The 72089-nt window shown below is 44.3% G+C and overlaps 2 protein-coding genes across 2 annotated transcripts; one reads left to right on the top strand and one right to left on the bottom strand.

Moving 5' to 3' along the window:
- The first annotated feature begins 2767 nt into the window (after nucleotides 1-2767).
- On the top strand, nucleotides 2768-23779 carry nfkb2 (nuclear factor of kappa light polypeptide gene enhancer in B-cells 2 (p49/p100)). The gene is made up of 25 exons (XM_084376348.1): nucleotides 2768-2855; nucleotides 3039-3140; nucleotides 4546-4634; nucleotides 8048-8087; nucleotides 10092-10167; nucleotides 11196-11236; nucleotides 13721-13819; nucleotides 14112-14263; nucleotides 15731-15843; nucleotides 16391-16549; nucleotides 17166-17270; nucleotides 17418-17506; nucleotides 17935-18073; nucleotides 18380-18523; nucleotides 18826-18996; nucleotides 19111-19252; nucleotides 19341-19455; nucleotides 19815-20022; nucleotides 20111-20280; nucleotides 20388-20490; nucleotides 21350-21519; nucleotides 21701-21782; nucleotides 21971-22140; nucleotides 22254-22365; nucleotides 22768-23779. Exons 3-25 carry the CDS (start codon nucleotides 4618-4620, stop codon nucleotides 22836-22838), a joined length of 2688 nt encoding a protein of 895 aa, XP_084232474.1. The 5' UTR covers nucleotides 2768-2855; nucleotides 3039-3140; nucleotides 4546-4617; the 3' UTR covers nucleotides 22839-23779.
- A 4535-nt stretch (nucleotides 23780-28314) lies between these two features.
- Nucleotides 28315-64691, bottom strand: psda (pleckstrin and Sec7 domain containing a). The gene is made up of 18 exons (XM_084376296.1): nucleotides 62586-64691; nucleotides 61197-61314; nucleotides 59363-59637; nucleotides 59008-59282; nucleotides 58552-58789; nucleotides 58202-58461; nucleotides 42233-42430; nucleotides 42063-42143; nucleotides 41716-41828; nucleotides 41565-41623; nucleotides 40790-40879; nucleotides 34230-34273; nucleotides 32154-32344; nucleotides 31891-31961; nucleotides 31430-31587; nucleotides 31101-31245; nucleotides 30819-30962; nucleotides 28315-30167 (listed from the first exon to the last, which is right to left on the bottom strand). The coding sequence occupies exons 1-18, from the start codon at nucleotides 64434-64436 to the stop codon at nucleotides 29784-29786; spliced, it is 4695 nt and encodes a 1564-aa protein (XP_084232422.1). The 5' UTR covers nucleotides 64437-64691; the 3' UTR covers nucleotides 28315-29783.
- Between the last annotated feature and the right edge of the window lie 7398 nt (nucleotides 64692-72089).

The following is a 72089-nucleotide window of genomic DNA, read 5'->3' as shown; positions in this document are numbered from 1 at the left end:
TTTGATAAAAACACTTTGAATGGAAATCAGTGGCTGTAAATGTAAAACACTACAGCTGACACGTGTTAAAACCAGACAGAAACCTGCGGAATGATCCTTTAACATTTACTGTTTTTCCTCTCAGGTCTCGACACAGTTGCAGCTCAAGCTAACGCTAATCTATGCAGTTAAACTTAGCAATACTTCAGCCCTGTTACAGAGCTGTCAGCCTGAACACGCTCAGCACCGAGTCTCCGGTCCCAGTTCTGCATCAGACTGCCGTCACACTGAAACACAAACGTCACGAGAGCGAGACGAGTGTTTGGCCTCGGAAACACAGAGAGATTCAACAGAGTCGTTTCATGAAGTGTTTCCACCTGCTGAGCTCCAGATGTCAGTGTGAGACGCTTTCACACCAAGAAACGACCGAACGGTGACGAGACGGTCAGAAAAACCAACCAGCTGAGTCTGACATTAAAACCGCTGCGGTGGTTTTATTGGTCATCATCATTCAGTTTTTGGCGTTTTATCCAAACAGAAGAGGACGTTTAAACTCAGAAACGTGTTGTTGCTTCAGACGCTCAGTCGATCTTGTGTCTGAGCGTCGATCTCTGAGGAGCTGCAGTGAGTTTGTGTTGTCAGGACTCGTCTGATGCTGAACGTTTGAACACATGAAGCTCTGAGTGACAGCAGAGTTCACCCTGAGCTCAGGCTGAGTCGTTGTGTTGACCGGATACCAAATGAACCCAAATCCACCTGATGAGCTAATAAAGCTGCTTCTCTCAGGTTGGAGGAGGAGGAGGAGCAGGTGGAGCAGGTGGAGGAGGTGGAGCAGGTGGAGGAGGAGGAGGAGGTGGAGGAGCTGGAGCGGGTCGGGAGGTTAAACTTAATTTCTGATTTAAATGCTTTGGGATTGTGTGTGAGCGAGTTTTTACCCTTTTTGTTAAAACCAAATGTTTCAGCAGAATAAAGAATAAAAAGCCTCATGTTGAGTTTTTCCTGTTTCATTGAAGCGTGTTCAGTTTGTTCTGCTCAGCTCACAGCAGCAGCTCGTCAGAACAGACGGGTTCTGTTCTGACGGGTTTTCACTCATTAAGTGAATATTTTTAGGTCCAAGTCAAAATTTTACTCAGCCAGAAAAATGTTTCCATGATTTCTAATAATGTTGATCATCTTTCCCTCGTCCAAAGTGTTGAGTTTAATTTTTAACTCGTCAGTTCAGTGACGTGTTTTTATACATAAAGCTTCAGATATTTAATTTATTATAATTAAATGACAAACAGTTTAATACACATCTCAAAATGACGGCGTGTGCATGGATCTGTGATAAGTCAAGAAATGTTTGAAAATATTCACAAAACAAAAGTTCAGATAAATAATCAAGTGAAACTAAAATATCTCAAACTCAGTTTTTATATTTACAGATTTATTTGTTTATGATTAAATCATCAGTTTCTTTCTGTATAATTTAATGTGTTTTTGTTTGTTGTTGTCATATTTAGTATTTTCTCTGTTTTTGTCTCGCGGGCTTCAGTGTCTGTCAGGTGGGCGGGGCTCTCCCCCTCCTTCGGCCAATCAGCGCGCTGTATTTGACACGTGTGGCCGGAATTCCCCTCGAGCTCCGGGGCTTTCCACCGCTGACTGACAGCAGGCGCGTCAGGCTCGAGGAGGAGCGCGGGGAAGTCACTTCCGGTTAACAGGGTGGACCTTCAAATTAAAAGTTTACTTCTGTGACTGCTGACAACAGATAATAAAATAAAACGCTGAAAACAGAAACAAAACTTTGAAATCAACAAAAAGTTTAACTTACAGGTAAATTAACTAAAAGTAAAAACTAAGACATTTTTTCTGTAACATTGCTACAACTGTACTGAGTGTCCCTCCTTTCTCTCTGTGTGTTTCCTATCTTGTATATCTTTTTTAAAGAGTATATGAAGTTAATATATCATTGGAAAATTAGATATAAATAAAAATAAATTTCTTTAAAAAAAATAAAAAGGTAGTTTATATATTTCCACGGATCAAGAAACCACTCCGGGTTTGATCATTTCAACTTAATATGGTTCTGATTTAAAATCCCAGCTGGCTTGTAAAAGGCTGTTCATGTACACACAGCAGGAGAAGTACAACACCAACATGGAGCCAGCTGGGCTCAGAAGAGGACGTAAACAAGATGTACATCACAATAAATCTGCTCATCTAACTACACAAAGAGAAGTATTTTAACCAAGTTACACCTTTAAAAGGCCACGCCCTCTTACACCTGGATAAAAAACTTTCCGCCATTTTGTATTTACTGGTCGATTACCACAGCTCTTTTTCTACGTCATCCAGTCATCACCTGATCTGAGGAGAACAGTTTTGATTGGATAGATCTGTCACGCAGACCAGTGATCTCAGCACAATTAAATAGAAGTTGGTGTCAGTTGAGTGTTGAGCTGAAGCGCGGGAAATATTTAAAAAAAACAACTGATAACTTTATTCACTGATTCACTGAAGTGTTTCAGCTGTCTGACGGAGTGTCCCGGCAGACAGACAGGCAGGCAGACAGGCAGGCAGACAGGCGGACAGGCAGACAGACAGGCGGACAGGCAGGTAGACAGACAGGCAGGCAGGCAGACAGACAGGCAGGTAGACAGGCAGACAGACAGACAGGCAGGCGGACAGGCAGGTAGACAGACAGACAGGCAGGCAGGCAGACAGGCGGGTAGACAGACAGGCGGACAGGCAGGCAGACAGGCAGGCAGGCAGACAGGCGGGCGGGCAGACAGACAGGCAGGCAGACAGACAGGCAGGCGGACAGATAGGCAGGCAGGCAGGCAGACAGACAGACAGACAGGCAGGCAGACAGACCGAAGTCATTACTCGTTACTCAGGTAAGTTAATGAGCGAGCTAATTGTTGCTAAGTGCGTTGTTAGCTCGTTAGCACAGCTGTGTAATCACCGCAGACAGGTTGGAGGGCGGTGAGACGCCTCCTCTGACAGCAGTTTAAATACCAGACTGAGCTAATGAGCAGCAGGAGTTAATGTGCTGGTTTTATTTTGAAACCTCCCAACAGGAAGTGTTGTCAGGTGTGTTGCTGCCGTGTGACGTTCAGACCAGTTGAGTTTTGTGGTTTTCGGGGGAACAGGCGGACAGACAGACGAGCAGCTGCTGACAGGTAAACTCACCTTTAATCTCTTTATTTCAGCTCAACACTAACTGCTGCTGATCGATAACTGATCGATAACTCGACCAGCTGCACACAGTTCAGACCCGGAGCTCAGTGTGTTGAACGGTTTCATATTAACATCAGTGACTTTAAATCTCTTCAGGTCAAAATGTTTCTTCTCTTAATGTCGAGATTTAAACGTTTAACACGAGAATTTAACTTTAATTTAAAGTGTTTGCTTTGAATTTGCTGCAGAATCAAACTCACTGACTGAGTTTATATCAAAGTGTTTCTGATCGTCGGGACAGTTTATGATTATTGTTGTTTATTATGAACATGAAGCTCAGAATCAATAAGTCAGATTCAGGAGACACTGACACGATGTATTGATCAGATCAGAGCTGAGGATGAGTTTCTGCTGCTGTTTGATCAGATTGAGCAACTGAGAGGAAAATTACTGAAGCAGCTGCAACATTCAGCAGTTTGAGCAACAGACTGTTTCTTTATTTAATCCTGTTTGACTTCTTCCTATTTTAAAAAATGTATTCACACTTTTCTTCATTTGTCAGCTGAAGTCTTCTGCTGAGGCTCAAATGATCCTGTTAACTCAGTTAAACTGCGTCTGAGAGGATTTATGTGATTATCTGATCATATGATGAACTCTTTATGATCGACTCACTGCTGCTCTGTCTGCATGTGAGTCCAGGGAACAGCCTAGAAATAGTTTTAAGGACTGAATGAAACAGAGTTTAGATTTAAGGACCCGTTATGTGATTTAAATCAGTTTGACACTTAAAAGTTCATCGCTGACGTTCAGATTCATAATCCACCTCAGCTTCGTATGAGCTCTCAGCTGCAGCTCATGGTCTTCATCGCAGCTCGTCAGCTGTTGAAATGCAAACTGCATCCACTGATGAAGACCACGATTCAGTTAAAAGCTTCAGAAAGGCCAGTAAGTGTTGCTGTGGTTGTGATCGCTGCATTAAAATATATCTTTGATTTTAATTCACTCACCAGCTTCTTAATGATTTTTACCAGCTCAGTTTTTATTCTGTCTGCTGTTGTTAATCCTGAAGGTGGCGCTGCAGCAAAGATCACACTGTTCAAGACAGACGAGATCTATCCTCAGAGGAGCTCGGCTAACGGTTTCCCCCTGCGCCCAGTGTTTGTGCTAAGCTAGGCTAATCACACTAATGCAAACGGGAGCTAAACGGAGGGACTGCTCCTTTAACAGTTCGTTGTTTGTTCAGTCGGGCTGGAAATGAAGGATTGTCCCCGAATAAACACTGAGGAGGAGGAGGAGGAGGAGGAAGAGTGGAAATTCCCTCTGATGTATTTAAATATGACTCCACACACACACACACACACACACACACACACACAGTGGTGATTAACTCCTGATCTGCGTCTGCAGGAAAATCCCTGAAGGAGGACGAACAGAAGAGCCTCCTTCATCATCATCATCATCATCATCATCATCATCATCATGGCCGGAGCGCTCAGGTGCGTCTCTGATGTTTGTTCTCTGTCATGTGGTTGGTTGTGATGTGAAGCCGTGTTTGATTGGTTGGTTTGTGGATCAGAGACGTGTTGTTGAAAACTTTTAGTTTGAGTCTTGGTAACGTTGCTTCAGACGGTCGGTGAGACGGCTGAGATGAGTTTAGCTTCCTCTGCTCTGTTTACATCCATGGTTACAAGCTTGCAGTCTTCTTCTGTGGTGCATTTCTTGGCGTGTCACATAGAAACGCAGACGTCTCATTGACTGCTGTTGTACATCCATGTTGTTTCCATATTAGACTGGGCACTGGTCCACACGCTGACGCTGACTCGTCTTCGTCTTCTTCTTTGTCGTCTTCGTCATCTTGGTCTTGGTCTTCTACAGGAGGGTCAGATTACTTATCATAGCTAATAAATGTGTTGGACAGCAGATGATGAGAGCTCTGCTTCTGCTAGAAGAACTTGATGGTTTCTGATACATGTAGTTGCAGCATTTCTTCATTTTATATCATCATGACTGAACGTCTTTGTTTGTTTGACCGTGAAAGACGTTTACGAGTGACGATGGATGGAATAGATTGACCTTGTAGATCTGCTGCTCCATCACATCCTCGCTGTCCTCTTACTTATGAGCTCCAGTCAGGAGGCTTCAGAAGGATCTGAGGTCAGAAACATGATATAATGTTCGTAATGTCCAGAACAGAGCCGTCGCAGTATCAGAGGGTCGTCCTGATTAAAGGAGTCATGGTGATGCAGAGGTGGAAGGAGAAGCATCACTGAACCACACGACACGATCAGAAGTACGCTGCACGATATCTGACAAAATCCCTTCATGATCATTTTATTTTCTGCGGGAAACAAAATGCAGGAAACTTCACCAGACTTTAATAATAATCTGTTGGAGGTTGTTTTGTATCAGACAACTGAAGAAGACTGGATTTGTCTGATCGGGATGAGCTGTGATTGGTGGTTTGATGTGTGGGCGGAGCTGCAGACGTTTTGATGATCAGTCATGGAAAATAAGAACTGAGTTTTTCTTTTGCATCAAGTAATTTCAGCAGGACGTTGAGTTAATTTGTAAACCGAGACTGTTTTCAGTTCAGTACGTCGCGTCAGATTGATTAGATTGATCCGGATCAGGTGTTTTTGTGGTCGGATGAAGACTTCACAGAAACGTTCATCAGTCAGAGGACAGGTTGACAGAAAGTCGCCGTGTTTCACAGAATCAGGAGAGTAAAATCACCTCAGTGGATTCCTGCAGAGGTCGAAGGTCACACAAACTTTCCCCTCGGGTTTTCTCTGACTGAACCTGCTGTGGGTTTATGTTAATGAGGCTGTCTCTGCTGGCTCCTCATTGGCTGCTGCTGTCACAGGGGCCAGTCCCCCCGCCGGGGGGATGAGACGACTCGGATCAGGTTTGAGTCAGACTCTACAGTGAGACCGAGGAGAGACAGGAAGTCCAAGTGACGAACCAGAAACCACCAGAAAGACGAGTGAAGAGGAAGTAAAGAGAGAACACGAAACTTTCTTCACGGCTTCGTCCTTTAAACCTGCTGCAGCCTGTTCTCTTTTAACAGTATTTATAGTCACATGAGTGAGTTTGTTGTCAGAAATGATCTCAGATGATTGTTTGAGCTCTCAGCCTCAGCTCGGCTGCATGTTGTCAAAAACAATGAGATCTCTCAGACATTAATGTTTCTGAGGCAGAAAGAAGGACGATGAAACGCCCGGCGACCACCAATCAAGACACATATTTAAGTGTTATTGTGGAATAAATTTAAGATTTCATTAAAATGTTTCCACCTCAGCAACATATCAGGAATTAAAATAATTCAGCGTGCAGGATTTAGAAACACTGCTGTATGTGTTCATCTGCAGAGAGCTCAACTGACGCTGTGTTTAAAGAGCTCACATGCTAATGTTCAGCCTGTTAGCATGCTAACATTAGCTAATCATCAGTAAACAGTTGAGGCTGATGTGATGTCATCAGTTCTGCAGGTGTTTGGTTATAAACCAAAGTACAACGTTGAGCTGAGTTCATCCTGAGGGAACCTGAACTCAGGGTTTCACCACATGATGAGCATCAAGATTCATCTTCAACTTTGTTCACTGTGAATTTATCTCGTTTTTCAAATGAATGACGTGAAAATACTGAAGAGCTGAAGAGTCTGTAACATCACTGCAGGTAGTTTATGTCCGGAAGCTTTACACTTCATAAGTGTTTGTTTCTCCGGGTGGAGACGAGTGTTTACATGTGTTACCTGCTGTGACACAGTGAGAAACATATCAATAATAATATCAATGATGTTTAAATATCATGATTGTTGTGATCGTTATATCAGGACAGTCTGAAGCACATTCATTCACTGTGACACGTCCATAAACACATGTTGTTCAATGTTAAATAAATACTCAGAAAACCACTGTGTCATTGTTACACTGTTAAACTTTATGTTCAGATCAAACATGTTATATCATGTTTGTCAGAGAGCTTTTTGTTACCAGGCTAGCTGTTTCCCTCTGTTCCCAGTCATTATGCTAAGCTAAGCTAACCATGCAGTGTAAACATGTCTGGTTTTCAGCTGGTTTTCCATCATGTCACCCTGTTCTCATGAGAACGTTCAGACTTTAGTTGTGTGCTCAGAGATTAGTTGAGGCTGTTTCAGCTCTTTGTATCCTCACATCTGATTTAAGGTTATTCTTTGTAGTTAATTAGTAATGTAATGGATTACATCCTGAGTGTACAGTATATGTCCATCGTACAGTTGACAGTGAACACTTCAGGTCCTGGGTCAACAGTTATAGCACAGTTTTACAAACAATGTTTTAAACTGTCCAGCACGACACTGAAGCAGAGGACAGAGTCTCTCTTTGTCTTTGTCTCTCTGGTGTTTAAAGAACAGTTTCCTGGTTCTCTGCAGAACCCGTTCTCTCCTCAGTGCTCAGTTTATTATCTGCAGCAGCACAGTGACATCATCATCAGTAGCTCCGCCCCCCTCCGTGCTGATCTGGAATTCTGGGGGTTTTCCTCCGATCGGCCACTTCCAGGAAGTGACTGAAAACAGCCGAGAGGAGGGAGGAGGGGCAGGACGACACACACACACACACACACACACACACACACACACAGAGAGAGAGGCTGTACTCGAGTCTCTCGCCCGTCATGTGAAAGTGAAACAGACGGCTGCAGCTTTTATTTTGTCGCTCCCTTTGTTGATTTGTTGTTTCCTGGTTCATCGTGTCGGACGTTACTTCAGCAGAGACACACACAGATTCAACAGCCTCAGGTCAGACACAGGATAGGTGTGTGTGTGTGTGTGTGTGTGTGTTTGTTTGTGTGCGTGTGTGTGTGTTCACTCTCAGGTTAAAGCCTCTAACTGTTTGTCTGTTTGTCTGTCTGTTTGTTTGTTTGTTTGTAGGATGACTGAGGCTCAGTTCATCAACGCCTACGACAGCGACGTGAGTCCTTTATTCTTCCATCATTCACTCTGACTGTTCAGATTGATTATTAATGACTTCTCCTGTTAATTAATGACTGCAGTGTTTGTGTGTATGGGCTCCTGTGAGGGTCAGAGGATGTTGTGTGGCTGAGAGACGGTGTAGAGGGATGACCTGGACGATTGGAGTCATGGACACGGACGCTAGCTGGTGTCTGTGTTGTTGTTTACATAATTAAGTTAAAGTGTGTAGTCGTATGTTGGACCGTTGTGTAGAAAAGTTCTGGCTCCTTCACTTATTTTAACTTATTTATCTGTTTCAGTTTGAATTGTTTAACTTTGCGTCTCAGTCGGGATCCAAGACTAACTGGTTCTTACTTTGTTAAACATGAGTTAGTCTGCTGTGAAGCTGCGAGTGTTTCAGTGAGTCGTTCAGTTCTGAAGTCAGAAAGACTGAGAGCAGAATAAAGTCACGTTCTCCTCAGTTACTCACTCATTAGATGATTTTTAATCATTGATTCATTTCAAATAAAGTCTGCTTTGATCTTTTACTCAAATTATTCAAATGGCACAAAGAAAAATTCCCAGTTTCTGCCGAAGTCGACCTTCTAACGATGATCAGAAGTGATTTGCATGTTGCATCATCGTCAGACACAATGTGGGAAATTTAAACTGTTTCCTGCTTTGAATCTGAAGCAGTTTGTCTTCTAACTTCACTGTGACTTTAAGAAACATTCACAAACTGGATCGATGTTCAGTTTAACAGGCTGATAGAAAGTGTTTGTCCTGAGAGTTAAAACCAGGTTTGCAAGAGTTTTGACCAAGATGGCAGCAAGTTAAAGTTACTGGATATAAAAATCAAAAAAAGATAGTAAACAAAGCTGTAAGCTAACAGACGATAACATCAGCAGTAAAAACAAAATAAAACCAACTGAAAGTCTTTTATTTGAGTTATTAATGAACACAGTCACATAGAAACGTGTACAAATCTTCCTGCTGATTAAAGAACAAAGTTCAGTGAAATGTTGAAAATACTGAAATAGACTCAGTTTACAGTTTTCATGATTTATAAATAAATCAAAATAACATCCAGAAAACTGGTGTGAAGAATTGTATTCAGTAGTTTGGAAGTTTAAGAATACAAAAAGATATTTAATAGGAAGTGATGTTATTATAATTCTGTTTCACAATTAAAATCAAGTCATTATTTTGTGTTTTTTCAGTTATTGTTCACGTAACTTGATGTTTACATGATGCGTTCTGTTAAAGCAGCTCTGTGTAGTTTTATAGAAGAATTTTAATATTTACAATGTTAATGAGTTAATAACACAAACTTTCAATAAACGTGAATAAACAAGCTGTTCTCAGAGGAAAATAAGGTCCAGCACAAGATAAGAGAGGTGGCAGGGTCCGCCACATATAAACAAAGTAAAACAGTATAAATTGTGTTGTCCTTTAAGCTCAGTTTGTTTATTCAGTTTATTCATCATGAAAACAAAGAGAGTTTGATTATTTAGTTTGTTTAGGCTGAACAAAAATCAGCCAATGAGGATCTTTCTCTGCTCATTAACATTTCTTCACCTAATCTACAGACTGCTCCTTTAATTAATTACGTTGCCTCAAACTTCAGTAACTTTTATTATTAATGATGAATCAATAACTAACTTAAATCATAAAGCAGCTGAGGATCAATTAAATAAATAGTTTAAACTTGTGGATCCAGATGATGTTCGGGGGTTTTCACAGGAGAGATGATTCATATAATCAATGACCTGATCAATCAGCTCATCATCTGAATCCAGAGAGTCATGTTCTCGTGACGACGAGGTGGAAGAAAGTCTGAGTGATGAAAACATGTCGGCTGAAGGGCTCGCTCATTAAGACAGATATTTAAATGGATGGATGGATGGATGGATGGATGGATGGATGGATGGATGGATGGATTGATTGATTGATTGATTGATTGATTGATTGAAATGTGCCCGTCACAGTTTCTGATGTTAAAATATTCCTTCTTGTTGTTCAGCTGCAGATGAATCTGATGCAGTACGACTACATTCCTCCAGTGGACATAAAGACTGAACCCTACATACCTGAGACAGGTATGCACACGCACGCACGCACACACACGCACACACACACACACACACACACACACACACACACACAGGCCTCTTCCCTCTGGTGTGAGATGTAACAACATGAGCTCAGACTTCTCTCAACGTTGTTCTGGTTCCTCGCTCACCTGGAACCTGGACACTTATTACATCTAGACCCTCAGAGTTCTCGCAGGTTTCTGGGAGCCTGTTGTGGTTCTTTATAGAACCTTTTATTTGCACCTAGAAACACGAGTCCAGTCTTTTCAGGAGCTCCAGGTGAAACCAGACGAGCATGTTGAGGCCGACAGGGAACAGGAGGACGGTTTAAACACAACCAGGACTTCCTGAAGTTTCAGTCCTCAGTGCAAGTAACAGATTACACACAGACAGGAAGCTCATCAGGAGAGCTGGTCTGAGGAGGAACTATTGGAGGAACCTTGTTTGTATCTGGAGATATGAGTCGGGCCTTTTCAGAACCGTGAGTGAGAGTCTCTAGAGTCTGCGAACACTGATGAACCTGTTCTCACCTTCTACAACCTCCTTTAGATTTCTCAGAACCTGTGTCCAGTCTGTCTAGAACCTCATCCAGGGCTGATGGTACTCTTTTGAGGCATGTTTGTGTCTTTAGTAAAGACAGACCGTTTGGGTGGTACAGATGCAACATGGTCCTGATACCTGGAGCCTTGATGACACTTTGGATGTCTTGTTCAAACATGGAGATGAGGTCTAAAACTCTTCTTCTGTCGGAACCAGTGGAATCATTTCTAAAGAACAAGAGTTCCCATCAGGACCCTGACCTGAACTTACTCACTGCAACAGGAAACTGAGACCCCGTTTGTCCCAGACTGTAACTGATCAGTACCCGGGCAGCTACAGTTTCTAGAACTTACTGATGGGGAAAAACCTTCATCCACCTTTTTACTAACAAAAAGTCCAGTGGCTGGTGAAATAGTGAAAGTGGCTGGTGAAATGTAGAAACCATCACTTACAGTTTCTGTGCGTCATTAACTCAACTCTTCTTTGTGTTTCAGCTCACGGTCCGTACATTCAGATCATCGAGGAGCCCAAACAGGTGAGAAGAATATTCTACTTCCTGTCTGTACACGTAGAGGTTTTACAAACAGTGTTGGTGTTCAGTGTCTGCAGCCAGTTGTTGTGGAGCAGCTGGAGTTAAAGCCACAAACAGGAAGTTGGTCAGAGGTGACGGTGGAGACGCAGGGTGGAGAAACACTTTGTTGATGACTGAAGTCTTAAAGTATCTGGTTTGTTCATGAAGGCGTCCCTCAAGGATCCACATGAGGCCCCCTCATATTACACTTTTATTTTAAATTTAAATGTTGTTGCTTTGTTTTTCGCTCACACCACAAACCACCCACATGGTGTTTGACTGGACCCTGTTCAGGTGGTGTTGGTCTGGTTGTTTGCTTCATATTAGAGTTTATTAGTGTTGAACCGGGTCAGAGGTGAAAACATCAGAATATCTGGAGGTGATGAAGGTTTCCCACGAGGATCATCAGTCGGCCCACTGCTGGATTTTATTTGTATTTTTTTCATTTCATGTATTTTTCAGTTCATACAAATATACGTACGAAGTCGGCTTCAGCTCTTCTGCAGCCGTCATACTTTCTATATACAAAAACTATTTCCAGGTTGAGAGGAAAGCTGCGCCTCGAGGGAAAGTGGGCGAGGAGAAACTCAAACAAGGGTCAGTACTGTTTGTTAGATACAAGCAGCATAACAGAGTCGTTCATACCTCGTCTGTACAGGTTTTACATCGTTAGTCCGCTGAGTGCAGAAGCTAATGAACACTGGAGGCAGAGCGATCCTCTCCATGACGTAATGTTTCACTACATCACAACGCTCTTGTGTTGTGGGCGGTTCAGGAAGTAACCAGCGCCTGGTTATAGCTGCGGGCCGATACCAAAATACCATCCATGTATTTATCAGCCCACTGCTGGTTTTATACATAAACATGACTTTATTACTTAATTAACAGTTAATTAACAGCGTCCTGTCTCCCGCTGAGCTCACAGCAGACTGCTCTGAACTTACAGAGGAACAGTGTGTTGATCAGCTGTTTCTTACTGCTGACGTCAAGAACAGACAATAATTCATCTTCATACTGATTTAATGTGTAAAGCACTGTTTTGTAAAGCAAACAGCAGCACTGACTGACTGACTGACTGACTCTCTGACTGACTGACTCTGACTGACTGACTGACTGACTGTCTGTCTGTCTGACTGACTGACTCTGTCTGACTCTGACTGACTGACTCTGTCTGACTGACTCTGTCTGACTGACTCTCTGACTGACTCTGACTGACTGACTGTCTGACTGACTGACTGACTGACTCAGCAGGACGTGTGAACTACACTGAAGTATAATCTATGTTGTAATAATGTGAAAGCAACGATAACAACATGTAGTAACACTGTGTCATTAGACAGTGATGTAAGAACACATCAACATGATCAGACAAGCAGTTAAAACACACACACACACACACATAATACAGACTAATAACAAGAGAGGGCAAAACATCATCATCATCATGATGAAGGTGGAGAATAATGTCAGAACAGAAGGTGTAAATACACACACACACACACACACAGTGACACAGTGAGGGTGTTTCCCGGCGCTGCTCGGTCCACGTGTCGCAGTAACAGACACTTCCTTGAATCCAGGGTTTTCCCAGCAGTCATAAAACAACAACAACAGCAGCAGCAGCAGGAGGTCAGGGAGTTTCTGCTGCTGGAGGTCAGGTGACCTCACCATCACCTGTATGCAAATCAGTTCTGTTCTGAAGACAAAGAACCGGGCTTTAACTGAACAAACATGACGACACCACAGACGGATCATCAGAGATTAAATATGAAGGGTCACAAGACACAGTGATCAATAAAATCACACACACACACACACACACACACACACACACACACACACACACACACACACACGTATTATAGATTCAATAATAACTTTATTTAAATTAAACAAAGTCACAGTTTCACCTGATTTAAACATCAGCAGGTGATGAAGCAAATAAAACCAGATGATTTTATTATTTTATACACAAAGATGAAGAGTGAAATACACAACAACAACAACAACAACAACAACAATAAGATGAGACATGTTAGAAGTAAAACTGAATCCTTACAATAAATCATTAAAAGTATCCAAGACAAATCTGATCAGTGATGAAATGTTGAATGAATTGATTTTCTCGTCAATCAGATAAAAACATTGATTGTGACGATCAGCTGACTCAGTTTATATGTAACTATATGATCAGTTACTTTACTGATACTTTGATACTTCAGTACTTTTAACATCAGATACTTTAAGACTTTTACTCGAGTACTCTTCATTTGTGTGACTTTAATATTTTAACACTGTATCTTTACTTTAACAACACTGAGCCTGAGCTGTTTAGTTCTCCAGCTGTACAGACAGTAATCGATTACAAACGTCCAGATTAACTTTATTAATGACCGACTGCTCATTAAAAGTGTGTGTGTGTGTGTGTGTGTGTGTGTGTGTCCTCAGAGGGGCTTTCGTTTCCGTTATGAGTGTGAGGGTCCGTCCCACGGCGGGCTCCCCGGGGCCTCCAGCGAGAAGAACAGGAGGACGTACCCGACCGTGAAGGTAACGTCTACAACGTGTCGACAACCTCTCACAACAGACACACACAGTTTAAAGGGACAGTTCACCCGAACACACCAGCAGGACTTATTATTGAACTGCTGCATGAGTCCCATGATGCGTTCAGGTCACGCAGGAGTTTTTGAAATCACCACAGAAACATTTACTTTGAATACTTTAAGTCCATTTACCTTTAGAGTCCATACTTTTACTTAACTTGTAACAGAGTATTTTTACTGAATACTGTAGAATTCACCTCAGAAGATGATATTTAATAATAATTTCTCTCCATCAGATCAATAACTACGTGGGTCACGCCCGGGTGGAGGTCCAGCTGGTGTCGCACTCCGACCCTCCTCGTGTTCACGCTCACAGTCTGGTTGGACGTCACTGCACCGAGAACGGCACCTGCACGCTCGACATCGGCCCCAACGACCTCACCGCCTCGTCAGTATCCAATCACAGCGCAGCGTCTTTAACAACACGTAGACTGAAAAATGAGACGTCAGGGAGGAAAGTTTTCATGATTCACTGATGAGCAGCTGGATGACGCTCAGAGGAAAAGTCCAGAGAGGAAGTCAGGAGTTCTGTTTTTAATCCAGGTTCAGGAAACACTTTGATAATAAGAAACGTCGCTGACAGATCAAAGTCCAGATGAGATGATTCCTGTTACTGAAGCAGGAGTAAAAGATAAAAACACAACAGACTGATGATAAAAGTAGAAGGAGTAAATGTTGACATGTACAGAAGCCCTGAAGGGTCAAGATTCAGACGTATAACTCAGTTTGAATTAGTTACATTTTATTTGTTTTCTTGAGATCACAAGTTATTAATGTCACTACAACGAAATAACAAACGTAACCAACAGTTTGATCTCGAGAAAACAAACTTTATTTGTTATCATTAAAAAAACACAAAACATTTCAGTCGTTCTCACAGGAAGTAAAGTTTGAACCATTAAGTGTCAAATACAAGAACAATAAGACACATGTAGAAAATACAAGTGAACTACAATACAAAGTAAAACAAAAGGTTTAAATGTGATGATATTAAGAAGTGAAAACAGTATAACAGATAAAAACACATGAATGATTTCAGAAGAGGGATGAGGAAATTCAAAACTGCAAATATTAGTAATTGAAACCTCTGAGGGGAATTTTATTAAAGAAGTGAGTCACCGCTCTGATTTCTACTAACAGAGACTCAAACACATCAGCTTTACTAAACATCAGAAGGAAACTGTTGTTTCTTATTAAAAGCTGGTTAAACATATAAAAATATTTCTTCCATGTGTCAGACGCCTGTGGAAGAAGATTTAATGAATAAATATGTTTAAACATTTAAACTCAGTGTCCAAAGCTACAGAAACATAAGAATAAAAGATAAAAACACAACAGACTAATATATATATATATATATATATATATATATATATATATATATATATATATATATATATATATATAAATAAATAAATGAAAGAAAGAAGAGACGGATGAACACATGACTTCATAACAACGATAACAAAACAAATATTAGTAACTTCCAACGGGAGATTTTACTAAAGAAGTGAGTCATCACTGACTCCTACAAAATAAAAGTTCAAACTTTACTAAATGTCAGAAGGAAACAAACGAGCGAGCAAACTGTTGTTTCTGTATCACTCAATTAAAAGATAATAAATATTTAACTTCATTCACATGTGAGTTTATAACATCTGAAAGTTTCCTGAAAGTTTCCACGATGTTCCCGTTCTCCTGAAACATCGTGGAAACTTTGGCTCGTGATCGAACCAGCAGTGTTTAAAAAGTCAATAGAAGAGTTTTTATAAAATGTTTCCATAAAGAAGAAATATATATGTGTTGGAAACATGTTCACTTTGTAACATGTTTGTGGTGATGTCACTTCCTGCAGCTTCAGTAACCTGGGGATCCTCCACGTCACCAAGAAAGGTGTGGTGGAGGTGTTGAGCCGGAGGCTGCGGGAGGAGAGGAAGAGACAGAAAGGAGCTCACTATCACCTCACAGGTGAGCTGCTCACCTGTCGCTGACACCACATGGTGCAGATGAGAAAACACTGACTCTCAAAATTAAGATTTCATTTTTCATCCTGTCGACGTGAATCATCAAAATCTCCTTGTTTCATGTTTTAGATTTAAAAAGTCTTTAATAAAAGTTGTTTATTATAATTTACTGTTGTTGTCTTGTAAAACACGCAGTCACATTTCTGTCAATCATTGTTAGTTTTCATCTTTTTTATGGTGACTGGGTTTGGATCAGTACAGGAGAGGATCAGGACCGGTGAGAGTCCTCAGAATTAAGAACAGTGGTCCAAATCCTCCTGTAATATTTTGTATATTTTAGTTCTTAAATCTTTGGCACGTTTGATGCAACATGTTCTGTAGATCCAACAATAAGTCAAAACCAAACACAGGTTAAAAATAAAAACCTGTTCTCACAGCAGATTTTAAAGTTCAGATTGTGGATCAGAACACAGAACCAGGACTCTGAAAGTCTTTAATTAGACTTTGATCAGGATGAAGTGAAATATGTCAAACTGTCCGTCCTGCTTCAGATTCAGAGGAAACCTCCATCCTGAAGGAGGCCAAGGAGCTGGGCAAGGTGATGGACCTGAACATCGTCAGGTTAAAGTTCACCGCCTTCCTGCAGGACAGCAACGGAGGATTCACCAGAGCGCTCAAACCCGTCGTCTCCAACCCGATCTACGACAGCAGTGAGTCCACACGGCCCGAAACATCTAAAGGTTTCCTGTTTGTTGACAGGAGCAGCTGATTGGCCGACAGACTGCAGCTGGTGCTTTTCAAAGGAAGCTGCTTGCATGTGCAGCCTCAGTAGTTTGTTTTGATGATATTAATATTCCTGACGGTCGATCATCAGCTGTCCACACGTCTCTTTTGACAGTAAGAGGCACTTGTTTGAGGCGGCCATCTTTGTCGTCAGTAGTTAATTTTCTGACCAGTTTAAAAGTCGCAGCAAAGTTTATTTTTCAAGTTTTCACAGAACATTTGATTCCTACAGACTCGGAGTTGTTTGGTTGAGGGAAGTTGGAATTTCCCAGTCGGGAGTTTCAACTGGAAGTTTTTGTGAAATGGGCGACTGCATTAGAAGTACTTTTACTTTTGTTTAAATATATTTGGATGGTAAAACTTTTGACTTGTAACAGAATATTTCGACACTGTGGTATTAATACTTCCACCTCTGGTTCTGGTACCGGTACTGAGCTGGATACTTGCCTCACTCAACTTCAAACAAAGCACAGTGTCTGTCCTCGCTGTGGAGGAAGATTCAGTCTGATGATCTTCAGCATCCTGTTTGTGTTTCTGTTGCAGAGTCACCGAACGCCTCCAACCTGAAAATCTCTCGGATGGATAAGACGTGTGGCTCGGTGCTCGGAGGAGACGAGATCTTCTTGCTCTGCGACAAAGTCCAGAAAGGTGAACACATTTGATTTAAATCAGGCAGCTGTGGAGCGGCGTCAGCTGTCCAGACTTCCTCGTGCACACAGTCATAATTATAGTTGATGTGAAATGAAGGATTAGGATAAAGATTCATTAACATCCGGCCTCTGCTGCACGTTACAGACGACATCGAGATCAGATTCTATGAGGAGGACGATGAAGGAGGCTGGGAGGCGTTCGGAGACTTTTCACCAACCGACGTTCACAAACAGGTAGAGTGTGTGTCTGTGTGTCTGTGATCAGTCGTGTGTTTGTGTGAATGACTAACACTCGTGGAGGAAGTGCTCAATGTTTGACACCACAACAAACAGAAGATGAAGAACCAGCAGCTCGTCTGTCAGCGGGGAATTCCTCCAAACCGCCGACTCAAACATGAAAATATTTAACATTTTATTTTATCTCACAAATAAAGATGGAGAGTGTCCCAGAACAAAAGGGAGCAGGAATCGTAACAGCAAACATAATTATGTTATAACGTGACGAGTGATTTAATCCAAGTTTAAAGTGATTTAATTCAGATTTTGAGTGGTTTAATCTCTAGTTGACCTTAATCCTGATCCTGATTCGTTCAGTTAGTAACTTTTCAGTGTTTCCGTCGCTCAGATAAACCAAGTGTTAATCTGCTCTTCTCTCTCCTCAGTACGCCATTGTGTTCAAAACGCCGCCCTATCACAGCGCAGAGATCGAGCGGCCCGTCACCATCTTCCTGCAGCTGAAGAGGAAAAAGGCCGGCGACAGCAGCGACCCCAAACAGTTCACCTACATCCCACAGGTCCAAGGTGAGGCACGGCGCTGGGAAACAGCTCTGCATCAATATAACAGTGTTTAACCTGTAAATCCCCGAAACTCTGACAGGAAGCTGCTTGTTTTGGGGTTTAATGTCACAGTTTTGGGGTTTCCCTCGGTGGAAACAGTTGGCACGCAGCGAGTTTCAGTCGTCACCTACTCACTCAGACGTTCAGCAGCTTCATGAGCATAAAAAGTTAAATGTGAAGAAAACAAAATGTTTTCAGTGTCAGACGGCTTCTGTCCTCCCACTGACTGTCCTCATCCTCATCATCGTCTCGTCTCCTGCTCTGTTTCAGACAAAGAGGAGGTGCTGAGGAAGAAGCAGAAGCCGCTGCCTCACTATGAACCCTGGAGAGGAGGAGGAGGAGGAAGAGGTGGAGGAGCTGGGGGATTTGGAGGAGCAGCAGCAGGAGGAGGAGGAGGAGGAGGAGGAGGTGGAGGTGGGGATTTTAACATGAACTTTCATACGTTTCAAAATGTGATGTATTATTATTATTATTATTATTATGTGTTCTACATGAAGTGTTTGTTTATTATGTAAAAGGATTTAAGATTATTCAAACTGTTGTATAATGGAGTTTTTTTGAATGATGTAAATTTCCAGTGAAACATTTAGAAGGAAGATGAAATGAGTTAACATTCAGTTTATTCTAAACTTTATTTAAGCTTCACAGATAAAGTAAAAGTATTCAGTGATTACATGAAGAACAAAATGAAGTCAAAACATTGTTTCCTTCTGCAGGATTCCAGTTCAACCAGCAGATGAACGGAGGAGGAGGAGGAGGAGGAGTTTTCTTCACAGGAGGCTTCACAGGTTTCGGTGGAGGGGCTCAGATGTCAGGCTCCGCCCCTCAGACAGGGGTTACCCAGCAACAGACGGGCTCACCACTACAACAGCAGCTGTTTCACATCGGTAAGAAGCTGCATGAACAAACGGTCGTGTTGTTGTCCGTCTGTTCGCTGATGATGGGACTCTGTTCGTGTCCAGATTAAAATCTGACCTCCTCTTTCTCTGCGTCGTTTCCAGCCGCCACCCTCCACAGTAAAGCCTCTCAGAGCGCCAGACAGACCGCCGCCGCCCTGCTGCAGTACTGCAGCACCGGGGACGCCCGGGTCCTTCTGGCAATCCAGAGACACCTGTGTGGTGTCCAGGACGGAAACGGAGACACGTGAGTTTATAATTTAATTTTGTCCTACAAGCTGACTGAAATGACAACCTGAAGGGCAGATATATATTGTGTTTGTTGTTTCCTACAGTCCTTTGCACCTGGCCATCATCCACCAGCAGACAGGTGTGATCCAGCAACTGATCCACACTCTGCTCAACAGCCAGCAGCAAAACATCCTCAACACAGCCAACCACCTCCGACAGGTAGCTAACTGTTTGACAGGTAGCTAACTCTAGCTAATTTCCTAGGGCAGGTAGCTTACTCACAGCCATCCACCTTCAACAGGTAAGCTAGGTAGCTAACTTCATCTGACAGGAGGCTAACTTCAAATTACTCGCTATAATAGAGCTAATGACTTCTTACAGCACCTTCACAAAGCTAATTAGCTCTGACAGGTAGTTAGCATTAGTTACCTGTTAAATCAGCTCCCCACCTTCACTTAACATCACTAACCTGATGACTCACCACAACACAGCTAACTACCACTGACGTCTGTATCCAATGTACATACCAGCTCAGTCCCAGGTGACTCACCTGTCCTCTGACTCCTCTCTGTCGTCAGACTCCGCTCCACCTGGCTGTGATCACCCGGCAGGTGAAGGTGGTGGAGGTGTTGCTGAGGGCGGGGGCTGACCCCAGCCTGCTGGACAAAGACGGCCGCAGTCCCATCCACCTGGCAGCGCTGGCCGGAGACAACACCACACTCCGCCCCCTGCTAGCTCACCTGGGAGAACGCCACGCCCACCTGGTCAACACACCTGACTATCACGGTGAGACGATCAGACAGATTGATCAGGATAATGTTTTCTTATGGTGACAATAAAACAAACTGAAGAGTTACCTGTGTTACTGTCTCAGGTCTCCACCCGCTCCACCTGGCAGTGAGGAGGGACGGCGAACGCTGCCTCCGCCTGCTGGTGGAGGGCGGAGCCAAAATCAACGCGCCCGAGCAGAAGAGTGGAAACACGGCGCTGCACCTGGCTGTCAGAGAAAACCTGTTCAAGGTGGCGTGCACACTCATCACAGAGGTGAGACTGGCACATGCACACACACACACACATGTGCACACACATGTGCACACACACGCACACACACACACACACACCATTAGTCACTGACTGTTTGTTGTGTACAGTTGAAGGCGGACGTGAACGCGTGCACGTTTGGAGGAAACACTCCGCTCCACCTGGCCGCCAGTCTGGGCTCGCCGACGCTCTGCTCCATGCTCGTCGCTGCAGGTGAGACACAAAACACCTGAGTGAACAAACGTCAGCGCTGTTCAGTCTGAGATCAACATGAGTACCTGACAGCAGGGATTTTCTACGGTGGCCCTGCAGGGTCAACAAATGGGGAACAAAATGAACTTTTGTCCAACAGCCAGATGGTGACTGAAGAAAATCTAGTGTGATATTTGACACTTTTCTGCTGGTTTTAATTTTGACCTGACTGCAGTTTAACCAACACGTCACAGACCAACACGTCACAGACCAACACGTCACAGACCAACACGTCACAGACCAACACACATTTCCCTCCAGAGAAAACTAATTTAGCTCATTTTCCAACATCACTTGACAACAAGCAACAAATCTGAAACCATCTCGTGTTTTTACAGGAAGAATCACTGAAACAGCTGATTAATGGACAAATAGTTTCACATGTATAATCTGTTGAGCAGTTTAATTTATAAAACAGTTTTTATAAACTGTAAAAATCTTCATTTGTAAAGAAACTGACGTGTCAGATGAATGTAGTGGAGCACGATTATCTGGTTGAATGGATCAGTTTGGTCTAAAACAAGATAAAATGTCGATCAGCGTTTCGTCCTCAGACATCTTCAGTTTATTGTCACAGAGGAAAGAAACCAGGAAACATTCACATGTAACAAACTGATTCATCGATTATCAGAGAAGTTGGCGCCTCATCCATTAATCGTGGCAGCTGATGAGTTGAGACCAACCGGAGGAAGAACGGTTCAGAGTAAATGTGTAACTTAGACTGAACACAATGTTCTGCTGTGTTCTGTGTCAGAAACAGAACCACTGAGGACTAAATGAATAAACGTACCTGAGTGACTGAACGTCGTCTGTTCTCCAGGTGCTGACAAGAACATGGAGAACGACGAGCCGCTCTTCTTCAGCTCCTCTTCAGATGAAGAGCAGGACGAAGACGAGCCAATCAGAGAGGAGGGCCCCTCACAGCCAATCAACCCTCGCAAGAGACCTGCGGGAGGACACACCCCCCTGGACCTCGCCAAGTGCCAAAAGGTAATCCTTTCAAAATAAAAGTCAAGGACAAAATAACATTAATCAGACCTGTTTATATTAGAAGAATCAGGATGAGGAGGATGTTTGTTTTCTGATTGGACAAACGGCAGCCAATAAAAAGCAAATCAACACTGAAGCTTCAGTGTTATGTTCTTCTCACCTCCTCGTCTCCTCTCCCCAGGTGAGGAACCTGTTGAACTCCAGACAGAGTCCCAAGTCGAGTCGTCACAGCAGCAAGAAGATGAAGCCGAGCAGCTCAGAAGGTTCGTTCTTCACAGCCGGCCTCTCACTGGACCATCTGATGGTCACAAGCAGAGATCAAGTTCAAACTGAAGCTCACAGGGAGAAACGTGATGTTTTAACCACACTGCAGTCTGATCAGATTTCAGTTAGAAGTAATCAGATTACTCTTGACAGCAATGCAATAAACACCTGTGTGTTGGTGTTGCAGAGGTGGAGACCTCGGGGCTGGACGAGGACACTCTGTCCCGGCTGGTGGAGGTGTTGAGCGTTGGAGACGTTCCCTGGAAGAAGCTGGCGGAGAAGCTGGGGATGATGACGCTGACTCACCTGTACCTGGACAGTCCGACGCCGTGCCAACACCTGCTGCAGCACTACAAGGTAACACATCACCATGACAACCGAACACTGAGCCAAACTAGAATCTGACTGGAGACGCAGATCTCGTCACGTTGAGTGTGATACAACAACAGTGTCTCTGATTTACCCGACAGCTGGGTGGAGGGCCGGTCCAGGGTCTGGTCGAAGCCCTTCAGTCTCTCGGTCTGACGGAGGGAGTCCGACTGCTGAGACACACTGAGCTACAAGACGACAAGCACAGCACAGGTAACGGACACAGACACACACAGACACACACACACACACACTTCAAGGTTGCAAAACTGTCGTTTCGCTGTTTTTAAAGACAAAAACAACAGAATCTTTTCTCATGTGAGCTGAAACTAGTTTTGGTGTCTGTCTGTAAATCACTGGAAAATATTCAGGAGTTAGACAGAAATGAGTTGTGTTCATCAGCATTTTCAATTGTTTTCTCAATTTGTCTCTACATGATCAATACACTTGTTAGCATAAAAAACATTGTTACTCAATACTTTTGTTGCTATAAAAGGTTTTGTTGCTATAAATAAAGTTGTCATTTCAAATAAAACCTGCCGGGTGGATTCACAGAAAAGGTTCAGAGTGAAACATCAGCAACACTCACCTGTTCATATTTTTCTGTCCCATCAGACACCACGGTGGACAGCGGCTTCGGCAGTCAGCCAATGGAGGAAGAGGAGCCGCCTGTGGCCAATCAGTGACGAGCAGGAAATGAAATCACCTGAGTGTCTTCAGGAGCGTGGAGCGATCCTGCAGGAAGCAGAAGTGGACTGAATGGACAGAGAGTCTGATGTTTACCTGCAGGAGACCAGGGCTGCGTTCAAGACCCACAGACTCACAACAGGAAGTCTGCTTTCATCAACAAGTCACCAAAAAGTTTTAAAAATTAATTTAAGGACATTTCTGTGCGGTCTGGAACGCAGCACGTCTCACCTGTGACGTCAGAGCAGACATGAGTTCAGATGTTACTCACCTGTGTTTAGTTTGTTTGTAAAAACTTTATTGGAGGTGTTGTGTTGTTGTGTGGAAGCCCGCTGATGCCAAGAAGAGAAAATGTTTTTAATGTTGTGAATGACGTGAATAAAGAATACTGTAAGTAACAGTTGTGATGTGTTCAGTCAAATTGTGACGAATAAATTATGAGACAGTTTTGACTCAAAGTCAAAATAATGTAAATTTAAGTCGGTTAAATTTGTCATTTTCAAAGTCTAACTTAAAATGTTTTGAAATTATTATGACATAAGCCGGTTAGAGAAATAAATGTTTCAGGTTAATTTGGTCAAAGTTCTGACAATTGACTTTTTTAAAAAATCTAAAAAATTAAATACAAGATAAAACTGTCAGATTTATGATTTAATTTTTTTTAATTAAATAAAATTTCTTAAATGTCGTCTCTCCTGAAAAATGACATTTTGTTTTGGACTTTATCAGAAACCGGAGCGGGTTGTGCACCGTGTCGATCAGAATGAATCTGTTCTCCGTTATTTTTTAGTGTTTGTCGAGGCTGTGTGTGTTTTTACTAATACTGTGTATTCATGTGGTTTCTCTTCTTAGCAGCCTGAACATTATTTAATCAGCGTTTAACGAGACAAATGCTGCACTGTTTCTGAAAACTTTAATAAAAAAACGACTCAGACTTCAACTTTTGTTTTCAAAATGTTTTATTTTTGCCTCTAAGCCTTCAAAACATGTTTGTGTTTCACTACGACCAAAACCTCACAGGAAGTGGACAGTATGTACAACTATCGATCGGCGAGCCGGCGGCAAACATTCAGACCGCAGCGAAGCCGAAACAACAAAAAACTTTCACAGAAACTAAAATCAGTTTGTGTCGTCGATCAGAGACGATGAACAGAATAAATTAAGTGGAGGATCGAACCTCAGACGAGGTTTAACATCTGACTCGCTCTAAAATATCTAAACCAAAGTGCCCTAACACGCAGCAAGCGCTAGCCAGGCGTTAGCCCAACTACAATATGGCTTCTCAATGTGAACTTTATTTACAAGGTTTGGACACAGACGAAGAGCTGAAAGCGGCTTTAGACAAGTTCATCCTATGCTGCTTTACATTGCACAGTGCGACACAAACACCCGAAATACACAAGTGTTACTGGATATTTGAGGAGTAAATACGACCCGACGGGTCAAACAGCAGCAGGAGTTTAATCTGAACCAACAGTTTCCTCCTGCATCAACCAGCATGTCCATGTTAGTCTGATGAAGAAGAGGATGAAGGGCGACGTCTGGTCGTCACGTCACTGCTGTCAAATAAACCTCAGAGGTGTTGACGTGAACGTCTGGTCACAATGTCAAAGGTACTGAAGGAGTCGTGTCACAGGACGACTTTAAAGTACGATGATCGTCAGAGCCAATCCAGTGACAGAAGAGAACTGGAGCCAATCAGAGGCTGAATCAGGAGCATAAAGACATGAAGCTGAAGCAGATGGATGATGGGAGTTGAAGTTTCCATCGTAGCTTTAAGATTTACATGAGCTTCATCTCAGATGACAGACACGGTGACGTCACCCAGAGGCGCCTGAAGAGCCGGCGCAGAACCGAGCAGAACCGAGCAGAGCCGAGGTCTCCACAGGTTCAGTATTAACCAACGAGAAATGATAACTCGTCTGTTTTGGAGCTGCTCACACTATTGTTTTCTGGAAAGACTTGGCTTCTTGAAGGGAAACTGTTCGTACTTCCTTTGAATGTAACGATGGAAACTTGCACTATTGTTAAACTCTGAACTTTTATTAGAGAGATTTCATATTCATGAAGCAAAAGTCAACCTCACCCTTCAAATTATTCTGAAGTGAAGTTGAGTGATTTATTTATTTATTGATTGATTGATTGATTGATTGATTGATTGATTTATTTATGACAGTAACCGTTTCTGTTCGTCACTCTGAACTGTGACTCTTTGTTTACACATTCTATTGAGAGCTGAAGCCCCGCCCCTCAGGTTACTACAGAACGGAAGCCCCGCCCCTCAGGTTACTACAGCGCGGAAGCCCCGCCCCTTCCGGGTCCTCATGGACCTTATTGATCAGAGCTTTGTCTGCTAGTGATGAAGAGAGACAGGTAATGTGTTGATCCTGTTTGAACTGTGTCATCAATCACACACATGAAGTTTGTCATCAAACTAATGAAATATCAGACTGTGACATCATTATAGTGACGTCACAGCCAACAGCGTCGTCAGTGACGTCGTCTCGTCACTCAAACGTTGTAGAGCTGCTCCTGTGTTTGAACAAACTGCGTGAGATTTGACTTTAATTACAACAAAGTGACACATCGTGTGTGTGATTGATGACCCAGTTCAGACAGGATCGATACATTACCTGTCTCTCTTCATCACTACCGGACAAAGCTCTGACCAAGAAGGTCCACGAGGAACCGGAAGGGAGCCCTTAGTGGGTGGCACCAGCCGTCGCCATCTTGGCAGCTTGGCGGCTAATTAGATAAACAAGCGCACCTGTCTGGATGCTACCAGGCTAGCTGATGCTAACAAGCTAACAGTGTTGTCACGTGAGGATTAGCTCCCTTCACCTCACGGAACTCGCGTGAGTTTAACCGCAAACAGACAGAAGACATTTTCCTATTAGCCGCAAGATGGCGACCAACAAGTGACACAGAGGGAGGCAAGTTAAACTCACCACCGTCTCCTCCTCCTCCTCCTCCTCCTCCTCCTCCTCAGTCAGCGAACAGCCTCAGAAGGCTTCAGCTCCTCTCTGTCTGTCTCCGTGTCTCTGTCTCCATGTCTGTCTCTGTCTCCGTGTCTCGCTGTAGCAGCGACAGTGCAGATAAATCGTTTCAGCTGCAGCTGTTCGTCATTAACTCACAGCTACCTGTCAGTCAAAGAGGCCACGCCCCTGATGATCTGAAGGTTGGACATGGACTCTGACTCACCGGTGGAGCCTCTAGTGGCCGTTAGAGGAACTGCAGGTTTGAACTCGTGCAAAGAGCTGGAGGTCTCAGATCGATCACAGCTGATCAGTCAGATCAATGAGACTCTGGCACCGTCTGTGATCATGTGACACCCTGCCAGTCTGTTAATCAAACCCCAAACACCACAGAGACTCAGACGTCCTCCAGCAGCAGGACAAGGGGACGTTAAGACAGATTCAAACTGCTGTAAATGTCCTCTGGGTCAACCAATCAGCACGAGTCTCGACAACGTCACAGAACTTCACACAAAATGGAGAAAAATCTGACGGTTAGCGCCAGAACAAGCTAACAGAGAGCGGAGAAGAGAAACAACCAGGCGGGACGAGAGGTCTCTGTGGAGACATGTCCTCCAGATCACAGCACAGCAGGGCCTGATGGGAAACGAAGTCTGACGAGTGTGTTCTGAGTCTGAAACACCTGAACTGACTCAGCACAAAGGACCTGCAGTTCTTCTCTACTGAACTTTAATCTAACGGGGAAAAACACAGCAGCGTGAGCAGCGTCCGTCAACACCAACTCTGACCTCCATGATGGAGGCGAGTCATGGACATCCGAGACCAGCCACAGATCACGAGCACTGAGGAGGACTGAGATCAAGATGGACGGTGTGATGTTAAATGAAACAGACGTGTCAGTACCTTTGAGATGTGACGTCTCTACAGTCTGTTCAGCCTCTGAAGGTCAGAGACGATCAAACAACAGAAACGGCTTCATTCAAACTGTCAAACGTCTCCGTTTGTCTGAGTGTTTCCTGTTCTGTACCGCTGGATCATCATCCAGAGAGTTTAAACAACACAAACACAAACATCAGTTTGTTCTCGGCTGCAAACGATCAAAAAAAATCAACCAGCACAGAAAATAAGATAAAAAAAGGTTGTTTGCTCCCTTCAGGGTCCAAAGTTTTCCTTCAGTGTTTCCGGCCCGGGAGTCTGGACGCAGCCGACACGAACCGATCAGACTGACAGAAACATGAAAGATGAAACTGTTGGTGACATCAAAGTTGTTTCTGGAGCCCGACTGAGAATACATCTGGACACAACATACACATTTTTAGGTGGATCGTCCCTTTAACACATTAACCAGCTCAGAGTCAGAGGACGCACTCACAGCGCCTCTCTGCCCCCGTGTGGCCGTGTCCTGTCACTGCGGGTGCTCTTCATGGAGCTCCTGCTCAGTTTGTTCACAGCAGCAGCAGCACCATGAGTTCTGACCACAGGACGGGCTCAGGCGGGTCCATGTTCCAGTCACATCACTGACACAGAGGGTCGCAGTACGGAGGCCCACAGCTGCCAAAATACAACAGGAACAAATCTAAATCTCTCAGTTTGGACTTTTGGTTCTGCGCACTCCTCACAGTTTAATACAATAATATTGTTTTTATTGTTGAGTTATTAATTATTATTACAATATATTTGTTTGTATTTGATTTGATCCGATTAGATTTTTTTAATGTGGACAAAAAAACTCTTTTCTTTTGCTCTCCAGAGAAAAAAGAAACGCTGACTCAGATCTTCTGATCATCTTTCACACTGCTGGAATGTAACTAAGTACATTTTAAGTACTTAAGTACTATTTCATTTATTCTTCCACTCGACTACATTTATCTAAGTTTATTTAAGTTACTTTGCAGATTCAGATTATTAAAACAATTACAAACTAATTATTATGATTGATTAAGCCACCAGCTGCAGCATTAATGGGTCAATAATAATAATCAATACGTCACTCTTCATAACGAGTACAGGTACTTTTACTTTTGGTACTTTAAATACATTTTAATGTGAATACTTCAGTCGGACTTTGTTTGAAGGACTTTTACTTGTAACAGAGTATTTGTACTCTGTGGTTTTACTTCTTTTACTTAGTTAAGTATTTTCCATCACTGTATATAAATGTGTGTGTGTGTGTGTGTGTGTGTGTGTGTGTGTGTGTGTCTTTCATCTAAAAGCTCAACTACTTCAGACCTTCACACTGCGGCGCCCCCGAGTGGCAGCGAGAGGAAACTGCATGTTGAGCTCTTCCTGTCTGTCTGCAGGTGATCCGGAGACTCTGAGAGGTTTCAGCTGAAGTGAAACGTGTTTCTGATTTCATCAGATTAATAAACCGACGATCAAACTCTGAACTCTGATCGATAAACATGTGATCAATCAGGATACATGAACGTTAAGTACAGAAGAAAACTCTGATATGTTTCATCCTGGTCAGCAATCAGGACGAATATGAAGAGAAAATGGACGGATTCAAACATTTTTAAGTTTCCAGCACAAAGAGAAAAACTGGAAGTTCATGAGTGACAAAACTTCTGAGCGAACACAAAAACAGCAGCTGATGAATCTTAGTTACACTTTTCTTACAGTAGAAAACAAATGATTCCTGAAGATCTGCTGAACAATTTAACTCTTTTTAATTTCACACATTTGCTTAAAGAACCACACAAGTTCATTTTTTAAATAATTAAATAATAACTGATTATTAATTTCATCTCTCATCCTGCGTTTCTGATTTAAAATGAAACACTTGATTTGCTCGTAGACTTTGTGACATTTAGCTTCAGTGTTCATTAAGTGGCACTAAACAGCAGGAAAAGTAGATAAAGAACTTTTATTTTTAGTTATTAATGTTGTTAAAATGTCAAAGAGGTTCTGTCGTCACTTCTATGAAGCGTTCAAGTGGTGAAAAATAATAATTATTATGAACTGGCATCAATCATTTTGGGAAGATTTCCAGCCGACAGACTGATTCAAGTTTGTGTTTTGCTCGTCAGTAGTTTTGTCACTGATGAGCCACCGTACAGCTCGTTTGTTCCAGCACAGGAAGAAAAAACCAAACATGAATAAACAAACTGCAGTGACACTTCAATCAGCCTCCATCCAGCATGTTCAGCCTGTATTTACACTGCTGGAAGCACACACACACACACACACACACACACACACACACACACACACACACACACACACTCTGGCTCTGTGAGTGTGGAGGAGGAGGTATTGTGTTCCCGTCTGTTTGTCTGTCTGTTGGTTGGTTGGTTGGTTTGGCCGGGGGAGTCCTGACTCCAGAGTCTCACCCCCCGTCCTCCCTCCTCTCCTCCCCGTTTGCTCCCTCGGTTGCCGCAGCAACAGTCCCACGCTCTCTGTCCGTCATATGTGGTCGGCATGGCAACCTGCTCCCCCGTTAGTTGCTAGGAGAGGCAGAGCGACGGCGGTGCTGGAGGTCAGTGTTTGTCGCTCTGAGAGGAATCAAATCAAAGAGGCTACAAACTGTTTGTGATCGGCTCCAGCGCCGTCGTTCCAACACTAAAGGCTCCCACAAGTCCCTGAAATGAAAGATCTGACAGGAAATAAAGCTTTTACTCTGAAACCCACCAGCTGTTTTACTGTCTGACCTGCTGAGGTGGACGTTTGGACGAGAAATGAACTCTGACAGCTGATTGGTTGTCTTCAGGTGACACCTTAGCAGTGTTTCCTGAATGTGTCGACTCGTGGAAAAAAAACGCACCACTCGTCCGTTCAGCCGTCCTCCTTCGTGACGAGCGTCTCCTCTCCCACCGACCTGGAATGTGTCAGCTCGGCTGTGGAGGAAAATCCCCTCAGCCAATCAGAGTGTGACTGAGGTGTAACAGAAAAGGTTTAAAGGAGGATGTCAGCCTGCGGCCCGCGATGCTTCGTGTCCGTCTCCGTCTACACTCTTTATATAAAAGCTGATTATGGCGCCTCTTCCTGTTTGCTGCTCTGTTTCTGCAGCTCCGGCTGCTGGTTGTTCCCGCCGCCGCCGCTGCCGCTGCCGCCGCCGCCGCCACCACTGCCGCCGCCACCACCGCCGCCGCCGTTCTTCTTCTTGCTTCCCTCTTTGGTGCTGCCGCCGGCCTTAGAGGTCGAGGACGAAGAGGACGTGACCTTTAAGCTTTTTGACATCTTTGCCCCGCGAGTCTTCTCCTTGCTGCCGGTGTCCTGAGGCAGCGTGGGGCTGGAGTGCGCCCTCTGCAGGCCGCCGTCGTCAAACAGCCGCGCCTCGAAGGCCGCCAGGTCCTCGTCTCCGCTTGACAGTTTGGCCCGAAGCAGCATGGCGTACGTACCGTACCGGGTTTTCTGTAGAGGAAGACGCAGCAGTTAATGATGCCAACATGTTTCAACAATAAAAATATTTTCCCATAAATAAAAGTTTAGGAGACTAAAGTACTTTAATGACTTATTTGATTATTTTTTGTGACGTACTTTGGATCTTTTGTTACGGTGTGAAAAATGACCTTTTCCTGCTTAATTAGATCATTTGTTCTTTACGACAGGACTCGAACTCATCGTGTCTGTTTTTATTGTGTGATCTTATTAGTGACTGAAGTCGGAACAGGAGCAGTTTCAGATCGGCTGCTTCGCGCTGTCACATCTCGTATCTTTAGAAAATCTGCACGTTGACAGACAGTAAACAGCAGACTGGTCCTTTAACTGAGCACCATGTTCTGACACCTGACTGTGTGTGTGTGTCTGCAGCCTGTTTGACACCACACACACACACACACACACACACACACACACACACACACACACACAGAGAGGAGACTGAAGGATCAGAGCTGATGAACACATGATTCAGTCTGTCTGTGATTTCTGTCTGAAGGTTTTGTGGGAACCAGAACGTTTAGTGAACCAGTGAGAACATCCACACGAAGCCTCTTCATCAGGTGAGTTGGTCACTGAGCTCAGTGTTGGTGGACGAGGACTGAACAATGTAAACTCTCTCACCTCGAACTCCAGGTACTCCTGTCGGAGTTTCTGCTCCTCCAGCTCGCGACCTTTCACCTTCCGGTCCGGCGTGGAGGCCGTGAGGTCGGCCAGCTCGGAGGAAACCGCCCTGAAGCGGTTCTCGTGAGATTTGACCTGCTCCTCCTGTCGAGACAGACGAACACAGGAAAGTCTGAGATCTCCAGACGAACTCAGTGTGAAGGAAACAATCACCATCAATCTGAGAACGACCCACTGAAACATAGACGGAGAAGTTCTGGTTTCACAGAAGACTTCAGCTACCTGGGTCAGTTTGGTGTTGGACCCCGGCAGCAGAGGACGGCTGAATCTCTTCTGAGAGCCGATCGCTGCCGGAAACGGAGGAGCTGAAAACATGGCCGCCACCACGTTGATGCGTGTGATCCACGACTGCATCTGTTCTGCGTTCCTACGGGAAGAGACGAGGGACGAGAGGACTCAACCTGACTGACCATCTTGTGTCCTAACGTTGCCGTGGAGACAAACTGTAGTGAGACTGTATTTAACAACAACTTTAACACACAAGCGAGAAAGACAAAACAAACAAACAAACAAACAAACAAACAATCAGCGCTCTGTGTCGGGTCTCTTACGGGGCCTGGAACAGGAACACCCTCCAGTCCGCCGTCCTCAGGTAGAACACGTTGGGTCTCTTGCTGTAGTCGGCGGCTCTCATGGCGAGCGAGTGATGGATGGACACGGCGTTCTTCACGTCCTCCTCTGTCAGGTCTCGTTCTGCGCGGTACTCATCCTGTCAGCCAATCACACAGCAGCATTGTATCAGCAGCCAATCAGGTTTTCTCATGATGAGATCAAAATCATTAACATGGTGAGTTCTGGTTCTGGTTCTGGTTCTGAACGACAGAACATAAAAACAGAGTTGTGGGTGTAGAAATGGTGTCAGAGTGAGTCAGAGCTGTTCAAACAGGAGACAGATCGATGAGTGTGACCCAGATGTTCTGGTATTTATTCAATCTGGGACACTCGGGCAGAAATAGACTCTGTATGTATGGCAGACAGCGAGGCTGCTGGGAAATGTAGTCCAGATGTTTACCTTCTGCAGGTAGAGCACCAGACCTTTCAACATGGCGTAGAATGACTTCCACCCCCTCTTCCCCCGAGGAGCTGGGAGGAGCAAAGCATCATGGGATATTATACATCACAAGTGCAGGCAAGACATCACACGTCACCTTTAATACACATTATGATTATTTAAATTATATATTACAAGGACACAAATATCAGTTTTTAATCATTATCATAATTATTGTTTTTGTAAATACACCAAGATGTGAAAGAAGAAGAAGAAGAACGTACTTCTCTTCCCGTCCGGGTCGGCGTGGACTTTGCGGACCAGGAAGCCGCTCTTGTAGAGCTCGCCGTCGGCCTGATGGGCGACGCCCACCAGCGGGTTTCCTCCACTGCCGATTCGTTTCATGGTGTGGGAGGCGGAGTCTGTTCGGACGTCAGCCAGCTCCGACATGGACTTCCTCAACTCCTCCTCATCACTGAGGAAGGTGGAGGACAGAAGATCAGTCAGACTGTCTCTAATATGAGATTCAATCATCTTCACCTCGTCATCGGTCCAGTTTCTTCTTCAGTTTCATTTATGTGACATCATCACGTCTCGCGTGACCTCGTCCACTCGTTTCATCGTCCGCTCTAATTAACCTGATAAAACACATCGTTCATGTCGTCGTCTCGTTGGAATTGAATCATCTTGATGTGATTTAATAACCTTCAGAGTTTAGAGCCTCCTGATCTCATCACAACAACTGATCACGTTTTAATGGACTCTAATATTTTATTATTGACCTCCTGATCGCTGCAGCTCGCTGAAACCCGGTCACCAGCTGCAGGAGACGCAGATTTCATTATCTCATCATGTCTTAAAGGAAAAGTTCATCCACATTTTTCTCATCATAACATGTTTTATTTTGTTAAATCAAGAAAACCTTTTAGTTATTACGCAAAATTAAACCAAAGACAGCAAATAAACCGTCATTCCCTGTTTCTACAGCGCTCTGCGTCAGTGTTGACGGGATTCTTACGAAGCCTCAGACATGACTGAGTCTAACTTTATATCATCAGGAGGAGACGATGGCTGAGCCTGACTTTATATCATCAGGAGGAGATGATGACTGAGCCTGACTTTATATCATCAGGAGGAGACGATGGCTGAGCCTGACTTTATATCATCAGGAGGAGATGATGACTGAGCCTGACTTTATATCATCAGGAGGAGACGATGACTGAGCCTGACTTTATATCATCAGGAGGAGACGATGGCTGAGCCTGACTTTATATCATCAGGAGGAGATGATGACTGAGTCTAACTTTATATCATCAGGAGGAGATGATGACTGAGCCTGACTTTATATCATCAGGAGGAGATGATGACTGAGCCTGACTTTATATCATCAGGAGGAGACGATGACTGAGCCTGACTTTATATCATCAGGAGGAGACGATGGCTGAGCCTGACTTTATATCATCAGGAGGAGACGATGACCGAGTCTAACTTTATATCATCAGGAGGAGATGATGGCTGAGCCTGACTTTATATCATCAGGAGGAGACGATGGCTGAGCCTGACTTTATATCATCAGGAGGAGACGATGGCTGAGCCTGACTTTATATCATCAGGAGGAGACGATGGCTGAGCCTGACTTTATATCATCAGGAGGAGACGATGGCTGAGCCTGACTTTACATCATCAGGAGGAGACGATGGCTGAGCCTGACTTTACATCATCAGGAGGAGACGATGGCTGAGCCTGACTTTATATCATCAGGAGGAGACGATGGCTGAGCCTGACTTTATATCATCAGGAGGAGACGATGGCTGAGCCTGACTTTACATCATCAGGAGGAGATGACGACTGGACTCATGGAGGGAGGAGATGATGAGTGAGTTTACAGTTTTGTGGTGAACTGTTCCTTTAAGTCGTCATGTTTGCAGCTCGTCACCTGGATGAACTCGTCTGACTCTTATTTTCTCTCCTCGTTTAACCAGCGAGCTGCAGGAGCTGAACAGAAGCTGCAGGCTGAACACGAGGGAGGACAGACGCTAAATACATACAAGACGCCTGTGTGTGTGTGTGTGTGTGTGTGTGTGTGTGTGTGTGTGTCCACAGTCAAGCATGGGCGTTGGGATGCTGACCTGTAATTACAGTGAGGGAAAGAAAGCAGGGAGCGGTTACCATGGCAACAGAGGCTTAAATATGAGAGTTGGGGCAACAGGGACACACACACACACACACACACACACACACACACACACACACACACAGCTTAAACACACAGTGGAGGTGTGTTTGTGTGTGTGTGTGTGTGTGTGTGTGTGTGTGTGTGTGTGTGTGTGTGTGTGTGTGTGTTGAAGGTTCAGACTCACATGGTCCACTGGAGCTTCTCGTTCTTGATGGAGCTGTACAGAGTCTGCAGAGACACAACACACACACAGTGAGACATACAGTGTGTGTGTGTGTGTGTGTGTGTGTGTGTGTGTGTGTGTGTGTGTGTGTGTGTGTGTGTGTGATCCTTGGCTTGGCTTTAATCTGCAGATATAAAACATAAACACAGATGAATGTTTCAGTAAATGTCGCCGTTTATCGGACGACATGATTCTCAGAAACCGGGTCGGGTATGTGTGTGTGTGTGTGTGTGTGTGTGTGACCTGTTTATTATCTGAGATGTATATGGGATGTGATTGTTTCCTTCTGATAAGATAAACGAGTCATTAAGGTTTGAATCAAAGACACTTCCAGTTATTAATAACAAACTGTTCGGTTCAGTTCAGTCGTATTATTTTAAACGTTTCTGGGAGAATATTAAAGTTTGTCCACACAAATGATGAACAACTCGAAGACGGAGTCGTCCTGTTAAATCACTTTTAACAGTAAGAAGAGAACGAATAAATTAATGAATACAGCATAAAGATGAAACACCTGGCCTCTGTGGAGATGAGATTATAATGATTACATCAGGATATTAATCAACACCTTCCAGCCAATCACAATCAGTTGTTTTCACTGCTGATGACGGTGGAATATGTGGAGGATTGTGGCTCCAGACCTGCAGGGGGCAGCGTGTCACCGGAGCAGTTCTGGTGACCGTGTCCAGTTTGAATGAAGCGAGTTTAACGATGAGTTAACGAGGAGATTAAACTCGTCTGAGTTCAGTCACGGAGAGAAACTTGAATTTTTTTGTAGGAAAACAGGTGTCAAAATATTTCTTTCTTGACATTTTGAGTTTATTTTGTCGACTTATTATATCAGTGACTGACTGAAAGTTTCAACACGTCCAAACGATTTGAAAACATCATGTCTGACTGAGTGAAGTCGTTCTCTCCCTCTCGCTCTGTCAGCACCTGAGCTCAGTGTTTCTTTTCTAGACTTCCTGTCTACAGCAGATCTTAAGGATCTTAAGTGTCTCGTGGATTTACCAGAGGTGAATTAAACACTCGAGTTTTCTTCATGTGTTTTGTCAGGTGCTCTGTGGTGCTGCGGCGCCCTCTTGTGTTCACAAAGTGATAAACAAGCATTAGATCACATATATCATCTCTCTCTCATCTCCAGGCTCTACCTTCTTCTTGCGGCTCTGGCGGTGCTGCTGTCCGTCCTGGGTTTTTCCCAGCAGGTCGGGGAACGCCAGCGGCTTCAGGGAGCGAGAGCGCGGGGTTCTGGGATACCTGAACGGGTCGGTGTCCCGAGAGTCCCGCCCGCTCCGCACCGAGCACAGCGACCGCGACCGCATGCGGCCCGACGAATGGATGCTGTTGACGCCGATCATGGTGGTGAGGTCAGAGGTCAGAGGTCAGAGGATGGGATTAAAGTCTGAATCGGTTTAAAGGAGTCGACTGAACTTCAGAGAGTCTGTGTGATGACAGAGAGCGACCCAGGCAGAGCGGAGAAGTCGTTCAACGGGCAGCAGAAAGAAAACCACAAGATTTTTGTTCAGAGAGAAAAAGATTTAAAACACAGATGTGAGTCCAGACGACCTCCAGACGACCTCCAGACGACCTCCAGACGACCTCCAGATAACGATGATTCACAGATACGAACAGCTGAGTCCAGTTTATCAGATTTAACCCAGAAACAGATCTGACTCTGCTTTGACAACTCAGATTTTAGGTTCTGGCTCAGCTCTGAGAGCCTTTACAAAATAAAATGAAAGTGTTTTCAAAATAAAAGCCGAAGTCTACCGAGTCTTCTGCTGAGCAGGCTCAGTCGGGCTGTTTCAGCCTGAATTGATTGTCCTCAGAGGAGCTCAGCCTGCTGCATTATGGATCCGTCTCTATTCATTATGCATAAAAACACAGCAGCGATTCATCCGGCTCATAATCCTGCAGGCTGACAGCCGGCCGCTCGCTCACTCAGGTGTTCAGAGCCAAAACCACAAAAACAAAAAGACGCTGCCAACAAACTGATGATCACGAGACTCAACCTGCTGCAACATTCATCAGCCACAAGACTTTTTATAAGGAAAGATTCATTTTTAGGAAACTGAAAAGATTAAGATTAAAATTAATAATTAAAAGATTCAATTTAATTAAAAGATTAAATTGAGACAATAAGGGAAGAAAATCATAATTATTTTAGTGATTAATCAGTAAAATCATCAACAACATGAAGATTCTCTGATATGAAACATGAAAAACAGTAAATCTGTTTTTATTGGAGAAATTTCTTGTTTATAATTTACATTAAAAACATGAATGATTGTTGCAGCTCGAGCCACAAAAACACCAACTCAATATTTTCTGTTTTTTACAGTAAACTGATTCAAATTATTATTATTTGGTTGTCAAAGTAAAGTCAGCGCCGACTTCCTGTTCACATCTCATTAAACAACTCTGAGAGCGCCACATCAACACACACACACTCCAAACTGAGTGTGTGTGTGTGTGTGTGTGTGTGTGTGTGTGTGTGTGTGTTAATCCGTCAGTAGAAGCAGTGATGCAGAATTCATCAGCTCACTCCTGCAGGAGCACAGCTCAAACACTCAGCCCAAAAACATCCAGACCCCTCTGAGCTCTTCTTCTTCTTCTTCTGCTCCTGATCGATCAGCTGTCCAACATGTGTGAGTCTGTTGTCAGACGAGCTGTTGAACGCAGCCTCCTGATGCGGCGGCGGCGGCGGCGGTGGAGGAGAATCCCTGGACTGCAAATAAAGCTGCGTGACGGAGGAAACACATCAGCAGCGGCGGCAGCTCGCTCTCACATCCAAAACATTCACCAAAAAACAGAAGAAGGCGAGAAGAAGGACAGGGAGGCTGGGGCGAGCGAGCACACCCACACATGCAGACAGAGAGAGAGAGAGAGAGAGCACCCCAAAACTGACGTCAGCTTCCTCCTGAGACGCCACCAGCAGCCTCGACCGAGGATGGAGGGATGATGGGTGGAGGTGGAGAGGAGACAGAGGGATGGGCTGAGGTGAGACAGAGGAGAGTTTCTCCTGTTGCACTCTGGGAAAAAAAGACAAAAAAGAGAGAGAATCCCTCCTTCCTCCTCCTCAGATGTTGATCTCTTCGTCCTCCAACTTCACTCCTACTCTTCTTCTTCTTCTTCTTCTTCTACTCCTCTGCTTGTTGTCGTCTTCGTCCTGCAGGAGAATCCCTCCGTCAGGTGAGCTCACTCCTCCTCCTCCTCCTCTTCGTCTTCCTTCTTCTCCTCCTCTCTGCTGAGAACTGTTGAGGAGTGTTGCTCGCCCTCCCTCCTCTCTCTCATGTCTCTCTCTCTCTTTTTTCCCTCGCTCTCTCAATGCGCATTTTCTCTCAGCGGCAGCAGCCAATCAGAGCGCAGGGATGGGAGCTTGAGCCCGCCCCCTGCTCTGCTGGGAGCTGTCAGTCATGGAGGGCTCACAGAGTGAATGTAAATGCAGCTGAGAGACGACGAGCAGCAAAAAGACAAAAACATTAAAAACACAACTGTGACTCAGCAAAACTGTGATGAGTCGCTGATAACATGAGCTCACAGAGAGACTGACGGCTGAGTTATAATAATATATAATATAGTTATAACGAGTCACTTTGATTTAAAGGGTGAAAACAGGAAGCTGCTCGGCTTCGTCTCAGTGTTTTACAAGATTCAGTCTTTTATTCATTTATTTTACGAACATGAATGTTTAGTTATTTATTACAATAGTTACATTTTACAAGTTTCATTAAATATTTTACTTCATGTCACGTTTTATTTTAAATTAGTTTATATTATTTGTGTATAATCTTTAACATATGTAACACGCACACACACGCACACACACACACACACACACACACACACACACACACTGCTGTTTGATTCTCTGGTTAAATTGAGATGATTATTTAAAGCATCATATTGTGATTTAAGTTGTGATTTTAGTGAGAAGTTAAATTCATGATGTGACACTGATCAATAGATTGAGTCATTTTGATATTCAACTTGGCCATTTTGTGTTTTTGCTAATATTTTGAATGAAGGTGACGTCCTTCCTCACAAGACCTTTCGTTTGTTCAACAGGTAAAATTAGGGCCACAAATAATAATTATTTTGGCAATCAGTCAGTTAAACCAGAATGGTGCTCCAACCGACCAACGATCCAACAATCCAACCTACCGACCATTTAACCAACCAACCAACCAACCGACCATTTGACCGACCAACCAACCATTTAAACAACCAACCAACCAACCAACCGACCATTTAACCAACCAACCAACCAACCAACCAACCATTTAACCAACCAACCAACATAAAAGTCACAAATATACATCTTGAAAGAACACGTGGTTTGATCAGAACTGATTTAAAATCATCAAGTTTTAATTTTGTTGTCAAAGTCAAGTCAGTTGTGACTTCCTGTTCACGTCTCATTAAATATACAACTCTGAGCGTCACATCAACTCACACACTCCCAACACTGTGTGTGTGTGTGTGTGTGTGTGTGTGTGTGTGTGTGTGTGTGTGTGTAATCCGTCCACAGTGCAGAAGCAGTGATGTGTAGGTGATCAGCTCACACTCCAACATTCAGTCACAAACATCAGAACCAGGTCAGATTCAGGTTTTATCAGACTTTGTTTTACAGTCAGCTGTTAAATGATTAAAAGCAGCTTCACCAAAACTTTCATTCTGTAGTTTCTGTGGACAAGATGAGCTCAACACCTCCCAGTGGTGGACCGGCCATCTGGCCCACCGGGACAACTCTCGGTGGGCTGCCACATTGTTGGAAACTAAAGAGATCCAGTCTGAAGCTGCAGACGTACTGAGAGCTGAACACGGACTTTAAAACCTCTTTCTCAGGTTTCCTGAACAGACGTGAGTTCAGTACCGATTTCAGGGGTAGAGGTGCTCGTCACGGATTGGCTGCAGCTGCGAGACGTCACTGCGGCCCGCTTGGAGGCGGGGCGGCCACGGCTCGGCCCTGCTCTGGGTGAACTCGGCGCAGTAAAACTGGTGATGGAAAAGCAAATGGGCACGGCTCGGTTTGACTCGACGAGGTTCGGTTTGACTCGACGAGGTTCGGTTTGACTCGAGGAGGCTCGGTTTGACTCGAGGAGGCTCGGTTTGACTCGAGGAGGCTCGGTTTGACTCGACGAGGTTCGGTTTGACTCGACGAGGCTCGGTTTGACTCGACGAGGTTCGGTTTGACTCGACGAGGCTCGGTTTGACTCGACGAGGTTCGGTTTGACTCGACGTGACTCGGTTTGACTCGACGAGGTTCGGTTTGACTCGACGAGGCTCGGTTTGACTCGAGGAGGCTCGGTTTGACTCGACGAGGCTCGGTTTGACTCGACGAGGTTCGGTTTGACTCGACGTGACTCGGTTTGACTCGACGAGGTTCGGTTTGACTCGACGAGGTTCGGTTTGACTCGACGAGGTTCGGTTTGACTCGACGTGACTCGGTTTGACTCGAGGAGGCTCGGTTTGACTCGACGAGGCTCGGTTTGACTCGACGAGGCTCGGTTTGACTCGACGAGGCCAGCAGTGCTGGTGGAAAAACGATGTGTGTGTACATTTGTTTTGAAAGCCGGTGACAGAAAGAGGCAACAAACAGACAAACTCTCCTCCTCCTTCTTCTTCTGACGCATTTCGATTTTGCTGAACATTTTTCATTTGTCCTCACTGATGAGTTTTTCTACAGTCACTGAAATGTCACAACACAAACAATCAAATCAGATCAAATCAACATGTGTATCATTTTCTCAGCAGCATGTTTGGACCAATGAACGGCTCAGTGGATCCTCTGGTTCAGTCTCTGTGTGTTTCCTCAGTGATTCATGGACAAATCACAAAGTCTGTCTCAACAACCCTCACATCTCAGACAGGAAACACATCTTTTACTTGAATTCTGACTATTTCAACTCTGTTTTTCAGGCACCAATGTAAACTGTGCAGGAACCAGGTGATGAAACACACCTACTGAGTATAATTCATGTTTTTCTGCGTTCACTCGTTTTCTCCCTCTCAGTCAGAGTCAGAGCTGCTGCCCACACACTCTCTGCTACACCGTCAACCAACAGCCATCAAACCAGCGACGAGCTGAAGGCAAGAAAACACTCAGACACACACACACACACACACACACACACACGCACGCACTCTCAGACACACATTAACAGAGCGAGTTAGAGGGAGATGATGATGGTGGTGGAGGTGAAGAGGTGACGCAGATTCATGTTGATCGCTCGGAGGCTGAGATGGAAAAACTGAGATGGAAACAAAAGAGTGGGAGAAACAGAGACGGAGACACACAACACACACACACACACACACACACACACACACAAATATATACACAAGAACACACACACACACTGGTTCAGCCCGGCAGTCATAAAAAGTTGAAATTAAAGCATCTCCCCTTTTCTGCTCTGACAATCACAAGCCAAGGACCCTGTGTGTGTGTGTGTGTGTGTGTGTGTGTGTGTGTGTGTGTGCGTGCGTGTGCGTGTGTGTGTGTGTGTCAGTCGTACCTTCAGCAGATCTTTAGGGAAGTCTTTTCCATCGTTGAGACCTTCCAGGTTGGAGATGAACTGACTGCAGGACATCCTCTTCCCCACGTTCTACGCACGCACGCACACACACAAACACACACAAATAGTGAGTTAATCAACTGAATGTTTGCGACCAGCAGATCTCCTGACATCAATCCTACGTTTCCCATAATTCACCTGGATATAATCTTTAAATTAGAGTGATGGAACTCTAAAAGTAACTAAGTACATTTACTCAAGTACAGTGCTTTACTTGGGTACTTCTGTCTTCTGGTACTTCATACATTCATGCCACTACATGTTTACTGTGTGTCATCATATAGACGCTGTAGTGTCACTCCTGCTCTCACACACACACACACACACACACACACACACACACACACACACACACACACACACACACACAGCTCAGTGTAGTTGGACAGCTTGTTGCCATGGTAACAGCAGTCACTTCCTTAAACAAGTGAGCAGAAGTGTCATCGCTTCATGAAGTGCACACGTACACACACACGTACAGAGTTCACACACACACACACACGTACAGAGTGTGTGAAGACTGGCTCGGGTCGACAGCACCAGAACACTAAATATCAGACGATCATGATTTAATATTAGTGGTGATGTAGAGATTATCTCATGTCAATAAATAATAATCAAGCTATCATTGAAATGTTTCAAGAGCCTTCAATGGACCAAATAAGGACTTCCTGTTGGTCAGCTGACTGAACATGAAGGTTTAAATGTGACTCACGTTTCCATGAAGGTCCGTGTTCAACAGCATCACAGCACAGGTCAGAGTGTGGACGCTGTCTGAGACACAGAGACACAGACAGGTGAGACACAGACAGGTGAGACACAGACAGGAGACAGAAAGACAGACAGGTGAACAGGCAGACAGGTACCTTCAGTGGTCTCACTCTCTGGGTTACTCTGTCGGTACCTCCTGGAGAACTGGGCCAGGACTCTCTCTCTCTCCTGTGTCTCGCCCATCAGAGCGAACTGTCTCAGAAACATCCTGAACACACAAAACTCTCCGTCAACCTCAACAGTCAGGGAGCTCTGTGATTGGCTGGCTGTCAGTGAAATGCACCATGGGAGTCGTAGTTTTCTTCTTATGTTTTGAACCGAGCTGTTCTGATGATTCGACAGTTTCCTCTTCACTGCTGCTCAGTTTAATCTGATCATCTGTCGTCTGAAGAGCTGAATGTAGTTTCATGTTGATTAGACATCAATAAAGATCAGAACTGACCTGAGCGCCTGGTCGATGGTCATACCGGTGAAGTTAAAGTTACTCAGATATTCCTCCGCCACCATCTGACTGAACTCGTTACTGCAGACAGACACACGGGAGCAAATGTAACCAATCAGAGTTGATCAGGACCTACTGAATATGTAATGAGCTCAGGAACACACACTGACTTCTTGCTGAGGTGTCGAGCCACGTCGGACTTTCTGAAGCCGTCCAGGTTGTAGAGGCGTTTGGCGAGACGTTTGGCGGCCTGCAGGTCGGCCTTCGTGCCGTTCGCCAGCGCATCGTCGCTGCCGCCGAGCGCCAGGCGCTCCGCCACGTCGGCCTGAGGGTACAGCAGCTCGGGGGGGCGGTTCACCGGACGCTCCCTGACAACACACACACACACACACACACACACACACACACTTTGAGGACTTTCAGGTCCCTTTTTGGTCAGAGTGAAAATACTAACAAGACTTCTGGTTCCTGTTCTCAGAGTTCGTCCTGTCAGCAGAAGAACACAGTTATCAGGCAGCTTCATTAATAATGAGAACATCATGTCACAGTTTGTTTAACATGACGAGCAGAGAAGGAAACCTGCTGCTGAGAAAGAAGTTCATGTAGAACATTTGCTGAATTTACAAGAAGCTCCAATGCTGAAGACTTTCACAACAGTTATAAAGTTGTTTTAACTCAACAACTCTTAAAATCACCACATTTGTTCAGGGAGTCTGGTGATGTTGTGTTACTGGTCTTTAAACATGTATGTGGGAAGTTTCTGCTGCTGCTTCACATTAACAGCTTTAAAATGGAGGCTGTTTGTCACGAAGTTAGCGTAGCTTCATTAGCGGTGCTGTTCTTGTTATAAAGGTGTTTAAAATATCACAGAGAGGAAACTCATCATCCAGGTAAACTACCTCACCTGGATGGAGAAACACTCGCACCATGTCAGTGCTACAACCCCCCAAACCCTGTTAGACGTCAGGTCACATGATTTAAATCTTCTCCTTAGACTTCTGAGGATAATGGACGCCATGACATCACAGCTGCAGCTGACTCAGAGGAGCGTCCTGGTCTTCACAGTATGTGCAGGGAGGTAAGTGATGTTGTTGAACCCGGGGTCAGACTGACATCCATTATAACTTCATCATAACTTCTTGCCTCATAAATGTCAAATTTAAACGTTTTTCTTCGTCGTCAGCAGTAACCCTCTGACTGTTGTCTGTTTCCATGGTAACGGGGCAAACAGGAACTGCTGGCAGCTGAAGACAGACTGACTTCATGCAGCTTTAGCAGAACCAAAACAGACTCATCCAAAAAAAATTACAGGACATCAAAGAACATTAGCTTATGTTAGCATGTTAGCAGGCTAAACCAAGAGTGGACATGGTCAACAGTTTACCTGCTAAACATCAGCACGTTAGCGTTGTATGTTAGCATTTAGCTCACTGTGTCTGCGTGTATATCCTCACACAGCTGTTAGCATGACTGTTAGCACTCACATCTGGCTCTATGAACAGTGACGGTGTCCAGTTTGGGACATTTTCTGTCCGTATCTTCAGTTACACATCGTTAGCATCCAGACTGAACATCTGTCTGTTAGAAATATGTGATAAATAATAAACAAGCAGCTCCAGCTGTCCTCAATGCAAATCATCACCTCCAGTCACATCACATGTGAAACATCCTCATCAGTTACACTTTATAACCGTGATACTTTCCATTGATTGATTGTATGAACGTGCTGTAGCAGTGCTGTTTCCTCCAGCAGCCTCTCAGACTGCAGTCTATTTATATCTGCAGTGTTTGCTGCTGCATCGACCGGCGTCCCCTCAGGGATCAATACACTTTCATTTACTCTCAGTTTACCCGAGCTGAGGAGAATTATTTTTAATTCAACGCACCTCTCTGTTGTTGTTGTTGTTGTTGTTGTTGTTGTTGTTGTTGTTGTTGTTGGACTGAGTCCGTCCTTCATCGCTGCCTCTCTTTACACAAAACGACTTAAAAAAGAAAGTGGACCAGGAGGAAACGGAGCCACAGTGTGAATGAGAGTCAGAAATGAGAAGTGGTTGAACCACAGCGTGGTCTCCATCTACTTCCCTTAATGAACTCCAACTTCCCTTCAGTGGGCCGGGCTCGCTCAGGTGTTTCAGGACGGTGTTTGATTTAAAGGGGAATTACACCTATTTTACTCATACAGCTCAGTTTATAGTTAATACAGATCTGCTGAGACCCTGATGATGTCACAGTGATGTCATCAGGGTGATAGATGACAGCTAGCAGAACAACCACACCCGTTAGGATGAAAATGCAGTGTGAAAGTGTCCGTAGAGAACTAGAGAACGTGGAGAAAGTCACCAGACTCCCTTAACAACTGTGGTGATTTTAAGAGTTGTTGAGTTAAAACAAACTTTATAACGTTGTGAAACTCTGACTCATCGTCTCCTTCTTGTAAATTCAGCAAATGTTCTGCAAGAACTTCTTTCTGTCTTTGTGTAGAAACATGGAGTCTGTTTGTCCCAGTGATGTTTATTTGAATATAGAGCAGGAAGTGACACCTGATCACAGGTGTCACTTCCTGCTCACCTGATCACAGGTGTCACTGAAGAATGTGATGAACAGTTTAAAGTTACAGGCAGTTTTATTTGGGACATTTTTTGACGCAGCAGATTAAATCATTAATTTCTGTATGTTTCGTTTCTTTTAGACTAGTTGACTCATCAAGTTTAAATTGAGTGTAAACGTCAGTTGAACGAGTCGTGAGGATCCTCTCACGCCTCAGAGACTGCGGCTCTCTGGTGTTCGTAGTATTTCCTGGCGTGTCGACGACAGAACAGAGTGAATGTGAGTGCGGATGTTTCTGTCGGCGAGTCCTTCCTCCACCAACACAACCCATTCATCCAGGACAGAAATAACCTCTTCACTCAACAGGACGTCAGGAAATTCTTGTTTTTTTTGTTGATGTTTTTTTACCCAGCAGCCACTGGGGGCCGGTCAATGTCTGCCTGCAGCGTCCACTTCCACTGACTGACCAGACGAGTACGAGGACAGAAAACTCAACAGATGACGGTCTGTGAGGTGGAGAGACTCTTTCAGATCTGCTGCTTCTTTTATTCCAGAACTAAATAACGTCTCATTTATTCACTTAAATACAGAAAAGTTTTACAAAATGCTGCGTTCATGGACAAAACTACTGATGAACCAATCAGAGGTAAATAAAGATGAATCGCTCAAAGAGTCAAACTCTGCTGAAGCTGTAAACTAAATGTGATTTTAATCTTCTGAGTCAAACAGTGAATGAACAGTTCAGACGTCAGATCATCATCTGTCCTCCAACACAACACAACACCACAAACTGACTCACACCACTTCTTGTTTTCTCCTCGACAGCCGGAGACACTGACACACTGAAGCACTGAGCAGATGGACACACACACACACACACACACACACACACACACACACACACACACACACACACCTGGTAATCAGACATTTCTGATTGTACTAAATGAAACCAACCAGATTAGATGTTCATCAGTGAGATCTGTTGTGTTGAAAGGTGTGTTTTAACTTTAAGACGGAGCCAGGCTATCTGTTTCCTCTGCTTCCAGTCTTTATGCTAAGCTAAGCTACGATCTCACTCTCTCACGTGAATCACTTCTTTAAGATCAACACAGGCGTTAACTTTCACCTCCGTCATTCAGGCACATTTCCTCCAGAGAAGTGTGAACTCCACCACAGTGTGACCTCGTTCTGCTTCATCACATCACGCTGTCTCTGTGTAACCTGCCTGCTAACGTGAGCTAATGTTTCACATCCATCTTTGACACTGACCTCAACCCTCTGGCAGCCATTTTGACTTCATTCTCAGCATGAGAAACTGAACCAATACGTAGAAGAAGTAGTTTTTCTTGAGCGGGACAGCAAAGATAAAAGTGGCTCTCATATAATATTGTGTTGAAGAGCATCAACAATAATTCAGATTTCTCGTTACTGTGAACAAATAAAACCTAAAACCAGGGATTTACTGAGGAAGCTGCATCTTATGACAACAAACAAGACATCAGTTCTGTTTTCTGATAATAATGTTGAAACTGAACCACCAGCATAATGCACAGGTGAACTATAATACATATTTTGAGTTATCATCATTAATGTCCCAGTTTTCACCTTGTTAACCTCCGACAGCTTCAGGACGTCTGAGCTGAACATCTTTCTGCGCTCTGGCAGCGACAGCAAACCACAAAACACCAACACAGAAAAATGTGACAGTGTGAACCAGACTCTCCAAACACTATACATCTAATTCACCAGAACCAAAGACACAAACAGATCCAGAACAGAACAGAACAGAACCCTGAACGCCTCTGAGCTGAGGCCGGTTCATCTCACCGTCACAGACAGAAACTAAAGACAAAGACTGACCAACAGAGAAAACAGAAGAGTCAGAGAGGAGGAGAGAAGAAGAGAAGAAGAGAAGAAGAGGAGAAGAGGAGAAGAGGAGAAAGAGAAGAAGAGAAGAAAGAGAAGAAGAGGAGAAGAGGAGAGAAGAAGAGGAGAAGAGGAGAAGAGGAGAAGAGAAGAAGAGGAGAAGAGGAGAGAAGAAGAGGAGAAGAGGAGAAAGAGAAGAGAAGAAGAAAGAGAAGAAGAGAAGAAGAGAAGAAGAGAAGAAAGAGAAGAGAAGAAGAAAGAGAAGAAGAAAGAGAAGAAGAGAAGAGAAGAAGAAAGAGAAGAAGAGGAGAAGAGGAGAAGAGGAGAAGAGGAGAAAGAGAAGAAGAGAAGAAAGAGAAGAAGAGGAGAAAGAGAAGAAGAGAAGAAGAGGAGAAGAGGAGAGAAGAAGAGGAGAAGAGGAGAAAGAGAAGAGAAGAAGAAAGAGAAGAAGAGAACAAGAGAAGAAGAGAAGAAAGAGAAGAGAAGAAGAAAGAGAAGAAGAGAAGAGAAGAAGAAAGAGAAGAAGAGGAGAAGAGGAGAAAGAGAAGAAGAGAAGAAGAGGAGAAGAGAAGAAGAGGAGAAAGAAAAGAAGAGGAGAAAGAGAAGAAGAGAAGAGGAGAAAGAGGAGAAGAGAAGAAGAGGAGAAGAGAAGAAGAGGAGAAGAGAAGAAGAGGAGAAAGAGAAGAAGAGGAGAAAGAAAAGAAGAGGAGAAAGAGAAGAGAAGAAGAGGAGAAGAGGAGAAAGAGAAGAAGAGGAGAAAGAGAAGAAGAGGAGAAAGAGAAGAAGAGGAGAAAGAGAAGAAGAGAAGAAGAGGAGAAAGAGAAGAGAAGAAGAAAGAGAAGAAGAGGAGAAAGAGAAGAAGAGAAGAAAGAGAAGAAAGAGGAGAAGAGGAAGTACGAACAAATATAGAGACAGAAGAAAGAGTCAGAGTCAGACAGGCTGTTATTTTCCAGGGTGTGTCGGTCCGATTTCATTCATCCAGTCTGGAACCACAACAACCAAACCACCGACACACAACATGAGCTCCAACACCCATCAGGCTGCTCTCACTCTATATTTACATCTAACACACAACTAACACACAACTAACACACAACTAACACACAACAAACACACAACTAACACACAACAAACACACAACTAACACACAACATGAGCTCCAACACCCATCAGGCTGCTCTCACTCTATATTTACATCTAACACACAACTAACACACAACTAACACACAACTAACACACAACAAACACACAACTAACACACAACTAACACACAACATGAGCTCCGTCGCTCATCAGGCTGCACTCACTCTATATTTACATCTAACACACAACTAACACACAACAAACACACAACATGAGCTCCGTCGCTCATCAGGCTGCTCTCACTCTATATTTACATCTAACACACAACTAACACACAACAAACACACAACATGAGCTCCGTCACCCATCAGGCTGCTCTCACTCTATATTTACATCATCGCTAAATCTGTCTCACTTCCTGTCTGAGGCTCACCGCTTCCTGCTGAGGAGACATCTTTAAAAAGTCCTCAAACACACAACAACCACACTAACACACACAACAACCACACAAACACACTACAAACAGTTTCATGTTTGATAACGTTCAATAAAACAGCTGAAACAAACGTCCATCCATCCTTCAGTCCATCCATCCATCCATCCATCCTTCAGTCCATCCATCCATCCAACCATCCATCCATCCATCCTTCAGTCCATCCATCCTTCAGTCCATCCATCCATCCATCCTTCAGTCCGTCCATCCATCCATCCTTCAGTCCGTCCATCCATCCATCCATCCTTCAGTCCATCCATCCATCCAACCATCCATCCATCCATCCTTCAGTCCATCCATCCTTCAGTCCATCCATCCATCCATCCTTCAGTCCGTCCATCCATCCATCCTTCAGTCCATCCATCCATCCATCCTTCAGTCCGTCCATCCATCCATCCTTCAGTCCGTCCATCCATCCATCCATCCTTCAGTCCGTCCATCCATCCATCCATCCTTCATCCATCCATCCATCCTTCAGTCCATCCATCCATCCTTCAGTCCATCCATCCTTCAGTCCATCCATCCATCCATCCTTCAGTCCATCCATCCATCCTTCAGTCCATCCATCCTTCAGTCCATCCATCAGTCCATCCATCCATCCTTCAGTCCATCCATCCATCCATCCATCCTTCAGTCCATCCATCCATCCTTCAGTCCATCCATCAGTCCATCCATCCATCCTTCAGTCCATCCATCCTTCAGTCCATCCATCCATCCATCCATCCTTCAGTCCATCCATCCATCCTTCAGTCCATCCATCCTTCAGTCCATCCATCCATCCTTCAGTCCATCCATCCTTCAGTCCATCCATCCATCCTTCAGTCCATCCATCCATCCTTCAGTCCATCCATCAGTCCATCCATCCATCCTTCAGTCCATCCATCCTTCAGTCCATCCATCCATCCATCCATCCTTCAGTCCGTCCATCCATCCATCCATCCTTCAGTCCGTCCATCCATCCATCCTTCAGTCCGTCCATCCATCCATCCTTCAGTCCGTCCATCCATCCATCCTTCAGTCCATCCATCCATCCTTCAGTCCATCCATCCATCTGTCTTAATCTCTTAAATATCAATGTATAGTATTTGAGCCTCTGTCCGTCTGTCTCTCCGTCTGTCTCTCCATCTGTCTCTCTGTCTGTCTCTCCGTCTGTCTCTCTGTCTGTCTCTCTGTCCATCTGTCTCTCTGTCTGTCTGTCTCTCTGTCAGTCTCTCTGTCTGTCTCTCTGTCCGTCTGTCTCTCTGTCTGTCTGTCTCTCCGTCTGTCTCTCTGTCCGTCTGTCTCTCTGTCTGTCTGTCTCTCTGTCAGTCTGTCTCTCTGTCTGTCTCTCCGTCTGTCTCTCCGTCTGTCTCTCCATCTGTCTCTCTGTCCGTCTGTCTCTCTCTCCGTCTGTCTCTCTGTCTGTCTGTCTAACAGATGTAGTTTGTTGTGTGTCTTCTGTTAAATCTGACTGATGAACGAGTCCTCAGTCCGCCTGATGTCCCAGTGAAGACCACCGGGACATGTTCACACTATCATTCATCAGTGAAATGATACAACCGTCTCCTGACTGAAGCCTCCTGCCTCCATCAGCTCCTCTCTGAAACCCGTCAGTGTGCAGGGAGGCAGCAGAAGGCTGTAAACAGTTCACATGCTCTGCTCAGGCCCGGCTGTGAACACGTCTCTGATCTATAATAGATGATCAGAAGAAACTTAAAACAGCAAACTTCCTCCAAACTGCAGCGGAGACGCTCTGCCTGCAGGCCTGGACTCAGCAGAAAGGTCTGAAGACACAGGAAGCTTCATCATGGAGTCTGTTTGAAGTGATGCAGAGACGTGTTCCTGCTGAGTCAGAGCGACCGCTTCATCGCTTTAACACCAGAACTGAACCACACCAGGATGGACGGGAGGAGCCGGTCCACCAGGAGGACCCACAGGTCCAACTCAGGGTCACGTGATATCACCAGACTGTCAGTGAAGGTCAAAGGTCAGTGTGTCCTCTGATATGTAGCAGATTCCTGATTTGTTTCAGCTCTCCTTCATTCAGTTTGAAGAGGCTGACGTACAGAGAGCCAGGAGGGTCAAAACACTTTCTCCTGTCTGACTTTCACTGTGAAGAAGCTGCTGCTTGTTATTTCTCTGATGAGACTGTTGGAGCAGTGATGGAGCAGTGATGGAGGAAGTATTCAGATCCTCTCCGTCAGTAAAAGTACAAACAACACAGAGTAAAAGTACTCGTATCATTTAAAATGATACTTAAAGCTACAAGAACCTTCATTTTCTGCTGACTCTGGCGCCCCCTGTGGACAAAAGACGCTAACTTTGTTTTACCCCCAGATTCCACCGAGCACGTCTTCCCAACCACCAGGTCATGGACCGGTACCGGGTCGTTCAGTACAACGAGCTGTATGGAGACATTTTCTGTTTTTTTGGTTGTTTTTTCCGTTTTAAGAGTCTCCAGCTACCAGAAGTGTTCGTGGACTACGACGCGTGACTTTCATCATCATGGAGAGGAGATGATGAGTTTACGGTTTTAGGTGAACTGTTCCTTTAAGCGACTTATTATTATTATTATTGTTATTAAAGTTGCCAAACTTTGTCTGGTTGCAGCTCCTCAAGTTTGAAGAATTTTAGTTTTTAATCACAATAAACACATAAATAAATAAAGTATATTTTATCTCTGACTGTCACTCAGACAAAACGAAACATCTGAGGACTATTTTTCTAATCAAATAACGATCGATTAATTCATCAGAAACTGAATAATATCAGATATTTGAGCCTGGAGATCCTGAGCAGCGGACTCACCTGTACACAGCGGGGTAGGGCGGGGAGTACAGGTACCTGTCCTCCAGAGCCCCGCCCCCCCAGCAGAGCAGGTAGCTGGCCATGTTGGCGAGGCCCCGCCCACTTTTACAGCCAGCCTGTGATGTCAGCGGCCGAGCAGCCGCTAATCAGCCGACATCCACATCGATGTCCTCTGAGCCGAGAGGAGGCGTTACCGAGGGAAACCGGGTGACATCATCCAAACGTTAATGTGATGACATCATAAAAACACGACATCATCTGTTCCTGCTTCAGCCTGTCGGTCCTTGTGTTTCCTGCTCCGGCAGCAGCAGCGTCTCCTCCTGTAATCCGTCTGTTCTCAGTCTGCTTCACTTCTCCTCCTCGCTGCTGTCAGCTCCTGCCTCCCCCTCCTCCTCCTCTTCTTCTTCTACCTCCTCCCCCTCCTCCTCTTCCTCCCCCTCTTCCTCCTCCTCTTCTTCTTCTCCGTTTCTTCAACACTTTTAAAATCTCAGCGGCAGCTTTTCTCTCAACAACTTCACAGCACAACTTTCTCTCTCGTTCTCGTCTCAGTCGGCTCTCCTCCTCCTCCCCTCTCGTCCATCAGCTGGCTTATTTTCCTCCTCTGAGGGGGGAGGAGGTTTGTGTTTCCTCCCCTGTTTGACCCAGGACGCCCCTCCCCCTCCTCTCCTCCCCTCCTCCTCCTCCTCCTCCTCATGTCCTCTCCTTCCCCTCTTCCTCTCTTTGTCTCCTCTTACCTTCCTTTCACTCCATCGACCTTCCTGGAAGTTTTTATCTGACACGTTTCTCACTTCTCTTCTTACAAACATGAAGACGCTTGAATCCAGCGAGAGAACAGCAGAAGAACTGGTTCTGCACAAAGAGTCTGACTCTATAAGAAGCAACGAGCAGAACCAGGACGAAAACAAAGAGCTGGTTATAAAAACTGTCCGTTAGAGAAAGTAATTAAAGCTTCCTGTCGTTAAACTGATCTGTACTCTGATTGTAATGTTCATGTCTTTTTTACATCTTTGGGTATAAAATCTACTTTAAACATACAGTTTCTATTCATACAAAAATATTTTAAATGTTTAAGTTTTGTCTTTTAGTTCATATGTAGAGTAAAAATACAACTCTGTTGACAATTCAACCAGGTTTGCTCATAAAAATATAATTTCTAAATGAATCATAAGGATGAATTATTGTGCAAAAAAACTTGATTTAAAAATAATAAAACACAAAAAACTACAAACAAAATGTGAATACTACAAAATAAAAGTCTTTTCATTAGTTTTGCTCCGCTAATTAACTAACTCAGTGACTTCAAACTTTCATTAATGCCACTGAAGAACGTCTACGAGCTGCAACAACTCCGAGCATAAAACAGGTCAGAGGTCAGAGGTCACGACACCCAGACAACAGATGCAAAAGATCCACAGAGAGGAGGAGGTGAGGAGGAGGAGGAGGTGAGGGGGAGGAGGAGTGTTCAGGGAGTGTCTCTGACAGGAGTGGGAGGTCTTTCTTTCCATCCCGTCTCTGAAACCCCGGCTGAATGAACCCATCTGGAATTTCCCTCTATAGGCTGATAGAAGTGTGTGTGTGTGTGTGTGTGTGTGTGTGTGTGTGTGTGTGCGTCTGCGTCTGCGTCTGCGTCTGCGTGTGTGTGTCTCATTAGACTGGGATGCAGAAGAAGAAGAAGACAGAAACTCAGTTTGTTTGTTGACTGGAAACAATAAAGTTTGTGTTTGAATGTGAGCACTGTGCATCCACACCCAGTGGAGGAGGAGTAGGAAGAGGAGGGAGGAGGAGGAGGAGGAGGAGGAGGAGGAGGAGGAGGAGGGAGGAGGAGGAGAACGAGGAGGAGGAAGAGGAGGGAGGAGGAGGAGGAGGAGGAGGAGGAGGAGTGGAGCGAGGCCAAAGGAAAACAGAGGAACTCCTCCAGCTGCACTTTCACTGTTTTCATTTCTCCCCTTCAGTTCATGAGTTCAGAGTTTCAACAAGAGAAAAAGTTTCATCACTGCCTGAAAATCCAGATTCATTTTCTGTTCATCTGAAAACCAACTGGCTCTGACGTCCTGTGATTTCACTAACTGGGCCTGCGGCTGCTGTTAGCTGCAGCTAAAGCTAATAGAAGATCTTTGCTCATTGCTCTGGAGACCAGCGATGCACAGAGACACCTGAGTGAGGAAGTTGTCCCGCTGGGTGTTTGGTCAGTTTTGTAACATATTAATTAAAAGACGTATGAACGTCTGTTCTCTGCACTCTGTCCACCTTATTCCTCCCCGTGTGATACTGCTCCAGCTAACCTGGTCCACAGAGCGACCGGAGCAGCGTGTCATTCATCCATGAAGATCAACACTGTCGAGTGACTGCTGCCACTATCATTATAGCTTAGCCCACTTAGCTAATGTTTTTAAAGCCTTGAAAGTGCTGCTGGTGCTTCAGTTATTATCAGATTTTTTAACTACACTAGTTCTGATGAGCGACAGACGTATCACCCATACTCCTTTCCCCAGTTACACAGCTAGCATGCTACCAAAGTTAGCGAACATGCTGTTGAACTTTCACTGAGATAAAACGTACAGAGCTGCATTACATTCATCAGTTAGCTAAAGCTGTTTATGCTAACTGCCTGCCACACACAGTCTTCAAAATCTTCTGCAAAGTTCAAATCTTTCAACATACGAGTCATTTTAAAAACACACGAGGATCACGGAGGCTCCCGCAGGACTGACTGAACAGAGCTGTGAGGAAGCAGCCGTCAGTCTGGTGTCAACATGACGGGACTGTAACACTGAGAGTGCCTAAAACCAGCAGCCGTCTGATGTAAAGACGTTTCCACGTGTTCTTGTAGAGATCTTGACGACTCTCTGCTGTTTGAAACTAAAACACTGACGACTCTCTGAGCCTTAAACAAAGGTTTCCTGAGGTGAGCCGACACTCAGACGTGGAGTGAATAATAAGATGTCGGCTCGTTGTTAAATACAGACTTTACAGCGTCTGTAATAGCAGAGCAGCAAACCTCCAACACACAGTGTAACTGAACACACTGACTCAGCCTGAGAGCAGAACTGCTGCCGGTTCTGGTCGGTGGTTTGGTTAAATGTACGACACGAGAGGATGTGGAAGCAGAACCGATCAAGAAGAAGACCAGCACAGAGAAACACGTCGTCCTGAGACCAGGATCTGAACTGTTGCTCCTCTCAGACGGACCAATCAGGTTCAAGAGTTACTACAAACCAGATCAACACCACTATGACACCAGCGGATCCACAGCAGGGTCTTTCTCTAATCATCCAGATCACCAAATCCTCATCAGTTCATCCTGGATCGTGGCGGATACTTGCTCCAAATTTAAAAAAATTCCATCGAGGCGTTTTTGAAACGTCACGTTCAGAAGATGTGACGGACGGATGGACGACCTGAACTCAACATCCATACATCCAGTGAATCCTGGTCCCAGTCTGCAGTGTCACGTCCTCCTGATGTGCTCCACCCCCCCGAAGAGTCAACACCTTGTTAGTTTGAGGCTAACGCTAACCTGAAGCTAACCTGAAGCTAACCTGAAGCTAACCTTTGATCATTTTCAGTATTTTCAGTCTTTTATTAGAAAGTCGACAGCATGTTGAGCTCCGTTTGCTTTGTTCATGTTTTCTACGTTTCAGAAGCGAGATGTCGATCTAATATATGAAAATAAATCTGAAGTTTTCATTTTGTAAAAATTAATCAAAGTCTTCAAAGAAGTTTAAACCAAACGTACGAACAACAGAAATAAAAACAATGACTGAAAATCAAGAACCAAACATTTGTGTTTCTGATTAAGGGGATAAAAGTCTTGTTGGATTTTGAATTCAAAGGAATCCTTCAGCACCAGAGTCCAACAGGAGTTTCACAAACGTACCTGAATCCAAAAGGATTTTATTGTAACCAGCAGAATAAATCCTGACGGAACCAAACGTTCTTCTCAGAGGATTCCTGACGGACTTTTAGAAACTTCAGATAAGTTGGGAATCCCAGCAGCCTTTTTGACTCAGGTGGTAACTAATCAACATCTATATGAGGGAGAGTCTGAGAAATAAATCTCTGTCCTCCTTTACACGGCACCACTCAGGGTTCTGCCGTGGTTCTGACCTGCAGAACCTCCTGCTGGTCGTGTGACCTGCAGAACCAGGAGCTGACCCGTGACACAGCCTCTCTCTCTCTCTTTGTCTGAGTTAATCTCTGACATCACTTCACACGCTCCAGGAAGTTAAGCTGCCGTTGCCGCGGTTACCGCAGACACAGTCTGGCCAGGTGCCAGATGTGATTGGCCGCCCGACAGGAAGGAAGGAGCAGGTACGAAAACAACAAACAGAGTCGAGTCGAGTAACTAAGTACATTTACTCAAGTGCAGTTGCAAAGTACAACTTTGACTTTACATTACATTTATTTTATAACTTTAGTTAGATTCAGATAAATACTGCAGCAAGAGATGTGATGCTGGTTCTGTCTGGGTTCTGTCTGTTCTGTCTGTTCTGTCTGTGTTCTGTCTGTGTTCTGTCTGTTCTGTCTGTGTTCTGTCTGTTCTGTCTGTGTTCTGTCTGTGTTCTGTCTGTTCTGTCTGTGTTCTGTCTGTTCTGTCTGTTCTGTCTGTTCTGTCTGTGTTCTGTCTGTTCTGTCTGTTCTGTCTGTGTTCTGTCTGTTCTGTCTGTTCTGTCTGTGTTCTGTCTGTTCTGTCTGTTCTGTCTGTTCTGTCTGTGTTCTGGCTGTTCTGTCTGTGTTCTGTCTGTTCTGTCTGTTCTGTCTGTTCTGTCTGTGTTCTGTCTGTGTTCTGGCTGTTCTGTCTGTGTTCTGTCTGTTCTGTCTGTTCTGTCTGTGTTCTGGCTGTTCTGTCTGTGTTCTGTCTGTTCTGTCTGTTCTGTCTGTGTTCTGTCTGTTCTGTCTGTTCTGTCTGTGTTCTGTCTGTGTTCTGTCTGTTCTGTCTGTGTTCTGTCTGTGTTCTGTCTGTGTTCTGTCTGTTCTGTCTGTGTTCTGTCTGTGTTCTGTCTGTGTTCTGTCTGTTCTGTCTGTGTTCTGTCTGTGTTCTGTCTGTGTTCTGTCTGTTCTGTCTGTGTTCTGTCTGTGTTCTGTCTGTTCTGTCTGTGTTCTGTCTGTGTTCTGTCTGTTCTGTCTGTTCTGTCTGTGTTCTGTCTGTTCTGTCTGTGTTCTGTCTGTGTTCTGTCTGTTCTGTCTGTTCTGTCTGTGTTCTGGCTGTTCTGTCTGTGTTCTGTCTGTGTTCTGTCTGTTCTGTCTGTGTTCTGTCTGTTCTGTCTGTGTTCTGTCTGTTCTGTCTGTTCTGTCTGTGTTCTGTCTGTGTTCTGTCTGTTCTGTCTGTGTTCTGTCCGTGTTCTGTCCGTGTTCTGTCCGTGTTCTGTCTGTGTTCTGTCTGTTCTGTCTGTGTTCTGTCTGTGTTCTGTCTGTTCTGTCTGTTCTGTCTGTGTTCTGTCTGTTCTGTCTGTTCTGTCTGTGTTCTGTCTGTTCTGTCTGTTCTGTCTGTGTTCTGTCTGTTCTGTCTGTGTTCTGTCTGTTCTGTCTGTGTTCTGTCTGTTCTGTCTGTTCTGTCTGTGTTCTGTCTGTGTTCTGTCTGTTCTGTCTGTGTTCTGTCTGTGTTCTGTCTGTGTTCTGTCTGTTCTGTCTGTTCTGTCTGTGTTCTGTCTGTGTTCTGTCTGTTCTGTCTGTGTTCTGTCCGTGTTCTGTCCGTGTTCTGTCCGTGTTCTGTCTGTTTTGTCTGTTTTGTCTGTTTTGTCTGTTCTGTCTGTTCTGTCTGTGTTCTGTCTGTTTTGTCTGTTTTGTCTGTTCTGTCTGTTCTGTCTGTGTTCTGTCTGTGTTCTGTCTGTTGGACTGATTTTTGGCATCATGTAGTTCCTCCCTCTCTTTGTTCACTGTGTTCTGTGTTCTGAGCTGTGTTGTGGGTTTGTTGGTTCCGGCTGGTTGAATTTGAGGAGTTGCTTCTTCATTTCTGACAGTAAATGAAAAGTCTTTGAGTTTAAGACAAAATAAACAGTCTGAATACAGAACATCTGAACATCTGAACATCTGGACATCTGAACATCTGGACATCTGGACATTTTTCATAATGTATTCACACTTTATGAAATTAATGATTGAATAGTCATTAGTTGCCTAAAGTGTTGTAACTGTATTGTGATGTTCGCTGTCATGTTTTTATGGGACAACACGTTTTTTTTTTTACATGTTACTAATGTGAATAACCTGGATTCATTTGTTAGGGTCCAGTCTGTGTGTTGATATATGGATCTGTATTTGTACTGTTAAAAAATATACATATATTTATCTTTTATCTGTTGATTGACTCGATCAGTTTCTGTCTTCATGTTTCTCACAGCAGCTAAAAACCTCAAAGTGTAAATTAGAGAATTAAAGATTTAACAGAAAGAAAACATCAGACTGACTGAAACACAGAGTTCAGATGGATTCATTGTGAACTGACTGATGAGATCAACAGATGGATTGAGTTTATATGTGACTGCATATTTAACATAAAACACACATAATGAGAACCACACCCTCCTCGTCTCTCTGCAGCTCTGAGAGGAAACACAATGTGTCGTTGGAGTTTTCAGTTTTAACGGCCTGAACGAGCTCATTAACTTCTCCACACATAAACACGCTGACAGCCACAGAAACGACCAAATTACAGATAAAAATATCTGAAGAACGTTTCACAGCACAGAAGAAAACTTGTTCTCTCGTTCCATCTGAATTAAACTCTGTGGTCTCACATGCTCAGCCGCTAAAAACATGAAAAAGTTCAATGAGCTTTGGTTTGTTCTGCACTTCTTACCTCACAAAGTCTCTAAAAACAAGGTCGTGCTCTTTTACCACCTACACAGGACTGTGTGTGTGTGTGTGTGTGTGTGTGTGTGTGTGTGTGTGTGTGTGTGTGTGTGTGTGTGTGTGTGTTCAGCTCAGCTACACGTCAGACACTCTATAATTAAACACATGTGTTGTCTGACAGCCGGGGCGTTAGGTCCAGTCAAATCCTCACGCACACACGCACGCACGCACACACACACACACACACACACACACACACACACACACACACAGCCTAGTAAACAAGAACTGTAATGTCATGTTGGTGCTCTGGTGCCATCGTGTGGCTGATCAGTGTCACTGCAGCAGGTTTCAGTCTGATTGTTTGTATCTATAAAACATTTTAAATAAAGTTTTCACATACAGAGGGACACTTCACAGCCAGTATGGACAAGAGGAAGGACTACAGCCAACAAACACTCTCCCATGTGTGATATACTTGGTCCTCCTAACCCTGATAAAGGCCACAAAGTGAACAACAGAACCCAGAGCAGTCACTTCCTGTCCTCGGTCTGCACCGGAGACTCACCTGGAGTTGTTGTGGAGCGACGGTGCCGAGCTCGCCTTGCGGAAGCCATCTTTCAGGATGGACCGACGCCACGTCTCTTTCTCAGACTTGGATCGAACCGGAGGGCCACAGTCGTCTTTGGAGCCGCCGCGGAGCCCCGCGCCCGAGGCACTGAGGGTGATTTCGGAGCGAGATGTCTCCGAGGGGGCAGACGGGTCCGGATGGGCGAGCGGGGCAAAACTCAGCTCGATGATCTGCTTGGCGCTGTCGCAGATCTGACTCTGAACACACAAACACATGAGTGTGACCTCCTGCAGTCAGACAGGAAGCAGCTAGATAGCAGATATGATTATTGTAAGCTCCGCCCTCACCTGGATCTCTGGGGTCAGCGTCGGCAGGTCAAAGGTGAACACTGACGTGGATCCAGATGTCAGTAGGTCCACGCTGTCCAGGCTGCTGTAGGAGGTGCCTTTGGCCCGGTGAGACTCCATGATGCTTTCAAAATGGCGGCTGAAGGAGTCGAGGTTGCTTTCGGAGGGTCGTCGGGGGCTGCCGATGGAGATGGGAGACTTGAGTCCACCATGACTGTTAGAGGACGCCTCCAACGGCCTGACAAGTCAACAAACATCAAACTTTAACTACAGATGAAACACAACTTCAACATGTCCTCAACAATCCTGACAGAGATTCATGTGCGACAGTAGGACAACATGTTGGCATTGAATTTGAATCAATTGGTCACATGACCTGAAAGCAATTGATTAAAGATATTCGTAAAGGCAGCGTCAACTTTGTATTAAGCCCTTTGAGTGTGTGTGACCTCTCACCCCTTCAGCAGCAGGCTGAACACCTCGTCCTCCTCCTTGGTGGCTTTCTGTCTCTGTTTGTCTCCCAGCATCCGCACACTGGCCCAGCTCACCACTCCTTCCTCCTCCTCATCCTCCTCCTCCTCCTCCTCCTCTTCCTCCTCCTCCTTCCCCCCACCTGTGTGGGGCTTTGGGGAGGCGTCAGCGGGGCTGAAGCTGGAGTTTCCCAGGACGCTGCGGTTACTCCCAAAGGCCGAGTCCGCCTCCTCGGCTGCCTCGGCCTCCGCCCGCATCACCTGCACAATAAAAACAATCATTATCACACATGAACATGAAGACACTCTGATTCCAGGTGAGATTAACTCCCTGAAATCACCTCGTCCAGGTCGGTCTCCCTGTAGCAGCGCAGCGGCACGGCGTCCAGGTCCGTCTCAGAGTATTTGATGGTCTGGCGGATGATGCCGGTCTTGGGGGTGGAGCCTCGGGGGTTAGAGGTCACCAGTTCCACCTCGATCTGCCGCACCTTGTGATGCGACAACTTTTGACCCTCGCTGTCCCGTCCCCTTCTCTGATTGGGTAGTTTAAGATAGAGGGAGGAGGGAGGGGTGGGGCTGGGCGAGCTGCTGGTTGGAGGTGTATCGGACGGAGCGTCTGCAGGAGAGAAGACGAATTTTTATGTTGACAACTAAAGTCCGAAGTCATGAATGTCCAATTTTACAAACAAAACTGGGAGAAACATTGTGAAGATACATTTCTATGCAGATGATACAGTTTTATAAATACACAGTCGTTTCTTGTTTAAATCAAAATATAATATATTGTGCATTAAAACTAAAACCAATTTATATCAACCAATATTTGCATCGGCAATGGTGTAAATGGCAAAAATGTTAAAGATATGTTAACAGATTTATTTCTGTGTTTGTTACAAAAGTCAGTCAAAATTGTTTAATAACTAAATCTAAGACACTTTTATCAAAATGGTCGTTTATGTTTCATTAAATTCTGCAAAAAAAATGAACATCACCTTTAAAATGGTTAAAGGAGGTTAAAAGAAACGTATTCTGCTTTATTTTTCTTTTAACACTGAATGTAATTATTAAACTATCAGTAGAACTTTGATGAGTACTGATGTATTCAGTTATATGTAGGACTTGATTGATTTACAATCTGCTCATATATCTTAATCTGCTTATTTAATTCCCAAAACATAGACATTAGTCTTAAAAAGTTCAGCAGAGAGCAGGATAAAGTCTCCACTAAAGGTGGGTAACGTTACTCATTAGATAACATCAGCTTTATTAATTAAAACAAGTCTCTTCATACATATACAGAAGTCAGACATGATGCTAAATAAAGAACAGGAAGTGAGTAGTGGTGTGTAGTAATACTCGTGAGCAGAGCTGAATACTGTGAGACCTTTTCTCGCTGATGGTAAGCTTCGACTAATTGGCTTAGACGAAGCTGGAGCTACTTGTTTACATGGCTGAGTACAAGAGAAAAGACAGAATGGCCCTTTAACCCGCTGGAAGCTAAAAGTGACGTAAACAAAAACTACAGCCGAAAATAACACCGTCACCAGGGAAACTAGTGAAACTGCTGCTGTAATCACAGGGTTGAGGGTGTGACACGGTTTGAGAATAAAACACTGCTGAGTTTTTAAATGTAGCAGTTTTCTGTTCAGGATGTACTTAAGTTTATATTCAGTCTAACCAGTGAGTCCCTGAACACCACCTGATTAACACTGTGAGAAAAATGTAGCTAAGAAGCCCTCAGAGGAGTTATCAGTCAAAATAAAGTGTTATTTATTCCTATGATTTGGGACTTGGTTGCTGGTTAAGTTTTATTCCCCTTAGCTCTGAATTATTTCTTTTTCTCTTTTTTGTTACAAAAATCTAAACATGATTAAAATAACAAGAATCATCACCTCACAGTTGTTTGCCTCCTCACACAGGTCAAGATGCTGCTCCTAAACTGTGGTGTGAATAACAGCCAGCACATTTTTTTACTTTTGGATATAGAACATCATCACTTCATCATTTTATCCCATTAGATATGTTTGTGTGTCATTTTGTTGCAATTATCATACAAATTGTTGAGTAATGGCCAAAAATGTGTTTTATGAGGTCACAGTGAACTTTGACCTTTGATCATCAAATTTGAAAGAATTCCCTGAAAGCGTTCTTGAGACGTCGCGGTCATTATATTACCTCCAGCACCTTTACTGCAGCGGCTCTCCTCGGTCTTCCCTCCGAACAGGAACTCCCACTTGGCCTGAGCGATCTTCTGCGATCTCGAGGACAGAGTCGCTGCTGAGCCGCTGTCCGACTGAATGAGGAGGAGAGAAAAATATATATATTTTTTAGATCCATGTCAGGGCATCAGAGGGAGTTACACATGAACACATTGTTGACAGTGTTTTGTCCACTGTGTTACACAATCATAGAAAACTGTTTTAAAGTCAATTAGTGGACATGTTTGTTTGACCTCCTCTGCATCTATGTAACAAACTTAACCTGAGTAATGCTTAAAGTAGAGAAAATGTTAAAAATTGTGGACAATTGTGAAGCACACCTTTAGTTTTAAGGAGAATGAACATGTTATCTAACTTTTAAAAAGGTCTCTCCGCCCTACAGGACAGCAGGACTGACAAGACACCTGAAAACAGCATCATCAAACTTTGTTACAGCTGCTGTAAGCATCACTTTTGTATTAGAATTAGTTTTTCAAACAGTAACTCATGTCTCTCCTCCTGCTCATGAAGTATAAGAGAAAAGACATTTTTTTAGTATCTCTGCCCATTTTATCCAATCAGGACAGAGAACTACATAAAGAGAGCATGATCCTCCTGGTGATTACTGCTCCACGTTCATGTAGTGACGTACAGAGGAGGGACTGCTAACTTACAACAGACAGGAAGTTAGATAAAACGACGATGACGCTTACAGCAGCTTTAAGGCATTTTAAAATGTTTCATCCCATCGTATCATAAGGGTAGAAACATGGTCCATGCAAGTACACAAACGCAAATGACAACGCCTGGACATGAGTCCTGAGTGAACCTACTGCACAGAAGGAAAAGGGGAGAGAGAGAGAGACTAGGTGACAAAATGCCATAAATATACCAAAGAAAACAGATGTTCAGCTCAGGCTTCGTCAAACTGGTCAGAACCCAAACAACATGGTGAACTTTCTCTGTTGTTTAATGCACCAAAAGGTTCAACACTCAGTTTGCAGCTCACGCTTGTGTTGCGTTACAATTTTCAGGTGACACATTTCAAAATGCAGTGACGGATGATATCAATCTTGCACAGCTTGAAGCATCAGCGTTGGGTATTTCCGTGGACCATGTTTCCTCTTTTAGTCATGCCAAAGCTTCATGGGAGGTGTAGTTGTTTGTTGTTTGTTATCGGATACAATGATGATTGAAACCCGCCACAAGAATTAAAAGAATTTGGATTTCTGTTACATATTTATTGTTTTGGATTGAGTGGTAATGTGACAATATGTAATTACATGATGGAAACATACACACCATCTAAATTACTTCCTCATACACACATTAAACCAAACCCTGACCACCCTCCCGTCCGGCCGACCTGTATCCCTGAGCCGGTGTCTGCTGTGTCATGGCTGGACTGGCTCGAGGTTTCAGGCGACGGACTGTCGTTTCGATCCAGCGGGGAACTGTCTCCCATGCTGCCTGTTACCCCACTGGAGCTTTGAGAGGACGTCCCGGCAGCCCCGCTGTGATCCTGAACCTCCTCCCCCTGATCCTTGGACAGGCTGATAACTGGTGTCTGGTACCCCTGAACTGACATTTTCACTCCTTTTTCTACCCCGACCTTCCTGTGATACTCCTCTTTGCTTGGAGGGTAAACTCTAGACTGTCTGTAGTTTTCTTCAAAGAGTTTGTCTCCATGGTGGACTGATCCAGTCTCCCTCCACTCCTGGTGCCTGGAGGCCAAGCTCACAGGCAGAGCCTCTGTGTTTTGGCTGGAGAGAAGCCTCTTAGAGAGTTCAGGGCTGTCTCTTGGTGATCTATCAAAGAGCTGATCATACTGTTTCAGCTCCATGCCAGGTGATTTGCGGTCTCCAGTGAACTGTGGTGGCTGGTAGCGGTGCAGGGATGACGTGTCCTTGGTGAGTGATGGACCATGTTGGTGCCGTGGGTCCAGGACTGGTGACTGAGAGGCGGCTGCACGATGCAACCTAGCGGGCAGGGCTGGGGACGCTGGTAAAGACAGGCCTTTCTGGGGTAAAAGAGGTGAGACACGTCCTGGTCTGGTCTGAGGGATTGCTTTGTCTGTTTTGGATCTGTGGTTCTGCTTGTCAGCCTGTGAAGGCTCAGGGGAGCTTTGTCTGTGAAGAGTGGCATAAGGTTGTGATTCTCTCAGGAATGGCCCTCCTGTCTTTGGACTCTCTGACCTCAGTGACTCAGCTTGAGACGATGTTGGAGAGGGAGTTCGTCTGTCTGCAAAGATGCTGGACAGTTTGGCAGCCTCCACGGCCAACTTAGACGCCACTTCAGCATTTGAGGACGGGGAGACGCTTCTCCTTCCATTGGTCAGGCTGACGGTGTCACTGGCTCTACTGCTGCAGCGTGACGATTTATAGTGAGTCTTGCTGGATAAGTTATCATTAGCACTGTAGTGTATACGGTCTGCAGCACTATGGCTGGTGTTGGTGATTTTAGCACTATAACTGCTATTAACACTGTGTTGGGGGTTCCCACTAGCTTGGTAGCCAGTCCTAGAGTGGTTGCTGGTGGGGTAATGGTTTGCTGGGATCTCATGCTGGATGTCTGTGGGTCTCCCCGCAGGTAAAGGAGGATGAAATTTGCTGGATAACCTGGGGCTCTCATCCCCCACCCATGGCCTCTGGTAGCTCTGGGGCGGGACATGAGAATGAGGAGCTGAGGGTGGAGCCACTGAGTGAATGGGGTACCCAGAGTGGGCACATAGGTGGTCAGAGGCAGGACTTCTAGGTAGTCCATTCACTGAACCACGGCAGACTCCCTTATCTAGCCCCAGGAGCTGGGTCTTGGACGGCAGGGTGAGGTTGTTACGGGGTAGGACAGGTGACCCCGCCCAGGACCGGCAGCGAGGGTACTGGTAGTGCCGTGGCAGGGTCGGGCTGTAATTCTCAGGGCTGTGACCAGCAAATCTACGCCTGAGTTCTGGGGATCCAAACTCCTCCAAGGCCCTGTAGGTGGCATCTCTGGCCACTGCATCCACGGTAGCCCTCTGCATGTAAGGCAAGCCTAGTGGAGACTGATTCTGAGACGGGTAGGGGTGACTGTGGTAAGGTTCGCCCTGCCCTGGCTGACCATTGTACCACACTGGGTCACTCAGCCTCTTCCGGAGATGGTTGGGCAGCGGCTGCCCCTCCATTCTGTTCAGAGGATGGTCCAACTCACTTTGGCACACAGAGGTACGGCGCCCCCCCATGCTGTGAACATTAGACTTCTCTATGTAGCCATAGGACACCACAGATGTCTTCCCCTCCTCACCCCCCACCTGTGGGACCTCATAGGACCAGCGTTTGTTGGTGGGTGTGGAGGGTACAGTCAGCCTCCCAGATGAAGAGGAAGATGGTGAGAAAAGCACTCTCCCCTGGTGGGGATCCACGTCAGAGGGACGGGGGGGTCCCAGTGAGCCATGCTGGCCTGGACTAGTCGTTCCAGGTGCAAAGACGTGGAGCAGCTGACCGTACAACACATCCTGCCGCTGGACCTGGGTGGGAGACCCTGTTGCATCAGGGTTTGCAAGTTGAAAGCTGACTGTGTGCCTAGACGAGGAGTTTGGAGCAGATAAACTGTGGCCTCCAACCCCAGTTTGGTGCTGAGAGACTGGAGAAAGATCCGGACTGTGGTTGGGGCTGGAGCGGGTGGAGCTCCTCTGAGAGTGAGGGAGGACGTCTGGGCACGGGAGCATCAGGTGACCAATCTGTTCTTCTGGCACCTTCCCTTCCTCCTCACCAACAGACCTCACCTCAACGTACAGGTGGAGGACTTTACCTGCCTGAGACATGTTGGCAACTTAGTCAATTAAATGTCTTCCTTTTTCTTTGCGCCTTTGCAATTTGTGCAAAGGATCCTTTGACCTCCCAGGTACCCAATCATCAAGTACCAAACTGTTTGATGAGGGTCAGAGGTGGAACAGGACTACCAGGTGTGTCCTCCATCTTTTCATTATGTCTTCAACCTGCATCAGGAAGCAGAAACAGAGACAACATTAGAATTATAGAGAAGTTAACATTAGTTTATCAATTACAGACGATGACAAGGACACTTTCTTCAAGATCTCACAAGCCTCTTTTCATGACACACAATCAAAGTCCAGGCACTCCTCACTTCTCAGGTCATTCAGTCACACATTCAAACACATACAGGTTTGTTTTGTGTTCTTTGTTGCAGGGCTTTGCATGTAAAATAAACTGCTGTGGCTGATACGCTAGAGGTTCAAGGAACTCTTAACATTGAAAGAAGGTAGTCCGAATAAATGCTTCCAGATATCACTGGTAGTTATTGATAGCAAAATGTAGTTGTCTCTGGAGCATTTGCAAAGTGACAACAATAAATGTCATTCTCATGTTCGTAGTGTAACTAAATGAGGTTTTCCACCCAACGAGCCTTAAAACTCGTGGACAATGATCCAGTTTGACCCTCAACACTTCATGTCCTCTGTGACCCTCCTATGTAGGTCAACTAGAGTCCTCTGACCAGAGACAAACAGCCACAATCAGAAACCAAAGACCTTTCATGTTTTATTTATCAGAGACAGAAGTCAAGTAAAACACTGCGTACTGCCACATCTGTAGTGTTAAAGAAGGGTAAATGTGGGGAAAGCTGCTCGTTACATCAGTTTCAATTTGAAGAAAGTTAAGTTTAGTTTTTGGGAAAGTTTTGATCGAACCTGGACTAGGCGAGGACTTTGTTCACAGTCAAAGCTCTCAGTTCAAACACTAACGATCATTCAGAGCATCGTAAAGGAGTGCCAGTGCCAGAGATCTGGTGAATTTTGTTTAATGCAGATCTATTAAGCAGTTTGCCAGATGATCTCTGGGAAGTTCAGAATCAAAGCAGCAAAGTGACAACCACTGAACAATAGGAACCAAGACCAAATACAGTGTTCATTACAAACACAGTAATGATAAAGCCTAGACCCCCGCATCAACCCATCAACTCCTACATTATTAAGAGAATCTAAACAAGTTCTAGGAGTTCTTTAAGATGTTGTCGTGGTCACGAAGGAGGATCAAGGGTCATTTACAAGGTTCTAGACAACTGGATCCTTTTGATAGGTCTGCATTATCTTGGACTGCCTGTAGGGTACAGATCCAGTTACATTAGTTGTATAACTTCTTGGTTCTAGTGCCTCTGAAGAGGTCCCAGTGGTCCTTTTGGAGGTTCTAGTTTGCCCCATGGGTTTTTTAAATGTCATTTAAGAGGTTCTTGTGGTAAACTAGAGGTTCTTTAAGTTCTAGTGGACACTGAGAAGGATCTAGGAGTACTTTAAAATGCTCTAAGACGTTCTAATGATCACTGAGTATTTTCTATGTTTCCTAAAAGATGTTGTATGAGTCCTCTCATTGTCATTGTGGAGAATCTGCTGGATATCGAACGTCTATATTTTTATGCCACCAGCCGATTTGCCTCAATACTATAGAGTATCAAAAAATGTCATTGAATACCAAATTTCAATATCTAAGGAGTTAATTTCATCAGCATCAGACAGCCAATGAACATGCAGCATGTTTGTTGTGCCAAGTTCCAACAGTGCTGTTTGAACAACAATTCGATTGTAATAGCCGGGTTTCAACCCATAGGGGGCAGTCACTCTTACCTTTTTACAACAAAATACACCAAATTGAAATACTTTGACTAAAATGTCAAGAGTTGGACCAGAATACATCAACAACACTACTTCATACCCAAATACATTTGTTTTCAGCAGAAAAAAGTGGTTTGGGGGTTTAGTTACACTTTAAGGTCCTTTCAGTGGCTGAACACCTGTGAGAGACATTAAACAGTTCTCTCCTCCACCATCTTCAAAACAGCAAATAAGTGAAAATCTTTATAAAGAAAGCTGTTCATCCCTCCTGTACAGATCTGCAGGCTTGGAGAATCTGTGGCTCACAAGCAGCACTGAGGTGAGATTCTACTTTCATTTGTCACCCGTCTGTAAATGAATCTGTAAATGTAAAAACCTTAAAAGGGCCTTTGTGTCCTCTGAAAAGGTCAGATGCCTCGGTAATTACATGTCCATTCATGTCTTCAGCCATCCTCCAACATGGCGGCATGAACGTGTGGCGAGCAGGCGCCAAGTCACACAGTTTGATTCGTCTATTAATAGAAGAGGAAAAGCAGCTTGGAGTTCAGGTGAGAACAGCCGTCGTACGAGCGTCTGATCTGCAGGTCAAACCAACAAAACTCTCACATCCGACAGTTTAAGTCTTTTCTTCATTTTATAACTTGCCCAGTGAAATCTGACCTACCTTACACTTTCTGTTCATGGTCGCTTTGCTCTATTTCTGCTCTCTGCCGTCTGCTGTCTGTCTACAGTTTCCTTCAGAATCTCACTGCTCGTCTATTCCAGGTTTTACAGTAAAACTGCAGAAATCGTCCTCAGAAGGAGGTCAGTGGTTTAGATCATGAGGAGAGACTGAAGTCACATGAAAACACCACACACACACACACACGCACACACGCACACACACACACACACACACACACACACACACACACACACACACACACACACACACACACACACACGGGTGTTGAAGATAAAACAGAGTCTTGTCCTGAATGTGAAGTTTAGATGCTGATGGAGCTCAAAGTGTGAAACTATGAGGCAATTTATTCTCATTATAATGTTTCATTTGATCTTTTGTCAGTGATGAAATACCTGCCGAAAAAATTTACAGTGTACATTCAACTGAAAATGTTGGACAGAAGGAACTTTTTGTTGTTCATCTTAAATAACACTACGCTCTTATTTTGAAATAAAGACAAAATAAGTAGTAGCAGTTGACATCATGATCAGTGTAATTTGATTGGCTGAGTGCTGATCATGTGATTGAAGGTCGGTCAGCACTGGGACCACAGAGTCATGAGTGATGTTGGTTTGTGACTGGTTATCATTTTAATATTAAATTAAGTGTCATGTGTTTTGGCTCCATTACTCTGTTATCAGTCAGAATATCAGTTTATGTCTGTTTGAGTTTCTCATTTAGCTTATTTTGTTGTATATTTTCTGATGTATAAGTTTAGATAAATCCAAGTTGTGACATTTACTCCAACAGATCGTAAAGATTGATCAATAGCGTGCATGTTATCATCTAAAATCATAAATATGTGTCAGACAATAATATCGTCTTTAGTGATATTTAGGAAGGACAATAATCTGCAGGTGTGGACTGAAGGAATCTGACGAATCTTCAACCAGCTTCAAACCAACAAAACATACAGACAAACTGCAGCGATGTAACAGGAGAACACAAACATGATTAACCAAAACTTAAATAACATATTAGAGCCTTTAACAAAACATATTAGAGGTTTAACAAAAGACTGTGAAAATAACACAACAGCAGCAAAAAAATAACCGTCACTTGGAACTTCCCCGAACATCCTTTTTCTGCTTTATATCCCGTAAAAAAAAAAGTTTCATGTTGGGACGATACTGATACATCTGATATCAGTCGAGCTTTACAGAACAGTCTAGATGTTCCCTGACATAGATGAGGAAATGTGCTGATGCTAACTGTCAGAACCTGAATGACGGTTCAGTTTCCTCGAGAGAAGAAGAAGAAGAAGAAGAAGAAGAAGAAGAAGAAGAAGCAGCGAGCCGTCTGACTGAGCCGACCCTGTAAAGAGTCTCTCAGAGTTGATTGAATTTAGCTGCTCACACATCAGCCCTCATCACCGTCACGCTTAACTTAATCTGATGACCTTCAAAAAGGAGCAGGATGTGATCCTGTGAGTCTGTTTCACTGTGAAACTCATCTAGTAAACAGAAATATAATGAAGTCAGAGTGAAGAGCTCCATGTTCTGTTGATAACTGAGGAATTTAAACCATCAACTGCAGCGACCACGACACCAGAGTCCTCAGACTTCAGAGTCATCACACTCTTCAATCCATTTTCTTTAGAGGCGTCAGTGAGACGGCGTTCTGATTGGTTATCAGCATCCATCAGTTCAGAGAAAATATCCCAAAGTCCAGTCAGCCGGTGGACCGAAGAGTTAACTCAAAGTGAAGTCATATTTTATCAGGCTGATCAGATTCTGTGACGACGACGAGTGAAACAATCTAGATTCTGCATCAAAATCAGCTTCTGATGTCATCATTGAAAACAAAACAATATCAAGCTTAATGTTAGCCTGCAGCTAGCTCAGCGTCAGCCTGCAGCTAGCTCAGCGTCAGCCTACAGCTAGCTCAGCGTCAGCCTGCAGCTAGCTTAGCGTTAGCCTGCAGCTAGCTCAGCGTCAGCCTGCAGCTAGCTCAGCGTCAGCCTGCAGCTAGCTCAGCGTCAGCCTGCAGCTAGCTTAGCGTTAGCCTGCAGCTAGCTCAGCGTCAGCCTGCAGCGAGCTCAGCGTCAGCCTGCAGCTAGCTTAGCGTTAGCCTGCAGCTAGCTCAGCGTTAGCCTGCAGCTAGCTTAGCGTTAGCCTGCAGCGTCACTTCCAGACTCTTCTCCTGTGTGATGAAGGCGATCAGCTGACTGGTACCAGAGGAAACTCTGTCGGACATGTTGGTTTATATTCTCAGTCAGAGATCCTTTATTGATTTGTTTGTGAAGAGGGTTCACTCTGGACAGATATAAGAAACTGAAATTTTTAACAAACTGAATTTCTCTCTCTTGTAGTTCTGACGGCTGGTTGTTGATTTTTGGTGAATATTATTTAGACTTGTCAAAAAGCCTCCAGGAGAAAGTCCAGCTGTTGCTGTAAAATACTGCTATCTTTGTGAAGAAGAGTGTGTCAGGACATAAAACCAATGATCTGTTGATCTTTACTGATGATTTGTAGAATTGTGAAACATCTCCTGACTGTTACAGAGTCATGGGACCTGAGAGATAATGCTGATTGTACCCTTTCATATTAAAGACAAAAGCCAGAATATTTTCCAAACCTGCTGCACATCATCATCATCATCGTCATCATCATCATCATCATCATCAGGGGCACTAAATTCTGCGTCACCAGTTTAATGTAAGTATTCACAGCTGCAGCTGATGCAGTGTCTGGAGAGAAATGTGTTGTTTACTTCATGAAATCATTTTTCTCTCAGTGTGTGACAGAAAGTGGAAAACATCTGTAAAACATTAAAGCAAACAGGAAACATTCTGAGATTAAAGATCAGTCACTTCCTGTTTACACCGACAACAACACTGAAGAGTCACAGAGAAACAAGCTGCTCGCTCTTCACCTGTTTCACTTTAAACTGATCTGAAGCAGCCTGATCTGGGCTGTCAGAGGGGACTCTGGGATATGTAGGACATCAGTAACCAGGGCAGAGAGAGGAAGAGTAGTAACTGAGAAAACTTAAACATCTATAAACTGCGACCAATCAGAGAGAGTCAAGTCACAAACAGCTGAGACGCATCAGGACAGATTCATGTGGAGACGACGTCGACCTACTTCACAACACATGAAACTACAGACTACACCTTAACCTTTCACACACTCCATTTTAATATTGCTGCTCTCTGATTGGATGTTTGATGTGTTTAGCCTCAGATATTGTTGATCGGACTGTTTTAATGTTTTAATGTTTGTCTTCATGAGCAGATTTTGGACATTTTCTGTCTGGTTTGATTATTAAAACTGTTTCTAGTATCTTTATATTATTCCTGGATGTCCTCTGTTAACAAAAATGACTTGTTTCTATACTTTCCATTTTCAGATTGTTTTGTTTGTACGACTTTATTCTCCCCACGAGGACCCTCGAGATAAATCTAACAGATCAATATTACATGGAAGAAGGAAAAATATAGTTTTTCTACAAAAAGTGATGCTTTCCTTTTATTTTTGCTTCTTCGTGTTCTGAGTTATTGAACATTCAAAGGAGCTCTCTGTCAAGATTAATGAGGTAACAATACAAACTGTTTCCATCAGTGAATAAACAAGCTGTTCTCACAGGATAATAAGGTCCCAGAATACTGTCTGAAGATAGAGAGGTGGCAGGGTCCGCCACATATAAACAAAGTAAACCAGTATAACAAAAACAAAAATCAGCCAATGAGGATCTTTCTCTGCTCATTAACATTTCTTCACCTAAACTACAGGCTGCTCCTTTAATCTACAGACTGCTCCTTTAGACTACAGACTGCTCCACTACATGTATTTGATACTTTTAGTTACTAGTTACTTTACAGATTACATGCTGCATCACATTTTTAAACTCATTAATTTTCTCATCAATCGGATAAAAACAGTGATTGTGACGATCAGCTGACTCACATATTACTCATTATACATACATGTAAATATATGATCAGTTACTTTACTGATACTTTGATACTTAAGTACATTTAACATCAGATCCTTTAAGACTTTTACTCGAGTACTCTTCATTTGTGTGACTTTATGAATGAACCGTGATATAAATCTGTGAGCAGGTTTGTTTCCACTATAATTTTATCTGTTTATAATTTTTTAATATCAGTAAGTAGAATGATAAAAACTATGAGTTCTCCTGTCTGTCGGACCAAACTACAGAGCAGAGCAGCAAAACATACATCATCAGGACTGAGCCTGACTTTATATCATCAGGCGGAGATGATGGCTGAGCCTGACTTTATATCATCAGGAGGAGATGATGGCTGAGCCTGACTTTATATCATCAGGAGGAGACGATGACTGAGCCTGACTTTATATCATCAGGAGGAGACGATGACTGAGCCTGACTTTATATCATCAGGAGGAGACGATGGCTGAGCCTGACTTTATATCATCAGGAGGAGACGATGGCTGAGCCTGACTTTATATCATCAGGAGATGATGGCTGAGCCTGACTTTATATCATCAGGAGATGATGGCTGAGCCTGACTTTATATCATCAGGAGGAGACGATGACTGAGCCTGACTTTATATCAT

The sequence above is a fragment of the Pagrus pagrus genome, assembly GCF_965226575.1.
Source record: "Pagrus pagrus genome assembly, chromosome: 15".
In the NCBI taxonomy this organism is placed as follows: domain Eukaryota; kingdom Metazoa; phylum Chordata; class Actinopteri; order Spariformes; family Sparidae; genus Pagrus; species Pagrus pagrus.
This window is presented reverse-complemented; position numbering and strand designations above follow the sequence as displayed.

Bases quoted from the DNA above. Each gene is read 5' to 3' on its own strand.
- nfkb2 (XM_084376348.1), top strand. The intron at 20,491-21,349 runs GTGAGACACAAA...TCTGTTCTCCAG, and splicing joins CTCCATGCTCGTCGCTGCAG to GTGCTGACAAGAACATGGAG. The intron at 21,783-21,970 runs GTTCGTTCTTCA...TTGGTGTTGCAG, and splicing joins GAAGCCGAGCAGCTCAGAAG to AGGTGGAGACCTCGGGGCTG.
- psda (XM_084376296.1), bottom strand. From the start codon at position 64,436: ATGGGGGGGCGCCGTACCTCTGTGTGCCAAAGTGAGTTGGACCATCCT. The intron at 40,880-41,564 runs GTGAGTCACATT...GTGCGTGCGTAG, and splicing joins ACACGGACCTTCATGGAAAC to AACGTGGGGAAGAGGATGTC. The intron at 32,345-34,229 runs GTGAGTCTGAAC...CACCTTCCTCAG, and splicing joins GAGAAGCTCCAGTGGACCAT to TGATGAGGAGGAGTTGAGGA.